The following is a 70,748-nucleotide window of genomic DNA, read 5'->3' as shown; positions in this document are numbered from 1 at the left end:
TAACATGGGCACAAGAGTCCCATGTTTATGGAGTTATTATGAGAATTAACTAGATCAAGGCCTGTAAAGTGTTTGCACAAGGCCTGGGACAGAATGAGTTTTTTTTTGACCAGTAAGTAAAAGGACGGGATGGGCTGAACTGTGTCCTCCAAAAAGCCATCTGTTAGATTTCTAACCCGTAATGTAACTGTATTTGGAGATAAATCTTTTAAAAGAGGTAGTTAAGGTAAAGTGAGGCCCTACAGGTGGACCCTAGTTCACTATGACTGGTGTCCTCATAGAAGAGGCCATCGGGACACAAGTAGGACATGGAGGAAAGGCCACGAGAAGACCAGGGGAGAAGGCGGCCATCTGCAAGCCACGGAGAGGGGACTCAGAAGAAACCAGCCCTGCCAGCACTTTGATCGTGGACTTCTAGCTTCCAGAATCGTGAGAAAACACACTTCTGCTGTTTGAGCCACCCAGCTGCAGGGCTTTGCCGGGGCAGCCTTAATAAATTAATATAAAACATAGTAGAAGTGCACGGGCGGCCCACGTTTGTAGTCCTGGACTTGAAGGACTTTGTTTAGACATGGACTTGGACTTTGTTTAGATCCAAGATGATGACACAAACCACACACACACACACATACGCACACACATGCCTGCAATAGTGGAAACTGGATCGAGGCAGGGCCTTCTGGTTGCCCTTCTTGGCAAATTCCAGGAAGATTGTCATCTGGGAGTGTGTTTATCACACAAGAAGGGTGGCTAATCCCCAGAGGTTCCAACCCATCATGATTTTTGAATGAGGATGCTCGGATTCTGTGAAAGGCAGTCATTTTTAATCAGGCAGAAGGGTTCTGATAGAGTTCCTGGCCCAGAGTCACGGTTCATGGTGTGGTTCATATTGCCAGACATCTCTGATGGGTTCTCAGGCATGAGAAATTAATATTCACCTAAGACTCTGTCTTCAGCTATTCTCTCCCTTGGCAAGTGGCATTTGTTAGCCTCCACCTCCCCACCACATGCTCTTCCAATCACCAACTTGGCTCTTTATATATTTAATAAATTCCACCAATGTTTCTTAATCATTATTACATATCAGCTCCTGTGCCTTTCATTCTTTACCGGCTGCGGGTGCAGTTGTCCAGGGACAACATGCAATGTCATGCACTGTCTCCACACACGTGGATGTTTCGTGGTTGGTCCCTGTGGAAACCGTGGCCAATAAAGGCTCATAAAGGAGGAGGAACTTGGACTGGCCCCTCCAGGCCAGAAGGAAATTAGAATTTGAACAGGTGGAAAAAAGAGGAGAGGCTATTTCGAGCAGGGAGAGGCTGAGAAAAATCGAATAACATTGTATTGCACTACTTTGTTATATGTCCATCTCCCGATTAGACCACGAGGAGGCCATTAAGGGTCGGGCCACGGTCTCAGTCACCCTCGTCTCCCGTCGGCCGGCACAGCGCCTCCTGCAGAGTGGTTCTCTACTGCAGCGTCGCGATAATTGCCAGGGTCCGTGCAATTCTCAGCTGACTTCACTCAGCGGACAGAAACACAACTCGGACTGGCTTTAACAGAAACGATTGAAAAGGGGAGGGGCTTATCGGCTCGTTCAACTGGGAAATCTGAGGGCAGGTTGGCTTCAGGCATAGTTGGATCAAGGACCTCAACAATGGCTCTTCCTCCTTCGGCTCTGATTCCCTCTCTGCTGGATACGTCACCAGATAAGATGTTTCCAGATAGTGGTCACTGGATGCTCTGGGCTTAGAGCCAACCAGGCTTATAGAACACTCAGCGTACTCTCTCTCTCTCTGTATCTATGTGTGTATGTGTGTATGTATATATGTATACATATACATGTATGTAAGCACACCTGTCTAAGCATGAATACTTTTTAATGACCCATCTGAGTATTAGAGACATGGTCTCTTTTTACTCTAAACAAACCAACAGGTACTTACTAAAAACAAGGATATCCTCTTATGTAATCACAGCATGATGATCAAATCAGAAAATACAATGTCAAGCCAATACTATTACGACATACTAAATCCGCATTTCATTTCCATCAATTTGCCCCAGTAGAATTTGTCCCACCTTCTTGCCTCTACTCTTTGAGAATACAATCCAGGATCATGAATTGCACATTAATCTCCTTTAACCTAGAAGACTTTCTTAGCTTTTGTCTTCCTTGACCATGACATTTTTGAAGTGTACGGACCAGTTACTTTGGAAAGCGTCCCTCCAGTGGGGTTTGTCTGATGTTTTCACGTGCTTTTTTGCGAGCATAATTTTAATCCTTTGGAAGGTGATGGCTTTTTCATTAGACACCTAATATAACATCGCTCCAAGCCTTCGGTTTCTGTGAACTCATGGAAGTGGGCTTTAAAGGAAGCCCATCCAAGTTTCCTGTATTACTGGCTCATGGTTTCATGATGCTTGATGGCCAGACTTTTATGGGTGCTGGGGTTTCAAAGGCCATGTGACTTTTTTAGAGCCACCTTAAGCCCACAGGCCATTCTAGGTCATCTTCAGCTAGGGGTGCTCCCATAAATCTGCTTACAGATGTGGGTCCCCCTTAAGATTTGTTCAGGAAGGCAGCCTTCCTGTAAAAACATAAAAGTCTTTCGTTCCCCTAATTTAACCATTTCCACCCAAACCATGGCTAGGGCTCCATATTCCAACCTGTCTGAATGTCCTTCACACCCTCTAATCCATCCCAATAATTGAAGTTTTACTCACAGGCCACACTTACACCCACGATGGTGGAGTTCTAAAGTCATTCTTTGTTAAATCAAATTGCTTTTCTTCTCTGAGCCCCGAGAGTTCTCATCCATAAACAGGAGACAATAACATTACCTATTCCCTAGGTGGTTGTGAGGATTTGATTTGCATGCAAGTAAGTCGCCCACTTTTCTATGTGCGTCTCTGTTTACCTCTCCCCGTGGGTTGAGTTCATCTTTTACTTTGCAAATAAAGGTCTGCCTGATCCTTTTCAGAACAGCGTTTGAGAGAAAGCTGGGGATGAGGGAGCTGATGTTGAGCTGGGCGAATCCCTTTTTTCATTTGTGGTCGGCCAGCAGGACAGCAGAATATGAGCTTCTCGAGGACAAAGATGTTTATTGATTTTGGTCGCTGCCGTGACTTCAGCACCAGGAGTTGTTCTGACCACATAGCAGACACTCAGTCCATATTTATTTCAATTAACAGCCCCTGTTTGGTAGCCCTGGAGGTTGACTTTGGATGAAGATGGGGTTAGAGCGTGAAGTGAATTCCAGGTATAGCTCAGATCAATGTCTGTTGAATCTCTTTCAGCTGGTCCAGAGAAATGGGTGGGAAAGATGCTCTCAGTCTTAGGCCAGCCGGGCATTAATGAGGTGCCACGGGTGGAGCTCAAGTGGGTGGTAAGGGAACAGCCCTGGACTGAGGCTGCGTAAATTAGGTCCAGCAGGCTCTTGATCAGATTCACCACTGATGATTCTAATTATCCATGATCTCCAGCTATTGTGTTCCTCCTCCCTGAGCCAGGCACGCCTCAAGCCTTATCTGTCATCCTCTGTCATCTTCGCAATAACCCCACAAGGTGGGTGTTCACAGTTTCCTCTTTTCAGATAAAGTCATCGAGGCTGAGGAACAACCTATTCAGGATTGACTTTTCTTCCCATTAAAAGGCCTGAATCCTTTGTTGTGGGTTAAAAGAAGCAAGTTTTCTCAGCTTTACACATGGACCACAGAGAGGAAGAGCAATAATTCCCCTACATCTGGTGGCCCTCTGTCAGTGCTGTGTTAAGTGTTCAACATAAATATCTTACTTAATTCTTTAATCCTCTCAGCAGTTTTAGATGGGAGCTTCCAGGACGTCCATTTTGCAGAAGAGGAAGCTGAGGCTCAGAAAACTTTAGTAACTTACCCGTGGCCCCCCCAAGCCTGCCTGTCTAAACTCTGAACCACAACATCCAAATGCCCTTCACAGGGAGGTCCAGCTACTGAGCTCCACTGAAAACATGCTTTGGCATCAAGAATCCCAACACCCTCCAGCAAACCTGGGCCAGGAGGTATTGGGGTTGTTTTCACATCATGCGAGAACCGGCTCAAAGCATCACTGTCCCTTTTCCTCCGTGTCAATGAAATGAGATGTTAGACAGCACATGGGCCAGGAGGTATTGCAGTATTGGCATCTAAAGAAATATTCATTGAGCGACCATGTGAATGCATTCTTCCAGGTAACTGTCCAGGGCTACGGAGCGGTGGAAAGAGGGCTGTAGCCGGTGCCCACCAGCTCGACCCATTGGCCACCCACCTCCAAGCAGATGGTAATGACTTTCTCAGCCACAATGTGGCCACGGAGATGAAAGGCTCTATTTAAGATTTCCCAACCCTTAAGCAAGCCACCTTGACTTTAGGGCCGCCCTTTGAACTGCCTTCATAATCCAGCAGGAGAGGAACTATAAGTCAGCTCGAAGTAAGACTGCCCCCCATTAATGCTTAATAACCTCCTGGGGGTCTCTCGGTATATTGCATCCCCTTGCTGTTTGCTTTCTTTTTAGGGGTGTGAAAAGGGAAATAAGGCTTTGATATAAATAAACAGAGGCTAATATTCCTGGGAAAAGAGGGTGTCGTTGCTGTGATCCATGCAGGCTGGGCCAACATCTTTCATCATTGAAACGTAAATTGTTGCAGGTAAATTACTGAGGTCTCGCGGGCGATGATGGGTCGACACACATCCCCTCGTTGTCTCGTCCTATAAAGGGAGGCAGGCTCGTTTGTGAGTTATGGCGGTGAGGGCTGGCGGGGACGGGAAACCAAGCTGGGACAGCCTACAGCTGCACTGTCATAAAACAGTGCCTAGATATCTCCAGGTGTTGGAACCGACACCCTTGCTTTTGGGCTTTGAGCTGCTGAAGACATTTTACAGTCTCGGCTTCGTCCACTGCCCCTTTCCAGACACTTCCTTGGAAATACAGCACGAGCGGATAGCTCATCTGGAAGTTTCGTCTTTCCAAAGAGATGAGTCCAGCCTCTCCCCCGACACTTGAGTCGGTTGATCTGCAGCAGAGATTTAGGGTGGTTTGTCTTGCTCAAGCCTCAGGTCTAAGGATGCTCCCACCGTGTGTGTGCACTAAATCTGTGTGTCAAAATTGGGATTAAGGCATGTGTCAAGGGCAAAAGTGGAGAGGGGGGATAGCTATTCGTTATCGAGCAGTCCATAGGTCGCAAGTACCTGATGTGTATTACCGTCATTTAACTATCTCCTGAATCCACTGAGGTGAGTCCTGAAATTATCTTGATTTTAGACATCAAGAAACCGAGGTCCAGAGAGTTTGTTAACCTACCAAGGCCACACAGTCTGAAATGGTTAGTTCCAGGACTGGAACCCAGATCTATGGACTGGAAACCAGATGACGGTGTTTATCAGTGACATGCCAGTCACCTTCGTTTCCCCTACGTGACTTCGTTTAATACTTATAACACCTTTCCTCTCCCATCACGTCCATGTGACCGCTGAGGAAGTAGAAGCTCAGAGTGAATAAGGAAATCATTAGGGTCGTGCAGCAAGACACACATCCAGAATCAAAGCGTCAGATTCTTTGCTGCTGTAGTTGTTTTCGGAATGCCTGTCAGGTAGGCGCTGACTCACGATGTCCCTCTGGCCCATGGCTGTGGATTTCAGTTATCTGGATGCTGGAAACAAGCCGACAGGTCTAGACGTACTCTGTGGGTGAGTCGAATTTTGTCCCTCCCAAATTCGCATGTTGAAGTCCTAACTCCCAGGGCTTCAGATTGTGACCTTATTTGGAGACAGGTTTTTACAGTGGTAATGAAGTTAAAATGAGGTCAATAGGGTGGCCCTAAGATGACATGATTGGTGTCCTTATAAAAAAGGGGAAATTTGGATACAGACACACACACACACAGGGAGAACACCATGTGCACAGGATGGCAGCGATCAGGGCGTTGTATCTACAAGACAAAGAACGTGGAAGATTGCCAGCAATCCTCAGCACACGCCTAGGAGCTAGGAGAGAGGTGTGAAACAGATTCTCAGATAGCTAGTAAGGATGCAGCCCTGCTAACACCTTGGTTTCAGACCAGCCTCCAAAACCGGGAGATAGAAAGTTTCTGTTTGAGCCACGCGGTGCATGGTAGTTAGTTACAGCAGCATCGGGACGTTAACACGCCCTTGGACGGAAGGGAGACCGTGGATGGGCCTGAGAATAGACTTATTCCAAACTCAGCTGGTCCTCGCTGCAGGCAGTAACTTCTGCGGCGGCCACCTCTGTGCCTCTGGTGACCAGGGACTTCAGGATGGCTCATTTCAAACGTCCCCTCAGGAGAGCAAGCCAAAGGACATGCCTGATTAGAGTCAGGATCCTCTCTACTTGAAAAGACCGGCTTGAATTTTTACTAGCGCATCTGGGAGCACACGCCAGACAATATGATTACCACTATCCGTGTGCATATGGAAAGCATCATAGAGATGCACACATATATCTGCTCATTTCTAGTTACAGGTTAAATATCAATTACTGTTCTAGGCCAGTGGGTGCACCCCATGAGTCACAATGGCTAGCATTTATGGATCACTTGTCCGGTACTTTCCCTGTATAATCTCATTCAAATCCTCACAACAATTCTATAAAGGGACACAATTATTATCCTCTTTTTTTTTTTTTTTAAACGTGAGAAAACTGACCCATAGGAACATCAGGCACCTGCCCGTTTGGGCCGGCGCTCCCCGGTGTAATAAAACGGCGACCAGCAACCCTAGACTTTCCATCGTTAAAACCCTAAGTCCAGCAGGAAGAGGTCTTCTCTTCCCATTGTGTCTGGCGAAAATCCCACAATAACTTCTGATTGGATAGAATTGGAACATGTGCCCACCGCCGAACCAATCGTGGTGGCTGCGGATGGAACATGCTAATTGGCCATCCACTGGGTAATGAGATTGAGGAGGGGGTTGATTCCCAGTGGAAAACGAGGGTGCTGTAAGCAGAGGAGGACACGGACGGGGTCCACTGTGGCATCACAACTCGTGCTGTGAAAAAACCGGCCCGGCGTTCCTCTAAGGGCTCACTCCTCCTGCTTCACAAAACCCAGGTCTGTGTGTCTTCAGATTACCCAGGAGGCTGCCTGGCCTTCTAAGAGCTCTCCCTCCCTCCTTGTCTCCTCCAGCTTCCATGGCTGGAAGTCGGAAGCATCCATCTAGTTTTGATTCTTTAAATAACCAGCCTTTGAAACGAAAGTCAGGGCCTGGAATTTTGCACCCAAAGCCTTCAACCTCCTTTCCTTGGCCAAACCTGGAATGTGGTGACTGTCAGGGCTGGATTCAGCTCAAAGCTCTGGATCAGTTATCTGCTGCCACGATAATGCTGCGTAGCAAATAACCACCCCACACCAGTGGCTCCAGCCATAACATTTATTTTTGCGTACGTGACTATGGGATAGCTGGATGGCTCTGCCAACTGGGGCTTCCTCTGGTGTTTGTGGTCACCTGCCGGTCACCTGCAGTCATCTGGGTGGCTTGACTGATCTTGGCTGGGCTTTCTTACTTATCTAAGGCCTTGGCTGGGACAATGGGGTTGACTCCGCCCTGTGTATCATCCTCCAGCAGGCTAGCTCAGCTGTAAATGGAGATGGCAGAAGGACCCGAGAGTGGAAATGCACAGCACATCAAGTTGGTTACTGTCTCGTGGCCAGAGCAAGACACAGAGGCCAAGTTCAGAGTCAGTGTGGGTGGGGGCTCCCCAAGGATGTGGGCTGAAGGCAGTATGCACAATTGGGCCATTAAATGCAATCAACGTTCCATAGGCTCCAAATGTATCCTTCTAGTTTCCTGAGAAGAGGGTGAGCAGGCAGTGAGGACTGTACCATAGTGAGCTGCAGAACAGAGTCCTCTCTCTGCTAGTAACCTTGACTCTGGCCTCCTTGGCACAGGCTGCCCAGACACCAAAACTCTGGAGGCCCCCGTCTTCATTCAGCCTTTCAGCCATGCACTTGGTGAGCATTTCCGGATGGTCTCGGACCTGGGGGATGACAATGACTGTCTCCTATGGGGACCACACTGAAAGTCAGCGGTTCCATCCTTGGTTATAGAGGTTTGGGGGTGACGTCGGTGGCGGGTGTGCCCCTGGGCCCTTCAGACCAGGTCTCCTTCGTCTGCCCTCGCCCCGCCTCCCCTTCCGCAGGAGCCTTGGCCAGTGGGAGCCCAGCTCCTCCTTCCAAATACGAACGCTCTCCCGCGGACCAGTTATTACACATATGGCTGCCAAGTTCAGTTCCTGCCTTCCTCTCCCGCCTCCTTCTTCCTGCCACAGGCTGTGGCTTCCATGGGGCCAGTCTCTGTAGTACTGGGAGGACTGGCCTTCTTCAGAATGATGCCCTTATTGAACCCTACTCTGAGCCGCGTCCGAGGCTGGACGTATGTGGCACCTCATTTCTTTTTCCCTCACACCACCACCTGAGGCTGGCATCCTGAGACCCACTGTACAGACTGAGATGCCGAGGCGAAGAGGGGCGAGGGGATCGCTCAGTTTACACCACCAGGAAGCGACAGGGTCTGGATTTAAACCTGGGGAGACGTCTAGGAGCTGAACCCCCACACCCAGCTTCCTCTCTAAGCCCTTTCTACCTCAATCCTTCACTCTCCCCACAGTTCCTGGCTACAGGTTGGGTCTCAATCTGCTCTAAATATAATACAATGGGAGAAATATAATATAAGAAAGTCATTCTCAGAGAGAGAAATGGAGAGATTCCATCCAGCAAGGGCTCCTTGAGGCTGAGTTTCCTCTGAGCTCCTGAAATCGTCCCTCCCACTAGGAGCCCAGGTCCCCTCCCTGTCCCTGGGAGCCTCCACCCAGGGGAAACAGGACACCAGAGGGTGGGCAGCAAGCCAGCAAGATCAGCTAGAAACAGCTCTTTCCTTTCTGCCGGCGACGATGACGGGTCCACACCCTGGGTGCATAAATTCTTTCTTTTATTTTTATTATTATTACAGCTCAGGGTCTAGCTTGGGCCATAAATGGATTTAAGAGGCTGCTAGAGTATAGAATTTAATATAGTTGGCACCATTAAATAGTGGCATAGTGAACCCGCTTGGGGAAATCCGGACCCCTCCCTCACCACCTCCCCGCGTCCTTGCCTCCCTCACCTCCCTCCTGATCCCGAGTCCTCCTGCCCAAGGTCTCCTGTGGGCCCGTCCTCTCTGAGGGGGAAGGGCAGAGGGCGATGGGACAGCAGGAAGAAGGCCACACAGGACATGCCTTTCCCAGGGGGTCTGCAGCCCTGGTGGAGAGGGCACTGGGCAAATGACCAATTAGGGACACTTGGGGAGATGGGACAGAGCTTTCTAGATAAGCAGGGTTTTTATCAGCCTATAAAAATACCACTTTCACTTATCTGCTGGTTCCTTCTCCAGACTCCTGGGAACAGATGGAAGGGTGGAGGAAAGAAAGGTCCAGAGGACAAGGGAGGGATGGCTGGGGGGTGGGGGGCACCTGGGAAAGGGAGAGAGGAAGCAGTTCAGGCTTCGGAAAACCACGAATCTGCTGTAGGGTACTGTCCCCTCCAAACTTACCACCATTCAGACTTTCTTATTTTATGCGTGGGAGAGAGTGTGTTCTACAGCCTTGGGCATTTCATTGATTCCTTGTCTATGTTTTGTCTGTGTCTCCAATCTTTGACTCTGAGGCCATCTGTTACAATACCTTTATATATTTTATTCATCAAATATTCATCTAGTTCTGACTATGTGACAGGGACGGATGCCGCGTTGAATAAGACAGACACAGTTTCTGTTCTCTGCCTCTTAGAGTCCAAGGTAGAGACATAATAAGCACGCCCATAGCAAAAGCAATAGAAGGCAGCGGCTAGCCACGAGGAGAGCTGGGAGCAGAGAGAATGGCATGTGCAAAGGCCCTGAGGCGGGCACAAAGGCTGGTGCCAATGAGGAACAGAAGGAGGTGAACGAAACGTGGTGGCAGAAAGGGGGGGCAGAAGATGAGGTGGGAGGGGAAGACATGATCCATCTCCTGCAAGGCCTTAAAGATACGGGAAGGAGTTGGAATTTTATTCCAGGACTTTTAAGATGCCCTTTGAAGGGTTGTGAGCAGGCACTAGACATGCATCGAGACCTCATTTTTGCTTAAGGGCAGGTAGCTCAAGCATTTCCCAGCTCTGTCCCAAAGTCTTGGGGAGCTCTGGCCATCCCTCCCCTATCTCTGTGCCTTTAGACCTCAGTTTCCCCATATGTAAAATTAAAGAGTTGGACTAGTTATTGCTAAGGGCTTCTGAAGGTCCTGCCCTCTGGGATGGGCCTGTGTCAAAGTCCAGGGGCCCTTTTGGGAGGCAGGGGTGGGGTGACACAGGCAGTTAGGGGACTGGTGTCTGGAGACTGGCTTCTCCCTGGCCAGCTACAGAAACCCACGTGTGCTTCCTCTTCCTGAACTGGTGAGTCCCATCCTGGGCAGGGCTGTTGAATGGAGGGGTTCTCTCCCGGGGAACCTCCCCATGCCATGGGTGAGTAATCCCCAACCAAGAGCGCCCATGCGCTATGCTGCAGGAGAGGATATGTGAGGGTCCAGGGATGCCTGTGGATCATAAATGAATGGATGTGACTTTGAACATGCATAGGAGCATGTGTGTGCATTCAGGCACACATGGCTAGGGCATGTGACTCAGGGAGAAGGACTTTAATTGTGTGCGAGGCTTTTTGTGCATGCCTGTGGGCAAGGGAGACTGCTCGTGATGGTATGTGTGACTGAGTTAGTGTTTGCATATGTGCAGGCGTGAGCCTAGGCGTCATGCGTGACCATGACTGTGTGTGTGTGCGATTCAGTGTGTGCAGGTGTATGTCTGTGTGTGACAATGAGCATGGAAGTGTATGTGTGCATGACTGAATGGGTGCGTATTTGTGGGTGTTTCTCTGTGTCAGCTCACAGGAGACCAAATGTGCGAGTGCATGCATGTATTTGTGTGTGTGACAAGGTCGGTGTGTCCATGTATGTATGCAACAAAATGATCATACCTACACAGGTGGTGGGGGACTGTCTGATGTGATTGTGCGTGGGACAGAATTGCTTCACCAGGACACACAGCAATGACCGTTAGTGGCTCTGTGCTGTAAGTGACTCCCAGTTGTCTGGGCCTGGGGCATCTTGTTACTTGACCCTTGGGGATAGAGGGCCATGACAGTGTGTCAGCAAGGGATAAGGACAATGGGCTCAGGCTAGCCCCCGGGGGCAGAGTGGCAGATCAGAAGCCTCCCTACTGTCAGCGCAGGGCTGGTGGAGGGATAAGCTCAGGAGCTATCCCCCTGGTCTTCCCCTGGTGTGTACAAAGCCCACCAGACCCACAGGCGCAGGGGACAAGGTCAAAGGCTGCCTGAGGGTGAGGCCCTTGGCACAGCCAGGCTGCAGCACCTGATTCCTTGGGCCTAACTTCCAAAAGTAAACATGGTTAGGACTCAGAGTCAGCTCCTCTGTCCTGGGAGCAGGTGCACAGTTGGGAGACGCTACGGGTCAGTGGGTGGGCGTCCTTGTGTATTAACTACCCCACCTCCTTCACTCTGCCTGAGAGGCTCCGCCTCCTGCCAAAGTATTTATCGGGTACATTTCTCTTTTGTCCTTTCAATATTATTTTGTATTGGTTTTAGACATACGGCTTCATGGTTGGACAATCAGATACTTTACACAGTGATCCCCTCGATACTTCCAGTACCCCAGCTGGTACCAGACAGAGTTACTTCAATAGTATTGACTCTATTCGCTATGCTTTCCTTACGTTTCCAACCTGCCAGGGGTGTCCGGGCTTCCCCTGAGTACTGGGGAGCAGGGAGGGTTTCCTTCTGACACTGTCTCCTCCACTCCCAGGCACCTTTTGCTCAGTTCCCAGGAAGTGACTGTGGAATTTGTTTCCAAATATAGACTCTGGTGGCCCGGGTGCCTGTAGACAGCCCCTTTGGCCTCCTGTCTGATTGGCACAAGTCTGACCGCCTTTCAGGAGGCCCAGGCCAGCTGGCCCCTGCGTGGAGCTGTCGGTAAAATATAATAATCATAAAAGTGGCCAATAAAAATGGAGGGGAGTTGAACACTGGGTTATGAGCACAGGGCACCGTTTGACCCACGGTGATGTTTGGGCGGGGGTTGCCCAGCACACGCAGGAATTCCACAACAAGACGCGGACCCAGCCCTGGCCAGAGGCGCAGTTGCTGTGTCTGTCATCCTGATACAGCAAGGTTTTTGGGTCAATCCTGATCCTGATCAGGGTACATACGAGGGTCACCCAAAGAATGCATGACTACGTGGAGCAACAAAAATGGATATTTCTCTCTCCCCCTGCCTTTTTCCTATCTCTCTAAAATCAATGAATAAAAAGGAGAATGTGGACCCACACAAGCCTGAGCCATACACACGCAGGGCCCGTGTGTACATCGCAGACTCAACGCAACAGCAGAGAGGTCCCTTAAGTCCCTCCTGAAATGACACACTGTCATCCATAGAGACTTGAGGATGATGTCATATTCAGCCACACAGAAGTCACACAGCCCACCTCTCCAGCTGGGCAGCAGAAGCTGGAGCTGGGTTACAAGACAGAGACCAGGCATGGAGGCTGGGCAAGGGGTTGGTCCTGGCCTGAGCTCGGATTCAGGTGTTCTGGGGTCAGGTACTCCCTCCTGGGTCCTGGGCTCTCACAAAGACCCACTAGGAAATTGGGCCCTTGGAGGAGCTGTTGTTGGTGAGGAGCTGGAGTGAGAGGTCTGGGAGGAAGCCCCCCCAAAAGGAGCCTGGTGTCCCAGCCAGCATCCTGGGGGAGAAGGACGTGGAGTTCCGGGGGACCCTGGAAATGGGGCAGCCTCAGAGAAAGTGTATTTTTGCTGAGGGTGGAAAGACTCAGTCCCAGAAGACCTTGGGGCTGGTCAGTCCCTGGTAGAGGAAACTGAAGAGAGGAAGTGGGACAGTGGGCGCTGCCTGCACTCCCCTCAGGGCGCTGCTCCTGGCATTTGGCTTTCTGAGTCCCCCACCTTCCTGCCTTAACTTGGACTTGAGGCAGCCAGTGCTGCACCAGGAGCCAGGTTGTCATGGCAAACAAGCAGCAGGAAGAAGAGTCTAGAAGAGGGACAGGAGGGGCATGACTGAGAGTCCTCAGGGCCAGTGCCTGGTGCCCATCCCTGTGGGTCCTGAGTGTGGAGCCCTTAAGGGCTCTGGGACTTTCCCGATACCTTGAGGCAGTGGGACTCCGCCAGTCCCAGGAAGTGCATTATGTCTTGAGTGACACACAGGCAGAGGGCTGGCCTATCATGCTCCCTCCACCCTGAGAACTAAGTGTCTGGGAAAGAAACGCCAGCGTCCAGCAGGTCAGGCAGCCATGTCCATTTGATTGCTATCTCCACACCTCCCAGGGTTGGCCTTAGTAGGCTGAGCCAAAGGCCACCTGCCCACTCCACTGGGGATGTGGCTGGGGTTCCCTTTCAACCTCTACCTGAAGACACAAAGCCTAGGGAGTGGTGAGAAGTTGGGGGAACTTACAGCACAGGCTGTGTGACATAGTCAAACCCTTACCCTCTCTGAGCCTAATTATTTGAGAGCTCCAGGAGTGAGTGAGACCATGTTCCAACAGCTCCTGGCCTATCATAAATGTTAGCTGTTGTTGTACCTCAAAAGCCAACAAATTTTTTGAGCCTCAAATGCCCACATTTCTCTCTTAGTGGCTGTGTAGACACTGACAGGTCTCTTCTGAGAATATTAATGCAAAATCCTGGGGAGGGAAAAGGACAGGGGTCTTGAGTGAGGTTAAGGGAATGACTGTAGGCTGTCTTTGGGTAGGGGCACTACAGGCCAGCCCAGAGCTTTGGGGACTTTAGGTGGCCCGTGGGAAGTAGAAGAGAAGCTAAGCTATATCTTTCCTGACCAGCCTAGAGACAAATGAGGCCCACAGGGGAGAGTGAAATGGGGGGCGGGGGGTTGGACGGCAAAAGAAAAGTCACTCCCATCCCAGGCCTCTGCAGGCACCCAGGCCTGGACCCCTTCTTTCTGCGGCCTTTCTTCTCTCTCCTCTGGCTCCCTCAGTCAATGCCAAGGGGGTTAGTCTGAGCTGCTCAGAGTCCTGGTTCTTTCTCAGTGCTCACTGCCTTCCACATGCAAACAGGAAAGTCCGTCTGTGCTGTTCACTGTCCATCCGCAAAAGAGAGGGGCGGTTTCCCCCCTTCAGGTTCAAGAAGAAAGAAGTGCAAACCCAAAACATTAATTTAATGTTATTTCTATTACATCCACAATTGCAAAGGTTTCCTCTAAAAGGAAAAGGGGGATCATTTATCTTTTCCCTCAAGAAGACCGTATGCATGCCACACGTTTAGTTCCCGACTTTCCTCCTTCCCTTTAGAAGTTATTCCAGGCGAGCTTGGAAAGGTGGACGGAGGTGGGAAGCCTCGGGTGTGGATGGGAGCGGGCAGTAGGTGCGAAGAGGTCCCACGGGGACTCCCAGAGTCCCAGGTCCCCGTCGGGCGGAGACGTTGGAGGTTCGCCTTCCACGGATACGATGGAAGCATCCCGCCCGCTGTCTGCGCGCGCGTTTCCCGAGGCCATCGCTCTGAACTCTAAGTGGGGGCTTTTGCTCACGGCCCCAACCTCCCCGTCAGAGATGGGGCTAAATCTCCATTTTTCTCCTCCGTTTAAAAAACGAAGAGGTTTTCCGAACCCACTGCGGGGGCTCCGGAAAGCGCAGAGCCAGGGGCGGAAGCGCCTTGTAGGCCTCAGCACGCGCTGAAACCGGCGCGATCGCCCCGGGGGCGCCCCGCTGTTGTTCGACGGGAACTCCGGGTTGCCATGGTGATCAGGAAACTGGGGGCCTTGGCGGAAACAATCGCCAAGCGCGTTCCCACCACTAACCTCTGTCAGTTGCGCCCCAGTGTTTGCCGTGTGTGATTGAGGTGTGGCCAGGGAGCGCGGTGTCTCGGGGACCCGCTTCCGGACCCTTCTGTCGCGGTTGCCCCCAAAGGCCGGAAACCCAGCCCGCGGGGAGGCCAGAGGAGACCCGATGCGGTGCTCGCGGGCCCCGGGCTGAAAGGGAAGAAAAATTAGAGGTCTCGACCAAGCAATCGTTTTGGTGACGGATCCCTCCAGTTTGGGGTTTGGCCGCCCTCCTCACGGGCACCCCCACCCACCTCCCTTCACCTCCTTAACGTCATTACAAGAGTTTTCACTCGCAGCTCCGAGAAGGCTGGCTGCCTCCATCGCCTCCCCGCTTCCCTGCGCACGCAGGGCTCCTCCCGCCGCTGGGGCCTGTAGCCTTCGCGGTGGGCAAGTTTCTCCCCGAGAGAGGGGCAAGGGATGCGGGCTTAGCCGCGCAGACTAAGCTCACTCTTTCAGCGTCAATCACACAGCTTTTTAGGTCCCCATGATCCAGGGAGGCCCAAGTCCGAAAAAGCCTGGTCAGATTTGGTGAATTTCCAAAACTACTGGTCTGGCTCATTCTGGCCAGGAGGGTCACCTAATTCCCTGGGTTCCCTGGGAGGTGCGGAGCTGAGCTTTCCTCCAGGGCATATTGGGTACTCACAATGCCCACCTCCTTTGTTTTCTTGGCTGCTCTGGGTTCTGGCTCTGTGGTGTAGACAGAGAGGAACCTTCGCCCCTAACCCCCTTCCCTATGGCGCTTTATGAAACATCAGATTGAATTCTCTCCGGTGGGGACAGCTTGCCCAGTGAGGCTGGGGCTGGCTGGAAAGAGGCCGGCGAGCAGCCAGAACTGGAGTCTTAGTTTCATCTCTGGTTTTGAATCCGGCCCTTTGAGCAAGCCTAACACGTGTGGATTTAATTTCCCTCTCTTTCTTGCTCTCTTTTCTGCCCCCCCAACCCCTCCTTATGAGGGAACAAGAAAAATAGTCTGCCGTGTCGACAGCGCGACACCGTTCCCTTTGCCAAAGAAAATTTGTCTTTCCAGAGCCCCGGAGAGCAGCGGGCTCCCAAGTTTCCACCGCACCCTCCCATTGAGGGAGGGGGTCTCCAGACAGGCCCCCCGCCTGCATCCCAGACCTGGAGGTATTAGCCTGAGTCTCTGTCTTACAGGGTCACAGCCCTGGAATTCAGTAAAATTTCCCCCACATCTTTTGAGGCTGTGGGATATGCTGATCGAGCAGACTTGGTGACTACACCCAGGGACCTTGCTCTAGGTTCTGGGCGGCAGATATGGCTGGAGATCTCAGGGCTCAGCACGGCCCGCAGGAGAGGAGGTGGCAGCTCCAGCTTCTCTCAGCTCAAGACCCTCACCCTCCTCCTCCACTGGGGACCCCCAAATTGGAGAAGGCAAGAAAACTGTGCCTTTGCACCCCAAGCGTGGCTTGTTACCACCGTCCGGAGCTTGCAAACCTCTAGCCTTGTTCCCTTAGCTGGGCCTCCAGAACCATGTTCCGTCTCTGTTTCCCAGTTCATGACCTTGACCAGAGGAGAAAAATCTCATGCACCAAACTTGGGTGAGTGGGGAGGAATATTTCTAAAGCACAGGCAACAACACCAACATGAATAATGATAACTAAAATAAGTAGCAATAATACTTGGTGGAAATATTGGAGAATAGTGGATATTAAAATAACATCAACAGCCGGTATTCTTCCCAAGTACATCCGGTCAGAAGGGGGAAGCTAGGAATTGAATGAAACATTGGGACATCAGATACTGTAGTCGTGGAAAAAAAAATATAATAGAGCCAGATTTAACTAGGCAGGAGGGAAAGTGAGCCCCTGAGAAACCAGGGAAACTCCCACCCTCAGTCTGACCATCTGTTTTGAAAAGTGAATTGGTCAAAGTTTAGTTTTATCCTCATTTCTATTGTTACAATTCTTATTAATTTTCCCAGCCCCATCCGCACTTCTCCCTACTTTTTCCCCCTTCACTGGAGATCTGAGTCAAGCGGGACATATCAGGCTAGCAACAGAAAAGGGGAGGATTCCTAAGCAAATTCTCTTTTAAGAGGAAAGAAATTTGGTGACTTTCTTAAAAACCAGGAGGGAGTAAAGAAAGAGCTCCACAGTGGTCTGTCCTTACTTCTGGGTTTGTCTTTTTAAAACTTTTAAAATAGTAACTCCTGTTCTCCTATCCGCTGCAGTATTAAAATCCGCAGAAATTTGGTCAGATGAGGAAAATAGGTTTTGAGAGAAAACCCGAGCTGTGAGCGGCCAGGGAAAACATCACTCGTACAAACGGAAGGGATGGTGCCCGCCACCACCTTTTCCAGTTTACTGCCCAAGGACAGGGGCAAAGAATGGAGATTCTCCAATCTGGTTGAAGTCTTTATTTTTCCTCTCCATGGTGCGGCCTTCCCAGCGTGTGGGAAAGCGGACCTGGGAAGCCGAGCCTGCAGAATCCTTTGTGAGTCGCTGGGGTGGTTTAGGGGCCGCGTGGGGATTTGAGAGAAGGGAGTCAAATGGAAAGGAACTCACCGCATCAGGGCTTCACCTTCCCCTTGCAGCCCCAGAGGTGCAGAGGCCTCTGTTTCCAGCCCACCTCGGCACAGAGGTCAAATAGCAACTCATCTCGAGGCTTTGGGTGAAGTTGTTTCGGGTTGCGCTCTTGGCATCTGGGAGCAAATGCTGCACCCACGGGCCTCGGGTTGAGGAAGAGATAATGCTTAATAACTTGGGAAACGAAAGCAAAGCTTACGGAAGCCACTGTGGCCTGGCCCAGAGTGGGGACACGGGTCCTGCCTGGCTGGAAGCGGAGGAGTGTGCAGCCCGGCCGACCTAGGTGCCCGCGTCCGGCGCTGAAACTGCGCGCCCTCCCCGCGGGCCTGACCTTCGCTGCTTGGGGGGCTCAGTCGACCGCGTTTCAGCACTTTTTCCGCCGCTCCAGCCCCAGAAAAACCAGGCCTGGAGCCAGGCCAGGCTTCGGAAAGCCCTGGGGACTGGGGTCGCGCGAAAGCCGAGATCGGACCTCGAAGCTGGGGGCATGTCCCGACTGCGAAGCCCGGCTCCTTAGGGGTCCCTTGGCGGAGAACTTACCCTTCCGGAGAGCCCGTCGCTCGCTCGCTCTGTGCCGGACAGGCCTGACTCTCTTCTCCGCGCTGCTGTGGGTGTCTACGCAGTACAAGATTCCCCACTGACCCCAGCGCGTTTCCAGCTGCGCGCAAAAGCCCGCGCGCATCCTTCACGGAGCTGCGTAGAAGTTATACTCGTCAATGAGAACAAAAACAATAATAAACATTATTACAAGACAACCAGAGCTCGCCATTCCTCTGCAGGCCCTGGCGCTGTAATTTTTCTCTGCAGAAATCACCCCTCTCCATCCCCACCCCACCACCCACTCGCATCCCGCCCCGCCTGGCTGCTTTGCATCCCCGGAGTTAGCTGAGGGACCATTCGCAGAAGGGACTTTTTCTCAGCAGGCAACCCTACAGCCATCTCTCCTTCTTCCTCCCGGCGTCTGTGTCATTTCCCCTCCACGATAACCCAGTAATTACTTCTGTGCAGGGCTACAAGGAGGATATTGAGTTATCGGGTCCCAAATATGACCAGCGACAGAGGCGCCGCAAACATTCACTTGCCGAGAGCTCCTCCTCGGAAAAAAAATAATTTTAAAATAATAAGAGGACTCTCTCGCCTCCTGCAAGAGACCTCGATCCCACTGGAACAACTTGATTGCTTTCCAATCATGGGCTGAAGTGGGCTCCCACCTCCCTTCCTGAAAAAGGCCCCCCTCCCCCTCCCTACGAAAATCGATCTTGGCTCAATTTGTGCCTGAAGTTCGCCACCCCCATTTCCCCAGAGGGCGCTGGGTTTGTTTATTTCTTTATTTATTCCCATGGCCGAGGCGTCCGGGACTTGTGGCTGCGCAGACCCCGGGGACTGATAGGCGAAGACGGAGAGAAATTAACCTCCCGCCACTGCCCCCCAGTTGAGCGTGACAGCGCGCGGACGGGTTGCGTGACTCGTGACGTCTCCAAGTCCTATAGGTGCAGCCGCTGGTGAGATAGCCGGTATCGCCTGGTTGCCTCTTTATTTTATTGGGGTATGCCTGGTAATAAACAGTAATATTTAATTTGTCGAAGACCACAAACCAACTTCGAGCTGGGAGGTACATGCTACTCTTGACAGACGCTGGAAGAAGGCTTGGCCTAAAAGGGGTCTCTTTTGGGGGTCTTTTCCAAACTCTTCACCTGAGGCCCCCCCACCCCCACCCGAGCAAGGCATTCCTCCTGGCTTCTGCGCTGGATAGAAGAGGTGGGATTTTTGGAGGTGAGTGTCGCCCCGGAGAGCCCGGGGAAGGGGGGGGAATAGGTTTCTCTCAGCTCTTTGCCTGCCTCTGGCCCCTAGCTTCCCGCTCCGACTGGGCCCTGCTGAATCTTCCCTCTCAGGGTTGCTACTTCTCAGGGGCAGAATGAGAACGCACCCTCTTGCATTTTGCCTTCGGTTGTCACCTGGCATGTATAGATTCCCCTTGAAGGTTTCAAGATCCCGATTTTGCTTGGTGGCCGGCATCATCTGTGCTTGGAGAACTTAAGTGAATCTGGCCAGGCAGTGACTTGGGGGAGTTCAGACTTTCCCTCTCCAGAGGGGCCTGCAGATTATTTATGGGAATTTGTTTTATCCGCAAATCTCTGTGAATTTACAGGGATTGAAGAGGTCTTTCTGGATTTCCCTTTCCTTTTGCCAGAGATTCAGACCTTCAGCCCCATCCCGAAGCCATGTTTGTTTTCCCGTCCTTGGCCCTGGGGGTCGCCTCCTTAGCAAGCCCAAAGTCCTCTGTGCTGACATTTTGGAAGAGTGAGGGTGTTTTCACAAATAAATAAATGGTCTCTGTGAAAGGCTGTTTGCAAACAAACCTGGAAGGTGGAGTGAGAAGTGGAGCAAATGCCCGGGTCAGTTTTCTCCCAGGTTGCCCCACGGTTAGGTTGGACAATTCACTCTGGGATTCTGCAATGATGGGTCAGGCCTGCCCCAGGAGTTTGTCCCCGAGGCCACAGATGGCTCCACCGTGCCTGCTGATCTCCAGAACATTTCTCCTCCCTTCAGCTTCTATCCAGACCTTGGCCTGCAGGTCCAAGTCTCTCATCTGAGCCCCAGGAAAGAACAGGGTGAGGGGGTACAGGAGCTGAGAACGAGAACCCTGACATAAATTCCATGCACTTGGTGCTCCAATCTGGGTCTGCTCAGGCTAAGACCTACTGACTGTGTTTACGCTTCTACTGACCTCTTCAACTCGACCCTCAAAATAATACATTTGAGGGGGAGCAGAGAGAGGAGCCAAAGGGAGATGAAAACCCCAACCAGCCCCCAATGACTGTTTGATTATTTTAATAAAACTGGGCATTGCCTGTGTACACATCCAGCCAGGGAGGTCTGGTGGCCCTGGGGGGCGGGGGCCCATGGCGATTTCTCGGCATCTTTGATCTGGGCCCCCATCTCAACGCACCTTCACCCTGCCTTCACCCTGGAGTCACTGAGAGTCTGGGTGATGAGTGGGGAGGGGGAGAGATGTCAGGGCAGCTAGCAGCGGCCGGCTGGGCCAGGCGGGGTCACGAAGCTCTCTGTCTTGGGGTCAGCATTGGAGACAGGATGCGGGCGAGGCTGCAGAGGAGGCGCGTGGCGCGTGTGTGCACACGGGTTCTGCATTCAGACTCTTCTGTTCTTTGCACAGCCCGCGTCAGGGAGATTACTTCCCGGGCAGCAGCAGCAGCCGCCGACCGGTTTGCGATGATTTGTGCAGGATTTTTTGCAGCCACCGAGCCGCGCTCAGAGCGGCAAAGATGGATGGACTCTGGGAAGGGGGTGGAGAGGAGGGGGTGATCTCGAGGTCTGAGTTTGAGAGTCTTGTTGTGAGTGTTCGGGAAATCTAATGGAAAATGTGGTTGGGGGAGGGAGTGGGAAGGGATAGGGAGGGTGGGAGGGAGGAAGAGGGAGAGAGAGAGAGAGAGAAAGAGGGAGAGAGAGAGAGAGAGAGAGAGAGAGAGAGAGAGAGGCAGCGTGCAGTAGGAGCTAGTTGGATAGGCATTTCCAGTACTTTGTAAGCATCAAGGCAGCCCAACGTCACTGAGCTCAGCTGAGTCGGCTTGTATTTCTGAGACAGAGAGAGAGAGAGAGAGAGAGAGAGAGAGAGAGAGAGAGAGATCTTACCTTGGATTCCGGAACTTTAACCCTGAAAGCGGCACTCAGGGAGGACTTGGACTGTTCCCACGGCTTCCTCTGGTCTCCCAACTTTCCCTCCCTGGGGGTTCCAGGGAGGAGCGAGGCACTGAGCTTTTCCTATTGAGGGTGTCCCCCGAGGCTGCTGTTCTGCATTCTTTGGAACCCTTCTGGTGCCTGACAACTTGGAAGTCTTTAGGGAGAGAGCAGCGCAGAGCGGAGGAGGTGTGTGTTGGAGGTGGGCCGCGCTGCTGAGGCTCCAGCGGTGGGTGCTCTTTGTAGGCAGCAGTAGCCGCTAGTCCGGGCACGCAGTCCCCCGCATAAACCCGGAGTCACCATGCCGGCGCCCCCGCCTCGCCGCCAGCTTCCCTGCTAGGAGCACAAGGGAGTGGTGAATGCACCGGCTTCGCCGAGCGAGGTAACCGTGCCCGCAGATGGCCCAGGAGGCTCGGGAGGGAGCCCCCGGCCGCGTGGGCTCTGGGAGGCGCGCCTGGCGGTACTGCAGCCTCGCCTTGGATTCTGCGGAGCCCGGCTCGCAGAGATTTCGCGCAGCCCGGAGTTCTGGGACCGTGGAGCAGAGCAGGCGGCCGGGGCCGGGGGAATGGCGTGGTTTCCAGGACGTGCGGCCTGGTTCTGTCAAACCGTATCTTGTTCTTCTTCGCCAGCCCCTCGCTCCCGGGACCCTGGCAAGGGCGCGGGGTGGGATTATCCCCGCGGCCGCCGAGCGCACGTGGGGGACGCCGCCCCGATACCTTTTGTTGTGAGCCGACTGTGGGGTTCCCATCACCGCCTCCCGAAAACCCCAAGGGCGTGGTGAGGGAAGCTCTCGGGAGTTGGGCCTCAGCAGCTAAATTCGGCACCATTTCTGGGTCTCCGGCCACTGCAGACCAGGGTGGGATCCGGCTTTTTGCTTGAGAGGCTGACGAGATTAGGGGCGCCATCACTTGCGGCTCCTTCTGTCTTCCCGGGGTCCGAGGGAGGAAATCCCTGCTAGGAAACGTACAGGAGATTGGAAGGAGATCAGAGCAGGAGGCAGGCTCATCCGGGCTTGACTAGCTCTGCAGCTGCTATTTTGTGCGTTCCAACCTCCTGCGCCTGCAAACCCCGGCCATTCTGCGCGTTGCAGGGGACCTAGGCGGCCGAATCCACGCCGAAAGCCCAGGATTTCGCTGGGACCCATTTTGTTCTCGCCAATGCAGAGCTTGGGCCTGCACTTCCAGCGAGCCAGGCGCAGCTGAAGCTCGGAGAAACTCCCCTAGGCCTGGCGGCTCCACAAAAATGCCTGACCCGGGGCTGGAGAGCAGAGAAAGCCGAAGAACGCGCGCCACGGGCGGCGGCAGAGCGCCCGGCCATGGGGACCCAGAAGCGCGTCTCCCTAGGAACTGCTGAGCGGCGCTTTTCTGCCTGGCTGTCTTTTTGGCTCCTTTCTGTTTTTAACGTTATTTAAGGTTGAGGGGAAGAGGAGGGGGGACTCTTAATGTTAAAGGACTTTTAATTTTAAAGCCTGTAACTGATAAAAGATGAACACGAATTCTTTTTCAGACAGGTCTCTCGATCAGCAAATCTTGCTCCTTTTAAGTTTTTGGTTTTGCAAGAGGCGGGTTACTCAGACATTTTGCCTGCTGCACTAAACTATTCCGCTTGCGAGTTTTCATAAACAAAGCTCGGATGACCTCCTGTAATTCGACGGAGAAAAAAAATTCTCAAAAGGACACTAGGTTTTTGTTTTGTTTTTGGTTCCTACCCAATGGCTTCCAAAAATACCCAGGCCTTATCTTTATTGGCTCTTCCAGAAGTCCAGACAAATTTGACGGGCAGCTGGCTTATCGTGGGGAGCCTGCGCAGGGGAGATGCGGGCCTCGCCTCCTCCGGGTCTGACGCGGGTCTTTCGCAAGAGGTTGTGCGTGATCATAAAGTAATAGTAATGATCATAATAACGAGACCTTCTACAGCTTCCTTCAGCTGGGAACGGAGGTGCTGGTAGCTGGAAAGTGGGGCCCCAACTGCTCCCTCTTGTCATTTGAACTAGGCTTCCAACTTTCTCCTCTCTCTCTCCCTCCCTCTCTGTCTCTGTTTCTGTCTCTCTCTTCCTGTGTACAGTGCACAACCCCGCGCGGTCACAGGGCCCGGGGCTCACCATGGCGGACGCAGACGAGGGCTTTGGCCTAGCGCACACACCCCTGGAACCTGACTCAAAGGATCTACCCTGCGACTCAAAACCAGAGAGCGTGCTGGGGGCCCCCAGCAAGTCCCCGTCGTCCCCGCAGGCCGCCTTCACCCAGCAGGTAAGAAGGCCCCCCCCCCACCTAGGGGCCCTCTGCAGAAGCCAAAGTCCCCCTTGCAGGGTAGGAGAGACTGGTTGCCCACTGTTCCCTTTCCTTTTCATCTCCACCCAATTACACCTTCCTCTGCCCTGCCTCCCCAAATACCAGTATATTCCAATCCACTTTATTTTTGACGATTATCTTTATGGCCGGAGGATTTTAAAAATACACTTAAGTTGTTAGAGAAGCCTCAATTATCCGGCTCTTTGGGGCCGGCTAACAAGAACCCAGATCCTTCCTGTCCTGATGCACTAGGTGTAGACTGGGCCCCGCTCTGCTCATTAAGGGCCAGGTCAGCGGCCGGTTCAGGCCAGCGTGAGCGATGGCTTGACCCCTCTTCAGATCTTGCGTAGCCTTCGCCTCCGCCCGCCTCCTCCGCGCCGGCGCCCGGACCCGCGCGGCGCACCATTTGTCATGAGCTGGGCCTGGCCGGCTGGCGCGCAGGGCTGTGCCGGGAGTGCGCATGGAAGCGGTGGGCTCGCCAGGCTGGAAGCTGGGCCCGGCACACAGGGCGCACGCCGTCCCTGGGAGACCCTGATGAGCTTTAATAAGCTGTCAGATGGCGCAAAGCGGGGTGACAACCAGGAGAGATACTTGGACAGCGCTAAAAGCTTTCTTCCTGGCTAGTTCGTCGCCTCTCTGCTTTGCCCTTCATGGGTCTCAGGAAAACATGTCTACTTGCAGAGAAGCAGAGGGAATAGTGGGCACGCAGTTTCAGCAACGTAGATTTCTTTTCTTTTTACAGAAAAGGAAATCCACTCATTAGATGGTTATGGATTATTACAAAACGAAGACTTTGTATATAATTTTTTGCATTGCTTTTGTAAAATAACCAACTCTTAGTGGAAAGCGGAAATGTTAAATGGCTTAGGCGGTGCTCAAAATTAAAACAGCTTGAGTGAGGGAAGATGGATGTGAAGAGAGCCTGGAAGGCTTATTAATATAGACATTTGCGAATTCATTTTTGTTTTGGACTGTGGGAACCTATTATAATGCATAGATATTTTTGAAATTTAAAATCACGCCTAGGTCTATATTTGCGTTGCCATGGTGAGGGTAAACACACACAGATACAGAATTTGCACATCTGTATGTTTGCGTGTGGCTGTCTGAGTCTCCACAAGAATATCCTGAGTGGGTTTTCAAGGTTGAGGATTTATTTCTTTAGTTGCATCTTGGCTAAAGCAGATTGAGACTGGTCTCATTTTTTTCTCAGCCCCATCCCCCCATTGGACATTCTGGAGCACCCTGATGGTTGGGACTTTTTCTCTAGTCTTGTGTAGGCGACACTAGAAAGAGACCCCGGCTCCATGGAAGATATAGGGGGATTCCTGGGAAGGGATTGCTCCCAGTCCAGAGCCCAGAGAGCTCTGCTGTGGGGCTGGGACAGTTTGCAGCCTCTGAACCCACTGGCTCCAGAGGGAAGGAGAAGTCTCTGTGTTTCAGAGGAGTTTGGGGATTGAAGGCCCACTATCCCTGGCCTTGTCTGTGTGACTTTTCTCTCTCTCCTCTAGGGCATGGAAGGGATCAAGGTGTTTCTGCATGAAAGAGAACTGTGGCTGAAATTCCACGAAGTGGGCACAGAAATGATCATAACCAAAGCTGGAAGGTGAGCCGGTCACTTCTGTGGAGTGGTCATGGAGAAATTGTGGGAGAGATGAAGAAAAGGTGGCTGGGGAGCAAAGAGAGAGGAGAGGGAGAGAGAGAGAGAGAGAGAGAGAGAGAGAGAGATATGGGACGATATTATGTTTGACCAGATTCTGGTTAAAGAGGCCTGGAGAGTTCCTCCAGTGAGCTCCACCAGGGTGGGGGCAGCAAGTGCCTGGAAGGCTCAACTGCAGAAACAGGCATTTCTTCCAAGTGGGCACTTCTTCTGCCTCTTATATAAGGAGACTCTAGAGCTTGCGAGGCTGCGCTACGCGACGGATTAGGAACCAGAGAAGGGGGGGTGGTGAGAATGAGAAAATCGAGAGGTGCAGAGAGGACTCAGAGATGAGACCGGTTCCAGACTGGATTCCTCACCCATCCTCTCTCCCACCCTACCTGACCTTGGAATGGTTCCAGAGTTCTACCCGAATGCCCAAGTCTGAATCGTTGAATGTATTCGCTACCTCTTTCATTGTTTATAGAAAGCAGGCGAAGCCTTTGAAACTGAACCAGGGCTCGGCCGGGCTCTATATACAGACACCGATAAACACGGCAGTTTCGCCAAGACACTCACCCTGCAGTTCCTTTTTAAAGTTCGCTGAGTTTTAGCTAGAAATGCTAGACTTCTGGGGGAGGGGGTGGGAGACTCAGTGTATGAGTGGGTGCGCAGATGCCCAGGCCTGGAGACATCCCGGCCACAGCACTGCCCATATCAGACCAACTCTCTGCATCCCTGGGAGGGGGTGGGGTGGCAGAAAGCCCCGCGCTGACCCAGAGTGGGCGGATGAAGCCAGAGAGGCCGGTAGGCCCAAGCCACCGAGTGTGTGATGGGGGAGGGCAGAGCCGCCTCGCCAGACGCCCCCGGCTCTTCAGCCCGAAGCCTCCAGTAATAAACTGACAACAGTGACATTTATTATTATTTGAAATTAAACAATGTCTGCTCCCCCGCTCGGCCTGGGTGAACTAGAAGGCGCGTTCTGTTTATACCAAAGAACTAAGGTTTTTCTCCCCATTCCGCCGGGGAAGGAAAGCCGAGGCCCGGCCTCCCTTCCCCGGGGCCTGAGCCGAGAGGATTTAACTATAAAAGGCCTGCATGGCTTCCCGTGCCTCCGCGGCTTCCCGTGCCTCCGCGTCCTGGGCGCGCTCACTCGGGCAGATAAACACCGAGGCTTTGACTCCAAGGCTTGAAGGGAGAGGCCTCCCCTCATCCCTTCCTGCCATCCCCGAGCAAGCCAGGATCGGGCAACTAGCCCTTTCACTCCAGGTCGACCCTGAATATGCTTACTTTTCCGGGCGCACTCTTCCCGAGGCAGGACGGGAATCTGGGGCGCGCCTGTGCACAGAGAGCAAGTGGGCAAGGCGTGCGCAGTTTTGGGGGTGCTAGTTTCCCAAGCGCCTGATCCTCCATTCTTGTTCAGACCTCGACCCTTTCTGAAACCAAATCTGGTTGGATTTGGGATTTCTTTGCGAAGGGCCAAAGATTTTAGACTTTTCAGGGAAGAGTGCCTTGAAGAAGTTGTCCATTTAGGAATGAATTCCTACAAGAGATCTAAAGGTCGCCAACCGAGCTATCCTCCGGGGGCCACGGACTGAAGCCAGGACAGGGGCCGTGTGGGCACCCCCGTGTGTTCAGTCCCTAGGGGCACATACACCTTGTGCCCACGTGATGCCACGGCATCGCTGCCCACATCAGCCAAAACAGCTGGCTGGGCAGAGGGGGAGGCCGGCTTTTTACCTAGGAAGCCTCGTCCTGTCCCCAACTTAAAAAGTACATGTCTGGCTCTGGAAAGAGCATTAAGCAAGAGTTGAAATTGGGGTCCCCATGCAGGCCATCTTCAAAACCAGTTCTCCAGGAGCCCTACCTCCTGGTTTCTATTTTCCTCCTTGATAGACTGAGTGGCCTTCGGCATTTCTTTGCCTTTCTCCTCCCCGTAACGAAAAGGGAAACCTGGGATGGATCTCAGCCAGAACGGAGGGGGGCCACTTTTGTTTTTCACATTTCTAAAGGAATGGCTTGTTCCGTAAAATTTGTGGATGTGTTCTTCCGAATGTGAGCGTTAATTCTCTCTCTCTCCCCCTCTGTCCCTCTCTTCCTTACTTGTTCCTCCTTCACCTCTTCTAGGCGGATGTTTCCCAGTTATAAAGTGAAGGTGACTGGCCTTAATCCCAAAACGAAGTACATTCTCCTCATGGACATTGTCCCGGCAGACGACCACAGATACAAGTTTGCAGATAATAAATGGTAGGCATCAAGAGTGTCTGGTGGGGCCGGCACTTGCCCCACTGACCCACTCCACATTTTTTGTGTCCCTACCATGCAGCGAGAGGCTTTTACTGCTTATCCCATTGCATCGCTTGACCTCACCTTGAAAGGAAGAAAGAGCAGTCATTTGCCCCCATTTTAGAGACGAATAAACTGAGGCTCAGAGGAAGTAAAGGGCTTGTGTCTACTGCTGCACCCGTGGGTTGCCGATTTTTTAAACAGGGTATTGTTACCAAGTGCTGGAGGTATTTGGGGGTATAAAACCATTTACAGTTACTTTTTATGAGTTACCCGCTTTGAACATGTCTTTTTATGAAATTGCAAAATCGGCCCGTGGTATTTGAGTAAAAAAGGCAAGAACGGAGAGCAGAGGCCCATTGCTTGGGCTGATCGCTCCCGCAGCTGCCAAGACTACAGCGGCTTGAAGAGGAAGCCCCCTTTGAAAACCCTCAAGGAGTTTTCCGAGACTTTTTTGCACACCCAGGCTCCCAGAACCCATGACTGTTTGAGGGCAGCGAGAGGCTGCGAGGCCCCGCGGGCACCCCAGGTGCTGGGGGAGGGAGGAGGGGGAAGGAGAAAAGCTGGGGAGGGAGGCTTGCTTGATACCAGCGCTGGGCAAGGGAGACCGGAGGGTCAGGCCCGATCATGCTCCCGTTCAGCATCCCTGGCCCGGCGTGTGAACCAGCCGCAACTATGGGGTGCTGAGGCTGGGCATCCCGCCTTTCCCTGGTCCAGGTCCGTGACGGGCAAAGCGGAGCCAGCCATGCCGGGCCGCCTATACGTGCACCCGGACTCGCCGGCCACCGGGGCCCATTGGATGCGGCAGCTCGTCTCCTTCCAGAAACTCAAGCTCACCAACAATCACCTGGACCCCTTTGGGCATGTAAGTACCTGGTGTAGCCCAGCCTGGATTGTCAGGTCTCAGTCTCTCTCTCCCTGCCTCCTTCTCTCCAAGTTCCTCTCCTTGGCTTCTTGACCCCCACCCTTCTCCTTCCCTTCCTTCATTTATTTTGCCCCCTTGGTGTTTTTCTCCCCCTTCCTTATGGATCTGGCCTTCCATTCTCTTCTCTTTCCTGTCTCTTATTTCTCTCAGCTTCTAATTCAGCTTCCAGTGTTCTCTCCTCCCTCTCCGTTCTCACCTCTCTCCCACTGAGAGGTTTGCCCCATCTGCAGTCCTCCCCGTGGTCCACTATCCCACACTCTGGTCTGTTTTTCCAGGTGGGTGGAGATGGGGCCCCCGTTGTCCTAACCTGGGGCTCACACAGTGTCCCTGCCGCCAGCCCCCGCCTTTGCTGAGGGGCAGGGATCATGGTGTGGCTGAAGCTGCACTTTCCTGGGTGGACCTGGGCGCTGAGGACAGGGTCTGCACCCCAGTCCCATCTGTGACTAGGGGTGGGGGTGGGCCGGGTTTCTGTCCTGCAGAAAACAACGTGGTCACACTCGCTCAGTGGGCACCCAGCACAGACAGCACGGGGGCCAGAGTGCGGGGGGAGCCGCCACACCATCCCCACCCTCTTCCAAAACCTGCCTTAGGGTTGGGATGTTCCATCCCAGAGGAAGACCCCAGGCCACCTGACCACTCTTCTACAGACGGGCAAACCAACCCCACAGAAGCGAACCCTGGGGCCCCTGCCCCTTTTCATGTGGATACTCTTGGACAGACCTGTTTTCTCCAACTTCCATCTTTCCCCTGCCCCTAGCAATGCCCAGAGCAGGCAAACCTGGACCAAGGTCCTCAACCTGGAGTCCCATTGGCCCCGAGAGAGAGGGGCTGGTGAAGCCTCTGAATTTGTATACAGGATATTGAGTGTGCAGCTCCCACCCTCCCAGAGATGTGTAGCTTTTAGCGAATATTCCAGAGGGCGTCACCCTCTCTTCCCCAAAGAAAAACAAATGAAGAACAAAGCACTGCTTTTTAGAAAATTGTCCCTAAAACTCTTGGGTGGAAAGAATTCATCACCAGGACAGAACGTGGTCTCTGAACTCAGTGTTTAGAACCCTAGATTGGCAATGCCATGTGATCCTCGGAGTGGCCGAGGGAGGGGCCTGGGGGACCCAAATGCTCAGCCTTTTTCACTGGGAGTCCAGGGGAGTGGAGGGGACTTGCCCAAGGTCAAACAGCTTGTATTTAGGAACTGTATTTGAGGCCAGATCTCTAATTCCAACAGTGTTCCCTGTCCTGCTATGTACTCTTTGAGAGAATGGACAGAAACAGGGCCCCCAATTTGGGGACATGAGGGGACTGGATTTGACCGGGAGAGAGGTCAGTTTGTGGAAGTTCAAATGAGAAACCTGCTCATGGGGCGCTTCAGGGGCAGGGCCCCTAGTGGGAAGGGCACCTCAGGGCCGTCCAGGGATGCGCTTAAAGCCGCTTTCTACACGTGGTTGGTGGGGAGATTGAACTGCTGGTCACTGGGGCAGAGAGAAGGCAAGTTCCCTTTCTGCGTGGTCAGGGGTTCCCAGAAGGGCGCAGAGGGGGCCTTTCTATGAAGAAAATACGCAGGTCTCCTTTGCGTTTAAAGCAAGGTGTTTTGTCTGCAGTGTCCTGCCTGCTGGCAGACCCAGAACAGAGATTCTCTGGAGCTTGCGTGGGTGAGGGACCTGCTGGTACTGAACCGACCGTTGAGGTTAAGCGCTGGGGAGAGACGGGACTATTTTGTGAAGGTCCCCCCATCCATCTGCTGGCTGGCTGGAGTCCTTCTGGAGGCTGGGACCCTATCGTGGGGGCTGGCTTGGGGTCTTTGTGGCAGGAAGCGGGACTGCCCTCCGGCTCCAACTGGGCTCCTAGCTGTCCCTCTGCAGCCCTGGGCGCGCCTCTGGGGTCGCCCTAGGGTGGACGCCTGGGGAAGGCGCACAGTCCCGCCACCAGGACCCCCGCACCCTAGTGAGTTTCAGGTTCTTAGAGCAGCGGGGAGAGCCAGCGAGCTCCGAGCTGCTCCCGACTCCGCAGCTGCCACGCAAGCCCACGCCAGACTCCAGACTTTGAGTTCCGAGTCGTCCTAATGAAATTAGGAGCTATTAGATCGCCCTCGCGCTGATGTCTCCACACTGTCCCCGGCCGTCAAAGCAATTTGGCTAAGCCAGGACGATGGCCGCGCCGGCCGGGGGCTGCGGCGGCCCGCGGGGCCCCGCTCCGTCTCTCTGTCGCCACGCCGCCGGGGCCGGCGTCGCTATCGGCCAGGCAGGCGGCCGCGCTGCGTAGGCCGGAGATTAGAGCCTCAAGACCGGATCCGGAGTCACGCAGCCCTCCCTCTCCTCCAGGCCAGACTCTTGGGTTGGCCCAAGAACCCTGCCCCAGGGTCATCGACGCAAAAAATAATCAAAGACACCCAGACACCCCCCGCCGCTCCAGCCTGCGGTCCTAGGGAGAACGAAGGCCAGATTTTCAGTCCCTTAAACGCAGTGACTCTCCCATTCGCTGGGTATAGATCAGAATGGGTTGATAAATACTAGCGCTAACAGCCTCGGCAAGCATGTAAACCCTGGCATCACCAGAACAACCATTTCGGTTTATTAGTAAGGGGGCTCATTGGCTATGAACAGGTCTGGAGGTGCCCCCCAACACCCCCAATTCTGATTCTAGCGATTGTAACAGCAGCACAGCCACATCAGTCAGACCCAGCTTGTCCCTGGGGGCACCCCAAACACGGAGAAGATAGAAAGGCAGGAGACAGAGACTAGTCCCAAGAAAGTTAATGCAGCAGTTCTGTCTGGGGCCAAGTCTGGAGATGGTTCCAAGTCGTGGGTCCTGAAATGTTGATAAAACTGGAGAAGGAAGGACGTCAGGGCAACCAGGCCTTTGTTTGATGATGAAGGTGGGGGGGGGGTTGTTTCCCCCAGCATCTCACCATCCTTAGGGGTCCCCTCACTCCATTGTCTTCTGTCTTCATTGCCTCTCACACTTTGCACATTCTGCAAACAAAGGGCCAAGCCATGATTTTTTATTCCAGTTGTGCAAATGTTTGGGCTCTTTTGCATCTCTCAGAGGTTTTTATTTGGGGGGGGGGCTGGTCTTTGTATGTTTGATTGGTTATTTTTTGTTTCTTCTTCCCTTTAATTCCAAAAATTATCACCCAGGCTTTCCGGGGGGCACCATGTTCTTGCTCCAGAGTTGCCTTGCTCCCGTTGGGGGCCAAAAGTGCCCTACGTAGGGAGTTAATTTATTAAGCAAACTTTATTAAGAATTCTGATTTACTGCCGTGTGTGCTTTGGGTAGATTCCTGGAATATTACCCTGGCTTTTTCGGTTGGAAATTGTCATTTTTGAAATGTTTCTTTTTAATGAAATCACTGGACCCTTTTCAAAACAGGAGGGAAAAAAATCGGACTATTTTTTTTGAGAACCTATATGAGGAGGCTAATTTTGGGGGTGGTGAGCGAGGTTCTATCTGGAAACAAAGGGATTTTCATTTTTCTTACAATCTCCTTTTCTTTATTATTTTTAGATTATTCTAAATTCCATGCACAAATACCAGCCCAGATTACACATCGTGAAAGCGGACGAAAATAATGGATTTGGCTCCAAAAATACTGCCTTCTGCACCCACGTCTTTCCTGAGACGGCATTTATCGCGGTGACTTCCTACCAGAATCACAAGGTAAGTCCTGTGCCCGGGAACCAGAGAGCCTGGGGCTGCCCGCTCATTTGCATGACTCTGAAGGGGTCTCCTGCTGAATCATCCAGCTTCCGGCAGCCTCAGTCTGCACAGCGGGCACCAACTTCTACTCCAAGGGGCTGCCTAGCTGGGACAGAGCTGCAGCCTGAGGATTGTAGCTTTTTGGTACTACAGTCACGGCTTTGGAGACCCCCCCACCCACACACGCACGCTTCTGGGAGCACACACACACTCCCGTTAGAAACAGACTTCTCAAACCACAGATGTCCACGCACCCACATACGACACGGAGGCATTCCACTACACTCAAGGAAAGATCCGTGAGAAGAAAGGTCCCTTCATTGCATGACTGCGTACTCTTGGGGGGAAGCCTGGGGCTATCCTTCCTAGGGTCACTTTTCTCTTGGGATGGCTCCATCTTTCCTCCACTCTGCCTTTTGGATGCATTTCAACTCCAATCAGGGCAGGTGGCAAAGTTGCCAGAAACCTTGGGCTTGGAGTTTCCAGATGCTTCTATAATTGGTTTCAGCAACTTCTGACCTCCCCCCTGCCTGCCCCAGACCACATGCTAAAGCATGGTTTGCACTGTTTAAACAAAAACAAAAACAAAACTAAGCAAGCGCTGCCTCCAGCAGCCCAGACCACCGCTCCAAGGACTTTTAGATAGGACCCTGCAAAACCACTTCTCGGTGGGGGCGGGGGTCATGCACGCGGTCAGTGTGTTGTCTGGGAGAAGGCGGCTGCAGTTTGGGGTAGAGGTGGGACAGTGCCAGACCGATCGTGTCCATGTCAGACCCCACCCTGCTCCAAATCCAGCCTCAGATTTGGACATTTCAAAGCTTGACAATGACATTGGAACAGGGCACCCCAAAACCACAGGTTAGGGGAGCATCATCTGTTCCTCCTCAGGAGGAAGGGGCTTGTCTTGACTGGTTATGGTTTATGTCTGTTCTTTAGAAATAGGAGGGCGCATGGATTCATTGTTTGGGGGGGGTGGGCAGGATTGAATGATTTCTAAGACAGGTAACGAAAAGATCTGAAATCTGAAAAGGCAAGATCGGGCCCTGGGAAGGGGCCTCAGCCACCGCAGGGTTGTAGACTGTTAAGAGTCTTAAGCAGTGATTTGGGGTTAGAGGGCTGTTGTAGAGGAAAGTAGGGGGTCCCTATGGGGTCAGTGAGGGCAGGTCATGTGGACAACTTAAGGAGATGGATGTGGGAATGGCGATGCCCCTCCCCCTCCACAGCTCCTATCACCACCTGCAAGATAAGGGAGTTACAGGCCCTCTGGAGCCGGGCAGGAGGGGACAGGCAGGGTGAGAGCACCCTGCAGCCTCCAGTTCCCCAGTGAAGCTCATTCCAGTACAAACTGGGTGTCAGATAAGCCCCCCTCCCAGCCCCCCCACCCCGTGAAGCCAGGGTCGTTACAAAATGCTGTGGGGTCATCTCCAAATTCAGGTGGTCAGTGACCAGGCCAAGCTGTGATTGGATGGTCCCTCCTCTGCCACAAGGCCTGTCTGCGAACCCAGATCTTGAGAGAGCTTCTCTCTAGAAGGAAACTTGCTCTCCCCAAAATGCAACTCCTTTTTAAAGGGGAAAGAGGACTTTTCGGAGTTCTCCCCATTCGTGGAACGGACAGGAGCAAACACATTGATACTAAATGCCCTGAAGGTTGCCAAACCATTTCAGGCAAACCGGAGTCTGGCTGCTAGAAACCCGCTTCCCCTGTCGCTCGCTGCTGCAAACCCATGTTGGACTTGGTGGGGACACTCACAGGGTGAAAAATGGGAAAACTAGCAACTAGGATGCTCCTTTCATGATATGTATAAATATATAAATGGATTTAGAGGCTCCCAGCGCTGACAGAGGGTTCCAAAATATGGCGAATCTCTTTTCCCTCCCAAGAAAGCCTAGGTTCATACAGAAAGGACAGGAAGTGGTGGACCCATGGCAGTGACCAGCTAAAGAAATGTGTGGACGATCAGATCCTTCGGGGGAAATTCCTCAGCTTTGTGTAGTTACCCTCCTAGGGTCCGGCAGGCATGGGTAGATCGGAGGGGAGTTTCTCTCTCTCTCTCTTTTTACAGCTTGATGGAAGCATGCTTGTCGCACAACACACTACAATCCTGGAAGTACACACGTGATTAGCTCAACACATGTGTACATACCCAGCAACCACTTGTGACTATATCCAGAACCCCCCCCATTTCTATTTTTTCTCATTTAAAAAAATTAAATGTATTGAGCTCACATGGGTCACTAACATTATAAATTTCAGTCTACCAAATCTCTACTTTTAAAAACATTTCTTCTCCCATGGATATATTTAGTGATCTGTCTGCACTTGGCACACTTGCCCCGCGGGACGCGTGCGTGTGAGTTTTGAGCAGAGTCCCAGAGAGCGTGTGCCTAAATGCTCCTGGGTCTAAAAATGTGCATCTCCAAATACGCATTTGGGTATTCATGTATTTGATGATCACGCGCAGGGATCGCTGTTTTTCTTTATTGGCTGGTCCCAGGAACCCAGTTGAGCTGTGCATATAGGTCTCTTTAGCCAGCCTGATATCCGGACGAGGGGTTTCATGGGAGAGAGCTTTCTGTCACTCTCCCCGCATGGGGGTCCCCCCACTTTTCTGTTGTGAGCACGAAAGGCCCCTCATTCCTTTGTCAGGAAGAAGTCGAAAGCAGTACAGTTTTCCAGTTCAAATCCAGGCCTGCTGCAAACATTCCCCACATGGATATATGACGTGTGACCAAAATCAGCGGGCCAGTCTGAGTGTGATTTACTCTGTCTTGTTACTTTATTGTCCCACCTGGGCCGGGTGTTGAGACCCCTGACTTCATGGGTAGAAGCCATCTGAGCAGAGGGTGAAGGTGGGACTCCAGAGGGAGACTGCCTGGGTTCAAGGCCATTTAACGTTGAGCCAGTTACTTAACTCAGCTTTCCCCGCCTGTGAAATGGGGCTGGTAAGAGACTTATCTGTGATTACTGTTGTGAGGGTTCCATGAGATAACCCGTGGACGAGTGCAGAGCAGATCCTGACACAGAGTGAGCACTGGGTGTGAGTGATGGTTTCGCTGATGGACCCCATCACCGATCAATTTATGAACAGGGCACCTCCATCCAAAACGCAGGCTCTGGAAAACTCTTTCCTACCCTGACTATTTTAGCATCTGAAAGACTGAGATTTTTTTTCAGTAAGTTCTTATGACCGTGGCTGCAAAACCACAAAAGGTTAGTCTTTGGGACTCAGTTCATTCACCGATCATGGCGCCAATTTCCAGGACGATTTGCCCAGCGTTGCTTTGGATAAGCGCGCAGGGAAAGAGACGCGATCTGTGGGATTAAATTGCCAGGGCCATCTGGGAAAATAGGAGCCCCCAATTTGGGGGTCAAAGGGGCTCCGTGATCACACTGATCTCTGCACGGGTGCCGGTACCAGCTGGAGGCAGGTATGTGGCCGCGTTCACGTCTCCGGCTGCAGTCACACACCCCTGTGCCACAGACTGCTAAGGACACGACGTATTTCCTCAGCCCAGCTGCGACCCCAAGCTTGGATTTGGGAGTTATTTCCCCAGATGGCCGACAGCTTGAAAAAGATATTTAAAAACTCGAATCTTCCCCAGCGACGTTCACTCTGTGAAACACGTTTTTGTAAGGTTCTTACTGGGGTTGTCAGCAGCTCCGGGAGCAATCCCTAGAAATATTTAGGTGTTAAAAAAAGGTCACGTGGGCATTTCATTTCCCTGCTCTGGCAACAATGGCTATGTATGCGAGCATGTCTATCCCCCGATATTAACTTACTCCGCCATTAAAAGGCATTTTCCTCCTGCTTAAATCATTGCGTAAGGAGCCTGTATTTATGAGGTATGAGCTTTCTGGTTGGGACCAGGAAATGAACCCCTAATAGAGAGACATAATTAAGATTTTTGGCCCTCGTGAGGGTTTTTCTTTTCTTTTTTTTTTTTTTTCAAAAGCAAGAATTCACAACAATTATTCTCATTAATTTTTACAACCTCTGTCTCACTGGTTGGAGCTGGCATTTATATTTGTATTTTTCCCCTCCTCCCAGCCCTGCCCCGGATATCCAGCTTTATGCTCACTGCGCAGGGAATATATTTGTATGACGAATGGAAGTCAGTTTCAGGGGGGCCATTTGGCCGAGCTCAGATGTCACAGTGTATCTGTTTGTCTGTCTGTGTGTCCGTGAGCGAGGGGGCTGGCAAGCAGAGCCTCGGAAGGAAAACTCAAGGACAGGGTTACTACATGGACCCAAATACAGGAGACATTTTTATCACGAAATGAGACAGACATTTTCACCTGCAGCTAAGCTTCTATGTTAGCATTCTTCAGGAGGAATTCTTATGCCCAATAGGCATCTATACTCAGCTTCCAAGACAAGACATACATAAGATCAATACCTAAGTGCCTATATAGCAAACCGTGCTTATCCTATGCGATCATATTTTTGGAAGCTATGGTGATAAGTGCAAGAATTAAGCAGAAGTAACGCGAAGTGCAAGAAATGGGTTTGAGCTTTTGTCTGATGAAATAGCAACATTCACCCTTTTCTTTTTTTCCTCTGGTAATATTTTTGTCCTGAGCTCTTGGTAGAAAAGTGACACCATGAATGACAGGGCATTGATTCAGACCTGATACCACATCCCCGTTCATCTGCAATACTCTCGGGGTCTGGCTCCAGTGGCTGTGGGGGACGGGGATGTAGGAAGTGGGGCAAGATCTAATTTTCTAATTCAATCTTCAGTGATCTAATTTTTACTTAACTTTTTGAGAATCCCCCCCCTTTAAAAAAAAAGGGCTTTATGGTTAAGCAGGTTGCATTTTATGTGACAAGACTTGAGAGGGAGAGAAAGTCCCATTAGGTCAGCGGTTCTCAACCTGTGGGTCGTGACCCCTTTGGGCGTCGAACGACCCTTTCACAGGGGTCGCCTAAGACCATCGGAAAACACATCTGTAATTGCATATTGTTTTTGTGATTAATCACTATGCTTTAATTATGTTCAATTTGTAACAATGAAAATACATCCTGCATATCAGATATTACATTATGATTCATAACAGTAGCAAAATTACAGTTATGAAGTAGCAACGAAAATAATTTTATGGTTGGGGGTCACCCCAACACGAGGAACTGTATTAAAGGGTTGTGGCATTAGGACGGTTGAGAACCACTGCATTAGGTGATGGGCTTTTGGACTCAAAATAGAACTGGACCAGGAATACACATTTTAAAGGCTATTTTAAAGGGGATTTTGTAGACTTTTCTGCTCATTCTTAAGAGTCAAGTCAAAATCAGAAAGTTGCAGGAATGGTACAATTTTTTAAAAATGAGGGAGGAGGGAACGTGTATACACACCAACACCCATACAGACAAGGTGGCGCAACCGTAGTTTATAGTTGTGAGTACACAAAGCACAGAGTTCCCACTTCTATTGTTATTTACTAATTATTGTCTCATTTTCCATCTAAACAACTGTAAACCTACTTTTGCCCCACCCTGTATTAAAAACGTTTTTGAGTAGATTTTTTAAAGAGCGGTTTTAGGTTCCCAGACAAGTTGGGCAGAAGGTACACAGATTTGCTACATACCCCCTGCCCCCACTCCACAGCCTCCCCTACTATCAGCATCCCCCCCAGAGCGGGGCACTTGTTACAGTGGATGAACAGAGATGAATACGTCATTATCACCCAAAGGCCGGTTTACAGGAGGGTTTCCTCGTGCTGTGGTCCATTCCGTGGGTTTGGGCCGAGGCTTAGTGACATGTATCCAGTATCGTACAGAATAGTTTTACTGCCCTGCATTTCCTCTGTGCTCCACTGATTCATCCCTCCTTCCCCGCTGATCCTCACAACCACTCATCTTGCTGTTTCCATAGTTTTGTCTTTTCCAAAATATCGCATGGTTGAAATCATATAACATGCTTTTTAAATTTACATATATTTATCTCACGAACACACACACACGTGTATACATGTATCGTAATTTTATGCTCATTATAGATTGCTGGAGTTAGGAGACCTTAATAAGCCATCTCTGTTAGAAAATAGAACATGCCAGAATGCCTGCCACCCCCCCAAGTGGACAAATTAGAGGGTGCCTTCATTAATTACCCCAGGTACAGAGTTTCTGAAAGCCTATAACTGTACAACTGATGATAGGTGAGGTGGTTTGTGGGGAGTCCCTTGAATATGATGGAATCCGAGAAAGTCATTCTCTTTTAATTATCTCTCTATCCATCTTTCAGGGAGACCATCTTAGTTCAGTTGGTGCCCTTCTGTGTTAAGTCCTGTTCTAAAAGTGTCTAATCTCCCCTTGCAACAGAGAAAGCAGGCTTTGAGTTTAGAGCTCTCTGACGGAACCAGGAGAGAGAATTTGCTAGCATTGTTTTCTTTTTATTGAATAGCAAGCGATTCTGGTTTGACGTAGAGAGAAGTGATGTAACATTTTATATGAAACAAATTTAAGTAAAAAGTGATTGGATTTAAGTAAAAAAATTAAGCAGACCAGTGTACAGGTGCTATTTAGGAATGATGATGATGGTGAAGGTGAACCTTGGGTGTCTGAGCCTTGAGGAGTGCTACTTCGGAGCAGTTGATTTGATATATAAAAATTTAATTCACACCCAGCCTTTAGGAAATAATTCTGGCCGATGCTATACAGAGCACTCTCTCGTCTGTATCTGTTACTATGCACGCCCACTAATGGAATATATGTTGACGGTTTACATGAAAAGTTCTGGGCCTTGAACCAAAGACCCTATTCTATTATGAAATTTCGTACATTGCAACAAAAATATCCAAGGGAAAAAGTAAGGAGGTTTGGAAGCTGTTCAGTAGCCGATCATAAATGTTATATTTCGGTCCGTTGGTATTTATTTAATTAGACACCACTGTCCACCTGAGTTAGCAAACTCTGAACACAAAACGAGGCATCAGGACCTAGAAAACGATCGTCAGACCCTCCCAAATGGAGATGGTGACGGTCTGCCCACACACGCAACTTTCCAACGGGGAGGTGGGGACCCGCTGCTGAGGCCTCTTTGGTGTTTGGAACACAAAATGCTACGATTAAAATCAACAACAATAACAAATGGGCTAGAATGATACAGGGTATGACTTTAATTAATGGGCAAATCTAATCCAGGTTTTTTTTTTTTCTCTCTGTTTCAAAGCAGTCTGATCTAGGACATTTTTTTCAAAGCTTACGCCTGAGTAAGTGATGGATCCTGTTGACAGGACTGTCTTAATTTGCTTTCTTTTTCTTATTGTTGTTGCCAAAGGCTGTGCTTTTGCAACAGAGTCTCAGCTCATGTCCCGAGGTTGTGTAAATCCACTCTCTCCTTTCTTCAGATCACCCAACTGAAGATCGAGAATAATCCCTTTGCCAAAGGATTCCGGGGCAGTGATGACATGGAACTACATAGAATGTCAAGAATGCAAAGGTAAGAAAGTGGATTCCTGGGGCTCCCTCTTCGCCAAGGACTCCCCAAATAGCCCAGATGAGCCCCCCCGCCCACCGGCCTACCAGGTTCAGAGAAACAAGGTAAAGGGGAACGTCCCTCCTGGAGCCCCACTTTCTGATCATCCTCACGTGTCGTTTTCTCTATCAGGAAGGCTTGAGAGTGTCTCGGATGTGTGGGGGGTGGGGTGGACAAGAGAACTGGACGTCCCTCGTCTGCCAAGGGGATGGAAGCTACCATTGTCTCCTCTTCCTTTGCTGTCCCTCTCCTTCCAGTGAAGTTCTCTCTTTCTTCGCCTAGGGTCACTGCCGATGAGTGATTTTTGTCTCTGGCAACAGCTCTTGGTAAATGAAAGGGAAGTTAATGACTTGATTTCCTGGGGGTGAAATACAGACCAACTTGCCACCACGTGGTGTCCAGGGCACTGGGGAATTGGGAGATGGTGATAAAAATTGCTCCATATTTTTACATATCCTGTGGTCACAGTTGCTGATATGATGAATGGAAGGGGCTGTAGCAAATGTCTATAGTGGGAATTTGGTCTGATTTCAAGGGATTGTACAAGCATTGCCAATTTTGTCAAACATTCTCTCTACCTCTTGATATGCTTCCAAAATAAGTTACCATATGGCAAGAGAATTAGAAATACATCTTGATCCCTTTGACCAAGAAAGGTCTTTTTTTTTTCCCTTCCCCTTTGTATGGGTTTCATGTTTCAAAATAAAATGAGGTCATTTAGGAAACTTTTCTTTATCCTTTCTGGAAGACACAGAAAGGGAGAGTCAGGCAGATGGACAGACATGCTCATTCGAAGGAAGACCAGGGACCTGAGAGAGAGGGAAAGGTCGCAGCTCTGTGGTTTTGACATCGGGTTGAGAAATGCGTGCCAGGGAAGTTGTTTTTAGATAGCGGGCTTACCAGTTCTAATTTTGCATACTTTTAAAAACTAAAGGGCAAAAAGGTGAAGGGGGGTAAGAGGTACAAAGTTCCAGTGACAAAAGAAATAAGTCACCCTGGCCGGTGTGGTTCAGTGGCTTGAGCACCAGCCTGTGAATCAAAAGGCGAGAGGTTCGATTCCTGGTCAGGGCACAGGCCTGGGTTGTGGGCCAGGTCCCCAACTGGGGGCGTGCGAGAGGCAACCGATTGATGTATCTCTTGCACACTGACCTTTCTTTCCTTCTCTTCTTTTCTCCCTTTCCCCCTCTCTAAAAATAAATAAATAAAATCCTTAAAAAAGAAAGAAAGAAGTCATGGGAATGTAAGGTTCAACAGGGAACATTGTCAGGAATATTGTGATGACGTTGTGTGTTGGTGACTGGACTTATGTGGCGATCACTTCCTTAGGTCTATTAGTGTTGACCATTTTGTATACTGAAACTAATATAATGTATATTAACTATATTTTAATAAAAATAAAATTAAAAGTAAACATATCATTATCTTCAGGTGTACACACATATACCACACTCATATACATTCCTTCAGTCATATTTGGTTTTCTTCATAATTGTGGATTAGTAAGATGCTTTTTGTGGCTAAATAACCAAGTTCTTAAACTTTTTTTTTTTTTTTAATTGGCATTAAGTCTACATTTTGAACTTGGAGTTGGATTTCGTCTGTGGCCAGTGAAAAAGCTGACAACAATAACACATAAAGCTTTGTGGTCCTGGGCTCAGCGTGCCAAGTGTTATTTCTGTTGTGTCCCACCTTCCGGTCCAGTGGGACGCTTACGTGTCATCCCGGCCGCTTAGCCATTGACAGAGTCTCCTCTCAGGCAGGTACGGGTCCAGGTTGGGCAGGTGGGGACTAGATGAAGCCACCTGGTTCCAGCTTGCAAATAAAGGGCTTTTTCCAGCCCCACTTCTTCCCTCTGAGAGCAGATGGGGTAATGGATTCAAGGTGTTGCTAATCACCTGCTCAAGCTTAACCAGTTACCAGGTCCTGCTGATTTTATTTTCTTAACATATCTCAGAAGTCACCCCCCATTTCTCCTTCCAGCCCGTCTGTTCTAACACCGCCATCCCCGCCTGACTTCAGCCCTGTTCCCCTCCAGGACATTCTCCAGGCAGCCCCTAACGACATCTTTGTAACGCACAAATCAGACAAGGTTACTCCACATTTAGAAAACTCCAGGCCTACTGTTTTCAGTATAAGGCCTCAGGCTCCTACACGTGATTGCCCGCACCCATCCCTCGGGCCTGGCCACTCCCCCTAGGGCGTGACCCCGCCCTCTGTGGCCTGGCCACTCCCCCTAGGGCGTGACCCCGCCCTCTGTGGCCTGGCCACTCCCCCTAGGGCGTGGCCCCGCCCTCTCTGGCCTGGCCACTCCCCCTAGGGCGTGGCCCCGCCCTCTCTGGCCTGGCCACTCCCCCCAGCTTTGCCCGTGATCAGTGCCTACTCTCTGCTTCAATCATGTTCCAAAGCGAATTCTTTCCATGGTTTTTGGCCCTTTGAACGACGCGTTAGGTCTGCCTCAGACTCTGTCCTTCCATCCTGCACTTGGCTATTACGTGCCCGTCACTAGGGTCACCATGTAGCTTTTCTTTCCTCCAAGAAGCTTCCTCTGGCCACACACTGCGCAGGCTGTCTACTCCCAGGACTCCTCACTGCTTTCCCGGGTCAGGCCAGGGCCCTGCTTTGAAAGCTGATTGGACAGACGATAGATGTGAAAGGAGAGACAGGTGGAAGGTATAGGAGTTTAAGAGCTCACATGGGGACTCACCCCTGAAATCTTAAACACGGTGGTTAGATATTTAGGCAGTTGATTCTGCTTTGGTCTGAATTAGCTGTCCTAACCACCCCCTCATTGTTGTAGATTGGGAAGCATTTGGTCAGGTGACTTTCCTGGGTAGGCGCTGCAGGTGGAGGGCAGGAAAGGCAGCTGGGAATCCTAGGCACTCAGTGATTGACCAGCAGGATCAAACCTCTCAGCCTAAGAGCCACGTGTGTCTTTGTGGGGGCTGTGCTGGGGAACCAGAGGGCTAACCAGTGACCAGGGGGAAGTGTGGGCAGGGTCATTTGCCCCGTTCCCTGGAGATGGCCCATGGGAAGGACAGGAAACAAGCCAAGTGGCTTTGGAGTCAGACAGACCTGGGTGCAATCTTTGCTCTGCATGTGACCTTAAGCAAGTGATTTAACCTCATGGAGCCTCAGCTCCCTCATCTGTGAAATGGGCATAAGTCACTGTAGCGTCCACTTTCTAGGGTTCTTGTAAGAACGCTGTGAGAGGCTGCCTGGAGAGAGCCTACTGCCTCATCCAGGCTCAATAAAATGTATCTGTTTTGGGGCAAGACTCCCCATTACTCCCAGTTTCGCTCTTGTTCAGAATTGATTCTGGGCTGTGGTCCCACTCCTAGGCTGCGGCAGGTCGTGACAAGTGTCCCGGGAAGGTGGCTATCCAGAGCTGGCCGCGATAACAGCCAGGCTGGAACGGCAGGCTCACTGTTAATCTTCTAATCCTGTTTCCTGTTCGACTCACACCTGGTGACAGCTGCCTCGGAGAAAAGCAGGAGGGTTGAAACTCCTCTAAGCCCAGCCATTGGACGCAGGGCTGAGCGTTAATGCGAAGTTAGCCCTCAGAAGTCACTTTTGGATTAGCTTGGCCAACATCTGGGCACTCACCCCACTATCTCTCTTCACCTAACTCTCCGTGTTCGGAAAATTACACATGGCATCTTAGTGATTTTCCAACATTCACTTACAGTTTCTAGTTACACCTGCTTGTGATAAAAATGAGAGAGCATAAAATCATTTTAAAGGATTTAAGCTCATTGAAAAATTCTTTCTCTAGCAGACTGATTAAAATATGTACCAAGGTTATTTTGCAAGGTTAATCTGTGGTTTAAAGAACGTCTAATCCTGAAAACTAGTATATCCCAAATTGCAGAGTCCCTGCCATGGGACCAAGTAGATGATTTGAGAGGGCGCGCAGACAGGCACATAGACTGATTTCATAGACATTATTGTTTGGGATAAAAGAAAGTTCAAAGGAAGGAAGGAAGGGAAGAAGGAAAGAGGGGAGGGCGGGCGGGAGGAAGGGAGGAAAAGAGGAAAGAAAGGAAGGAAGGAAGGAAGAGAGGAATTAAAAGGTTGATTATTTAAAGAAAAATATTAACTAAATATCAGTAGAGCTGGTATCAAGGTTAACAGACATCGTCAAGGTGATATGCAAATGACAGAGATTTGGAAAATGCACCTAAGTGCTCATCCTAATCAGAACGATGTGGGAGCTTCACTGCTATTGGAAATGATGTAGACTCTGAGTTTTCATAGACCAAGGCTTTCTTTAAACTTGGCTGCAATCTTTAAGATGTGCTCCAACAAGCTCTGAACTTCTGAGGAGTCAGAGATGTCAGGGCCCGTGAGGGTGGGGGATATGGGAGGTGGACAGACAGACACCTTCATGGAGAGATGGGCACTAGGCTTTGTAGGAAGGAGATCACTTGAATCCATTGGGAAGAAAGGTTTTCTGAGTTCGAGCAGAGAAAATGTGGGCAGGGGTCTAGAAGTCTTGGAGTGTTAAGTAGGGGTCAGATTCTGAAGATCTCTGAAAGCCACCTGGAGTGGCACTATGACAGGGTGATTGTGGCATTCTAGAGGTAGAAGGGACCACAGGAGAAGGCATCTGGTCTAGCCTTCTAAGCCTGTTTGCAGAAGGGGAAACTGAGACCCAGAGATCCATTCGTTTATTTCATTTTTGACCTGCTGATTTGTTATTCAGCGAACACACACTGAATAAGGTCTTGTTGTAGGTCAGGCACCGGGACACAAAGGTGGGTCAGCACATGGGAACAGGCCCCGTCTGCAGGAGCAGAAGCAGTCTTTGGCTTTGGGGTTCAGTTACCACATGGAGTAGCTCCAGGCTCCCCGAATCCACTGAGCCTCTCTTTCCTGATCTGTAAAATGGGGACAATTACAGAAGCTACCTGCAGGGCTGTTGCAGAGGTAAAGTGTGTGTTCTGATTGCTGTTGCTGCCTAAGGAAACACTCCCAAACTGCAGCCGGACTGGCCGGCAGGGCCTGGGCTCCCAGCTCTGCCATCAGTGCCGTGTGTCTCTACAATCCAGGACAGCCAAGGCTCCGGAGCCCACTTTCCTGCACTGCATTTATGGCCACTAAAGAGACAAGGAAGGACAGGCTACTGAAAAGTCCGTGTGTGAAGAGCTCAGAGGTCATCCAATCTGCTAGCCCTGAGGAATGTCCTGTAAATGCTATTTATGGTGAAGAGACCAGGCATTGCTTGTTGCCACCATGGGCGAAGTGAAGCAAGACATAACAGGGACACGTTTTTGTTTTGTTCATGATTTGCGGGTCGGGAACTTGGGAGGGACTCCTCTGGGAGGTCCTTGCTTGCGGTCAGGTGTTGGCAGGGCCGGCAGGTGTCCGGAAGCATGACAAGGCAGGACATCCAGCATGGCACCCTCCCATGACCCACAGTTGAGGCTGGCTTTCAGCTGGAACCTCAGCTGGGCTGCCCCCTGGAGCGCGCGCACGTGGCCCGTCCAGCATGGCAGCGGACTCAAGGGAGTCAGGCTCCTCCTGGCTGACTGGCCCTAAGAGAACCAAGCAGAGGCTGCATGGCCTTTGCTCAAGTGTAGAGTCACTTCTGCTGCCTTCTGCTCATTGAACAGTTCCAGGGACTCATTTCGATGGGCCCCGATTAAAAGGGGGAGGGGCAGTGATCCCTCCTCTGGCTAGAAGGAGAGCCATAACACTGCCTTGGCAGGCACAGGAGCCCTTGGCATGGTGTCTGCCCAGAGTGATGCTGGACCAATGTCAAGTGTGACAGGGTCTGTGCCCTTGTGAAGCCAGAGGCCAGGTTGGCTTGTCCAGGGTCACACATTGGTCAAAGTACAGAGAGAGACCTGGCTGTCTGCCTGGCTTCCTTAGGTGGAGTGAACCCCCCTTCAGGGGAACATTAGAAGGACCTGGAGTGTTCCCCAAGGTTTTATTATGAAAAATGTAAGACTTATAGGAAACATGGAAGAATTGTACAGTGAGCTCCCATATACCTACTGCTTAGGTTCTTCAATTAATATTTGACTGTATATTTGGTCTATCACATATTCATTCACCAACCCATCCATCCATCTGTCCATCCATCTATCCATCTGTCACCCATCTACTCACAAATCCATCCATCCACCTACCCATCCATCCATCATCTATCCACCAATTCATCCAGAATCCATCCATCCATCCATCCATCCATTCTTTTCTTTCTTTTTTTTTTTTTTTTTGATGCATTTCAAACTAAGTTGCAGACCTGAGTACATTCCACCCTTATATACTTCGGCATGCTTATCATTAACTAGGATTCAATTGTTGTTTATGATTCTTCAAGGAGAATTTACATACAGTGAAACAGACAGATCTCAAGTGCACCATTCCCTTTTTGACAGATGCGCATACCCGTAAAAACCGAAGCCTCCATCACATAGAAAGGACATTCTTCCACCCCAGAAAGTCCCCTTATGCTCCATCCCAGTGAATTCCTGCCTCCACCTCCCCACAGCAATCAGTGTTCTGATTTCCTTTTACTATAGGTTTGTTTTGTCTGTTATAGAATTTAGTATAAATGGAATCATTCAACACATACCCTTTTGCATCGGGCTTCTTGGGGAGCTTTGATGTTCAGGCTGCACCGAAGAAGAGCAAAGATCAGTGTCCGGAGGGTGAGCTCAGGAGTCACTGTTTAAAAGAAAAATTCCCAGGTGACCCCAGTGTGTAGTCAAGTGTGACATCCACTCCCCTAGAGAGATTTCCCCATCTCTGCCCCTCCCCCTCTAAGCCCTGTTTCTCAGCTACCTACCCCACCCTAATAATAAATGTCCCCACATAAATTTGGTTTTTTGAAGAGACCCATTCCCTTGTAGGTGTTCTTTTCTTTTTCTTTTTTCCTAAGAGGACAGGCAGCCTTTTAGATCAGTGTCAGGACATTTCGCATTCCTGCGGGGTGGTTGCTTTGGGGTGACTTTGCCAAGGTCACCATTTGCCCTGAAGGTCACCAAGAGGCCCTTGACTTACCTCTGCATGTGATTCCTGTCGAGCAGAGGAGGCCTCAACACAAAGCCCTTGAGTACAGGAAGCCGTCTGATTAAGATCAGTTAGACTTGGCTCTTCCAGCCTCTAGGCTTCCAGAAGGACCAAGGCTTAGCCTCTGACCGCGTCTCTCCACCTTCCCTCCAAAACCATTAAAAAAAGAAAAAAAACTATTAAAATTAAGTCATTGTTAAATTGTTTAAAACTTAGTTTTATGAGATGGAACTAAAATATGGAGCTCTTCAGTTCAATTCCTGGCTATAGTATTCCCCGCACGGTTCCCGCGAGCCCATCGGAAGTGTAGATTTCATTGACCTTTTCTATCTGCAGCTTCCCATCTGACTTTTATGTTGGGGGGACTCTCAACTATGACATGTGACATGGGTCTTATTGCTCCATTCTGCAGGTGGGGAAACTGAGGCAGAGGGCGAGGCCAGGACTCACCCACATGGTGGGCCCAGGATTTTCCCTGTGACTTCAGAGCCAGCTCTATAGTATCACTCAAAACCTCTTGTTCGTTTGTTTGTTTTTGGAATCCCCAACCCTCGCCGAGTAGCTGGTGCAAGTATGGACCACTCCCTAGAAAACTGACCAACACTATACATCTGATCATTGGTGGTGCAAGGGGGTCGAGGGATGTTCATCGACCATCCAAAGTCCTTGTAAGATAAGAACTTCTGCTTCAAAATATACTGATGTGTGATTTATAAGCTGGTATTTATAGAGCAGTGTGTCCCGAAGATGGGCTAAGCCTTTCTGGGTCCCGTATCATTTTATAACCCCAAGAGATGGTGCTTCTCCTTGCCCCCATTTTATAGACAGAAGACTGAGGCTCAGAGAAAGGAAGACTCTAGCCAGCGCCACACGGACCATTTCATTGGATACTGAACAAGGCATAACCACATGGCCTGACTTCAGAGCCCCAGCTTGAAACACCCACCCTGACATCTAGAGGTTTAATAAGGGAGCCCCAAGATTTCCAGTCAAAAGTTATCTTAGGTTTTGGCTGCTCAAGGATGGAGAGGGGGATGTCTTTGAGTTTCTGGGTGCCCCTCAACACATACAGCCCTGCTTGAATCGACAGTGGGGAATCTAGATGACTTCTTGCGGGTGCTGCTGTTCTCGGCTGGCACCCACCGTTTCTTCTCCCGTGCGCTGCTGGTGTGGTGTGGGCAGGGCAATCAAAGGATTGTCGGTGTGAAGCAGAGGGCGACTGTCGTTAGCACTGCGCTGAAGCCCACCCCGGGTGAGCCATCCCCGGTTCCTTGCGCGTCCACATGGGTTACACTCGAATAACTTCCCCAAGCAGATTAGAGAGTTAATACATCGCGAAAGCTGTCGCGGAATGGCGGGGCCCCTCGTGAATTTTAATCACAGATCGGCGTGCTAGCCAGGGGAGAAATCTGCTCCCGGAGAACAGGAATGTTACAGTCCCTCGCCTTGCCCCACTGCACCGCTTCGGTTGTTTGAGTAGGGCTGCCAGAAACTGAGTAAGCATCCCAGGCCACCACACCACCGTCTCCCCGCACGCCAGCGGCCCGGCCACCTGCCGCCCTGAAAAGGCCAATTCAGACGGCTGCAGTGGAAAAAGGTTCTCAGGGGCGTTCGTTAGCTGGCGGCACGGCACGCTGTGGGTGCAGCTTGGCCGCGGGTTTCAATATTCCCTTGTAACGTTTTACAACCCAGACCCGGCGACAATGGCGTCATTCATGGCACTCGCTCACGTGGGACAGAGTGTGAGAGCCCGGGAGGAGCTGGTCTGCGGGCTCCGGGCTCCGCTCGCCCAGGGTGAAATGAGGTGCTCAGGACCCCGGCGGGTGTCTTGTGAGCCCGGGCTTCGCAGAGCGAGTTGGCGGGATGTGGGCGCAGCTGTTGATATCGCCGAGAGCAGTGGGATTTAATGGTAAGCGAAAGGTCCTTCAAACCGTTAGCATCAGCAGAGCGGCTGGTAGAGCTTACCATTGCCAGGGGTTGCCGATACCCAGCTCTGTTATCGCCAGGAAGCTTTTTATCACAGGGCGGCTGTGTTGCCCCAGCGCTTTGTGTGAAGGCAACGATTTCCTATCATCAAGTGTAAGTTGGCAAGAGCTTTGGAACAGCACTGACCTGGGCTGAAGCTCAGCTTTGCCTCTTCTAAGCTGTGTGATCTGGGGCAAGTTGCTTAACATCTCTGAAACGTACGGTCTTTACCTCTAAAGTAAATCTAATCATACCATAAAATGGAGTTGCTGCCAGGATCACGTGACGGAAAGCATATAAGTCAACCCGTGCAATGGCTGGGGCATTCGGAGTCACTTACAGAGCAATGCGGAGAATGAGGATGAGGGTGGCGACAATGATGATGATGATGGTGATGATGGTGATGATGGTGGTGATGATGATGATGGTGGTGATGGTGGTGATGATGATGATGGTGGTGATGGTGGTGATGATGATGATGGTGGTGATGGTGGTGATGATGATGATGATGGCGACAATGATGATGATGGTGGTGATGATGGCGATGATGGTGATGGTGCTAAGCACCAGCCCTCTGTTGCTGCCCTTCTTTCCAGACACACAGAGCCTTTCAACTTCTGCTCTAATCCTCTTGTGCTCTGGATTCTGCAATGATGCTCTCAAGCCGGAGAGGAATATATCTTCTCATCACAAGGGCTTTAGAGCTCTCTGCTGGGTTGCTACTAATCATGTTCCTTGGCTCCTTGAAGAGCCCAGTGAAAGTTCCCCGAACGTCATTTGATGGTACTGTTTTCTTCCCTTCGCCTCCATCATCTTGTACCAATTGGAAAGTCACTTCACCCTTCCATACCCCTATTTCGACACCTGTCGGATGGGCTTGCACATGTTGTATTTCAGGCAGCAGAAGGGATGCACATGATTGATGGTGGGGATGATGTTTCAGGCTCCTTGGAGAGAAGCCAGCTGTGAGGGACAAGCGGGTATTGGGGTGAAATGGCTTTCCCATTTCTGTGAGTGTTAGTAATCAAAGGCAGGGTTTGCCCTTTCCAGAGAGTAATTTTGCAATTTGGCAATGCTGGGACGGAGAATTCCTTGGGGCCCATTGATACGGTCTCTTGTAAACTCCCTCAGCCAACATTTTTGGGAGTTATTTTCTTTAATTAAAACAAAATAACCATCTCCATTAAGAATGTAAAACTAAAGAGAGTCCCCCTCCTTTTGTGGGGGCTCTGACAGCCCGGCACTTCCACTAAGCAGCCCCCAATAGAATTGCCAGCGAGATTTGACAACTTTTATGTTTTATTATTATCATAATTCTTCTTCATTTTCCATGACGTAGCTGGAGCCGCAAAGCGAGAATTATAAAGCTATTCATTCCTTTCAGCCTCCTGGCCCCAGGGGGAGATTCTGAGTGGCGTGGCTGCTCAAGACGGCTCCAGCTTTGGTTTTGAGATGGCACACGCCACGGGAAAACTGGGCTAGGAGACCCCTGGGTGTCCTGAGCGTGTCTGGAGCCTCATGGAAACTTGGCAGACACTTCGTGTCCCCTGCCTGGCTACCCTGGCATGCTTTCACATGACAAACAAAGGCGGGTGCCCAGAGTGGAGGTTGTCACGCCTCTGAGGGGTGGAAGTTTTGAACCCCAAATCCCTGCTCCCCTAAAAGCACATTGTGTTTTAAATATTGACAGAAGTAATTAGGTGATTGTTTAGAAGTCAGGGGACTGTTGGGCTAGATTTCCAGTGTGTCTGTTTCTGACTCTGTGACCATGGCCAAGTTGCTTAATCTCCCTGGGCCTCAGCTTCCGAATCTGTGAAATGGGGACAAGAACAGTACCTGCTTTCTCCGGTCATGGAGAGAATAAAACGGGCTAATGCAGCACCCTTCAAAATGTGTTAGGCATAGTGTTTTCTCACATGAGATGATTTCGGGTGTACTTTTTGATTTTAATAGGTAAGGGTTTATTTTAACAGCATTAGAGAAGCTGTAATTAGCATCACAGGCCCATAATTGCACAGATATTATTGCTCAGTGTGAGGCTAAACTTATTTGGGTAAAAACTTAATTTAAGAAATGCAATCAGTTACAGAAGAGTTGCCCTGGGTCATGGCAAAAATCACAACTATGTTTGGGATTTATTGATACAGATTTCTTCTGGGGCAGGGATTCTGAACCTGTTTAATACCAGGGACCTCACTGCCAGCCTGGTGACAACTGTGGATTATTTCTCAGAATAATATGATTGAATGCATAAAATAAAATGCATAGATAGCCAAGGAAGCCAATTATATTAACAATGACAATAACGAGGATGGTCGTCATTTGCTGAGCACTCACTATTGTTCAGTTTTTCACACGTATTTGCTCATTGCTTCTCTCAACACCCCTTGGAACTGGGGATTTTTATTATTCCTTGGAATACAAAGGCATGGAGGAGTTTGTTAGTGGAGGCAAGTAGAGCAGCTCAAAAGGAAATTCTAAGACACAAGCAGCAAACTATGCAGATTAGGGCAACCTGGGATCATCCCAGCTGCCATCCTTTACTCATTTACCTTTCTGCATACAAACCAAACTCTTCCTAAACCTAGTTACCTAATGTATACGACATGAAAAGTTAGTGCCCAAACGTATATGTCCAAGGCATATGATGCACTTGAGTACAATTGAATCATGTTGCTCATCAAAGACCCCTTTGTTTCTCATTCCGTGGCTCTTCTGGTGGATTCTTTGGCCCTGTGGTTCAGCTGGTAGCGGGGAGGGATCTGTATCAGGACATCGATCGATGTTATTTCCCATCTTCTCTCTTTCAGTAAAGAGTATCCCGTGGTTCCTAGGAGCACGGTGAGGCAAAAAGTGGCCTCCAACCACAGCCCTTTCAGCGGCGAGCCTCGAGCTCTCTCCAGCTCTTCCAACCTGGGGTCCCAGTACCAGTGTGAGAACGGTGTGTCCGGACCCTCCCAGGACCTCCTGCCCCCACCCAACCCGTACCCACTGCCCCAGGAGCATGGCCAGATTTACCACTGCACCAAAAGGAAAGGTGAGTGTGTCAACCCTGCCCAAGAGGCCTCTTTCTCTACTCCTTTTCTCTCCTTGGGAAAAACAAAAGTACACAGAACTCCATTTATTTATTTTAAACATGTAAACAGTACAAAAATACACAGAGGTTGTAAGAAATTCAAACCATACCAGGAACACACGTACTGCCCCAATTCCAGCCCCTTCCTGGGGGGGAAACTCATTGGAAGGGTCCAGACCTATTTTCTTCATTGGCACACACGCATGCATACACAAATAAAAAGCTGTTTTTACTTTTAGTAGTTGATAGCAAACTGTATATATTTTGTAACTTGCCCTTTTAAAAAAAAACTTCAGAATATGTTGTAGATAGCTGAACTTGGAGCTGCTTCATTTTTTTTTTTAAACGGATGAGGAGGAAGTATTGCCTCAAAAAATGAAGTGAGCATCTGTTGTCACTCTTATTAGTGGACAGGAAGGTTGCCTCCCGCATTGCTGGTTGTATCACAAGCCATGCTGCTGGGGACGTCCTTCTAATTGGATGTGCCTCTTTAGTTCATGTGCCAGGGTCTCTCCTGGGGGGGATTCTGAACTCTTCTTTCCTTTCCAGTTCAAAATCAGCAGGGGAAGGAGAAGCGAGGAGAGGAGAGGGAAGGAAAAGTCACAACTGATTTTCTCTTCTTTGCATCTCTTCTTTTCAATCTATTAAGCTGGTGTCTGAGACATTCATAGTTTCTTTTGCCAATAACAAATGGACGGCTTTTCCTTACTCATTTGAGTCCACAGGGATTAGGTGAAGGAAGGAAATTTCTAGTGGCTCATTTTCTGAGCCAGAATTGAAGCAGGTGACATGGGCAGTGTGGTTGAGCTCATCTTACTAGAACCATTGCTCAGCGTGAGCTGGAGACAGGCACGGTGAGGACAGCGAGGGCAATAGGGCCATGGAAACGCAGGTTCGAGTCTCACCTCTGCCACCAGCTTCCTGCATGACCTCAGGCAAGTGTCCTAGCCTCTCTGTGCCTCCATTCCCTGCTTTGTAAATGGTGCTAAGTTCCTTAGAGCACCTGATACTTGTAAGCACCTAGTTAGTGGTAGCTATGATTGCGTAAGTGGCATGTGTTACTCCAGAAAGTGTGTCCCTAAAGGAAACAAAGAGAATGCCGCTCATCTAGGTGAAGGCTTGAGAAAGTGGGTATAGGGAGGTGGGAATATGTAGCCTAGTGGTTATGCCCATGGTCTTCAGAATCAGGTAATTGGGATGAATCCTATCCTTGCTGGTTGCAAATTTTTATGGTTAGGAACCAGTTACTTAGCTCCTCTATGCCTCCTCGTTAAAAAACAAGAACAAAAACACTCACCCAAGGAGGGTGATAGAGAAACATCAATCTGTTGCCTCTCACATGCCCCCCAACCAGGGATCCATCCCATAACCTATATATGCGCCCTGATCGGGAATCAAACCTGTGACCCTTAGGTTTATGACGTGATGCTCCAACCAACTGAGCCACACTGACCAAGGCCTCTACAGAGCCTACATTTTTAAAAATCTGTGCATTTGGGCTGATGATTGGTTCTGTCTCAGGCTTGATATGAAGATGTTATAAAATCATTCTCGTGTTGGGACACAGGGTTGACTTAATAAGCAGTCGCTAATTTGCTCAGGCGGGCCCAGATCCAAGTCTGCAGAGTAGCCTGTCACATCTCCAAGCCCCAGCAGCCAACACGATGTCTTTGGGAGTCCAGCACCCAGTGTTTGGTCCTTAAAAACAAACTCAGTAATAAGAACCAGTAGACACAGTGCTTTGGTGGCTTCCTCTGGAGCTGGGGTTATGTGAGGAGACTCACAGTTTGACTGTTTGACATTTACTCATCTTGCATTTTGAAGGAGGGAAGACCTGTTTTTGGTCCAAGCCTGGGCTGGGGAGCTGACCTGGGTGAGGCTGAGGTTTCCAAACTTACCTGAAGCCCATCCAAGCTCCTTGGAGCTCAAAGGCCTGAACAATATCACCCCAGCAGGCCCCCTGGCCCGACGCCCAGCAAGTCCGCTGCCGGATGGGCTGGAGACCAGATGCCTGCAAACATGTCTGCCTCTTCAGGCACGAGCGGGGATTATGAATGTTTCACGGAGCACAGGTCCCTGCATGGGAATTCTGTTTTCTATTATATTTAAGGGTGCCCTGCCTAGGTTCCAGACTGCAACCTTTTCAGTAACACTATTAAGTAGGCGCTTCTATGGACCGAGTTTACAAATGGGGAAATTGAGGCTCAGGAAGGTAAGATCATGTGCTGGTGGTTCTGGAAGGTGGAATTTGAAGCTTTGCCTGGTCTGCAGGCTCTGCCTGGGCCCTGAACCACCACTCTGCACTGTCACCTCGCTTATCAGCTACAATCTCAAAACTCCATCCACTGCGGGAGATTTGCTCTTGAGACTGGGTCAAGCGTGCTGATTAAGAGCTCACCAGGTTTGAATTAGGAGCTCTGTCTATTAAATTAATGCCAGACCAAAAGAAGAGGAGGAAGAAGTTAAAAAGAATCAAGGCGCTTTCTTAGGCTCAGTATTTATAGCGGCAACCCTTATACGTTCGTTCCTGGAGGGTACAGTGGGGCCGCTTTGAACGGAAGAACGGGGAACCGCTCTCGATTATGGGAGCTGTTGACTTTCATGGGGGTACTTTGTGGCATCCTGTGTGAACTCCAGGTTGACTTCAGGTGGCCACTGGGGAGGCTGGCGTTCGTGGCTGGTCCATTGCAAGACGTCCCCATAGCTGACACTTTCCAGCTGTGTGGCCCTGGGCAAGTTGCTTTGACTTTCTGAGCCTCAACTACCTTTTCTGCAAAATGGGGGTAACAATAGTACCCGCCCTGTGGGGTTGCTAGGGGATGAAATGAGATAATCCACGTGAAGCTCCTAAAATAGGACCCGACACGCGTAAGTGCTCAGTGGACGTTCACTAGCCCCCGCCCTGCCCCTGTGCAGCGCACATGGTCACAAGCAGATCAGACATTATAATTATAGATAGTTATATGACTGTTTGGTGCCAAGGGTGATCAAATGCTGTAAAGGAGACACGCACAGTGCTAATGAGCATGAAAGGGGGTATCCAACTGGGGGAGGGGATCGGGAAAGAATTTAAGCTCAGCGGTGTTGGGGAGGAGAAGGGGGAGATAGCGGGCGTCTAGGCACAGAGGAAAGCGTGTGTGTGGCCCCTCGGAAGATGCAGCGCACACCCTCTACCTTGGACAGTGAACAAAAGTCCAGGGTAGCTGGAGCACAGGGAGGGGAAGCCAGGGTCCAGCGTGAAGCCAGCCCTTGCGAGCCATTTGAAGGGCTTCTGAGTTCATCCTAACACTGATGGGCTGCCATCCGAGGGGTTTAAACCCATGAGTGACAGGATTCAGGCTTTGTTTTGAAGCTGTCACTTGGCTGTGATAGAAGGGACTAGACCTTTGGTGAGAGGCTCTTGGGGGCCTCGGGGCATGAGCTGACAGTGGCTCAGACCAGGGTGAGGGGAGAAGAGCCAGAGGCGTGGATTGCATCAGGACTCAGTGATGGGCCCGAGATAACGAGGTGAAGAATTACCCCTTGTTCACGGATGCGGAAACTGAGGCTGAGTAAGCAGCCCAGCCTCACGCACCTAGTGAGGGGCCCCACCCCCAATCCACACTGGGATCTATGCCCTGGGAGTGCATGGGACGGGCATCCTGCCGGGCTCCTTTAACCCTTCCAGAAACCTCTGCCCTTCTCACCTCCCTCCACCCCCAAAAGAAAACTCCCAGGGGCAGGGAAAATTCCAGCCAAGCACTGTCCGTCCTGCCGGCCTGAGCAACGCAGAAAGCAATTCATCATCAGCCTCCATTGTAAAGTGATAAGGAATCAGCGGAGGTTTCCTTCCAGTTCGGGATCCCCGTTAAGCGATAACTCCATGGGTGGCTTGCCCTGGCCCCTGGCTGCCCCACTCCCTATCTGACTTCCCCTCATTGTCTATCTCCTCTCCAACGAGCCCAGGAGGCCAGCGCAATGAAATGTCAAAGGGCCAGGCAGGCCAGAGGGCTCCTTGTGTTTGGGCCCAGCTGTCTCCAAACTATCTATCCCGATGGATGGAGCCAGGAAGGTCTTTTATCAATGCCACTCAGCCACAGCCAGGACTCCGGGGCCTGGGAGAGCACTTGTCTGTCTCCCCCCGGCCCTGCCCCGACAAGCCCCCACCCCATTAGAAGCCAAAGGCAACCCAAATAAGGATTTTAGGCAAGCCATTTATTGCATTGGGTGTTTAAAGGGAAGTCAGAGGTGGGAGGGAAAGGGGAATTGGATATAGTAAAGGGTTTTTCAGGGTGCATTTTCTTGGTGCTGGGTGCTTTTTAGAGCAATTTCACGTGGCTTCCCTTACTGGGTCTTCACTGTGGTCTTGGAGCCAGGGGAGCTGTCCTTCAACCCCATTTTGCAGGGGGAGGCAGAGGACTGAGGTGTTGGGTTAGATTGCCAACGTTACATGGCTGGTAGAGGCAGATCTGGGGTGCATTCATCAAATATATAATGATGGGCCTCTTACCTTGTCCTGGACCCTGTGCTGGGTGCCTGGGATAAGAGCAAGATGGCAGAGGTCCCCCTGCTCTCATGAAAGTTGCATTCCACTGCAACACAGACAATGAGCAAGTAAGTAAATTCAATGCCTTAAGCTAATGGCTGAGATTTGAGCTGGAGTCTTTTGATTCCTAATCAAGGATGGTCCTACAATACCATTCCAGTCCTTTCTACTTTAAGCTAAGAGCTAAAATCTATCCACAGATCCATCCCCCACCAGCCCATTGGTCCATCCATTTATTCATCCATCCATCCACTCGCCCATTCACCCATCCATTCATCCATCCACTCATTTACCTACCCATCCATTCATCCACCCAGTCACCCACCCACCCATTTAACCATCCATTCATCCATCTGTTCGTCCATCCATCCATCCATCCATCCATCCATTCACCATTCATCCATCCACCATCCATCTATCCATCCATCCATCATCCATCCATCCATCATCCATCCATCAACCCATTCATCATCCATCCATCTAGTCCAAGGTTACCACCTTTTCATCTTTGAACATGAGCTTCATGAAAGCTGAGAGACTGAAGCTCTGTAGCAGACAGAGCACTGTTTGGTGAGTCAGAGGCCCAGATTAGAGGCCCACTTCTGTGCTGCTGAAGATCACTCAGTAGCAGTGGCTCGCCACTTTTCCTTTCCGTCTCAGCCCAGATGAACTCAGTCACCAAGGGAAATGACCCTTTTGGGAATGGTGACAATATTTGGTCAATGGGATTAGTGATTTGAAAGTGATTTGCAAGCAGCCGTGTGTTTCCCAGTTCTGGAATCCTTTAGGTATTGGAAGACCTTTACAAAGCCACCTGTCCAATCTTCCAAAGGGGACAAGAAGTGAAAGAGAGTAGACCCCAGTTATTTAGACAGAGAAGATTTAAACACTTACCTTATGTGCAAGGAAGATAAAAACTAGACTGTACTTCTTATTATCTCAAATCCTACACGAAACATCTGTATTATGGTCATGTCCAGTCAAGAGCTGAGACTGCAATGGTCCTGGTGGTTCATCCAAGGTCACATAGCCAGTGAGAGCCAGAGACATAACTCTGTGCCCTAAAATCTGTGTTCTGGATTCATCATTAAAGCCCCAGAATCAATAGCATCTAGAAAAATGCGAGGGACCAGAGTTTTTCCCAGTGCTCTGCAGGGACCAGTGGTCAGAATCAGGAAGAGCTTCACTGCTCTCCCGAGATACTCAGCTGGGTTCAGAAAGGCCCTTTACACACAACTTTCTAAAACTGAGCTGGGGACGCATCTCATCCAGGACTTGGCCCGTGACTCCAGCCCCTTTCCCTAACCGTAGAAGGTAGACCTGACATGACTGGGGGAGAGAGGCCTTTGAGGTTGATCAGTTATCAGGCTCCCAGTAAAAAGACAGAAACCAAACCATAACCAAAATAAAGGCCGAGATTACATCCCAAGCATTTATCGCAACCTGAAATTTGGATGCTTGCTTTGGAATTTCTTTCCAGTGTGGTGAGGTTCGAGAGGCATTTGAGAATGCTCCGGGCCTGCTTTCACCGGTGGGCCAGCCCCGAGCTTTTCTTAGGGCTCTGCAGCAGAGCTTTGGGGTATTAAAGACTGGAATGTGTAATTTTATGATTTTCCAAAATGGGCTCCAGCCTTTTTCATATTATTCTTCCTTTTTTACTTGTAACAAATCTGGAAGGGGATCAGAAACTCAGGAATGGTTAGTTTGCCTTGGTTTTTTATTTCCCTTGCCAAGGGTACCCTGTAGCAGCTGCAGTGGCTATTACTGCAAAGGGGAACGCCCTGGCTAAACGGAAAACCCGAAGGTTCTGATTCCAGTGACAATGGAAACATTCCGATTTATGGATCTGGGGGTGGAAGCAAGAACGGAGGAAAGAAATCGAGGGAGGAAGTGACCAAGACAAAAAAAAAAAGTTGAGTGTAGCCATGTCTTCAGGACACCAAAAGAACGCCCAGTTGAAAGGTGAAGAATGTGGATGTCTTCAAACATCTGGCGTGATGCAGACAGAACACCTGGAAGAGTGGCTGCCCTTTTCACTTTTTTTTTTTTGGACAGATCTTCAGGCGTCCTATGGGTCCCAGATGTGTCCCAGAAAGAGTCTAGCTGAAAATAAGTTTGCTGGCCGTTCAGTGGGTACAACCCTAGCGTAGCTATGTTTTTTTTGGGAGAAAGATACACCGAAACCCTGGGGAATCACGTGAGTGGGGGCATGGGGTGGAACGCACACTCGGGCTACCCTGCCCCAGTTGGGGAGCTGACTCGGAATTCTGTAGCTGAGGGCCACCTACTGACCACAGAGGATCAGCGTCCCTGCTCAGGGAAGAGTGGAGGGGGGCCACAGATGGGGCCCAAGGGCAGGACCCTGACTACCTGCTGACCACTCTGTCTCCAGCACCTGGCACGGGGCCTGGGCACTTAGTAGGGTCCCGTGAGTACCTGTTGAATGGATGAGCAGCATTGGATATTAGAAATCGAGAGAGCTAGCAGCAAGGTGAGGTAGGCAGAGTGAGTCAGACCTGACTTTGGCTCCAGCCTCTGTCCCTCCCAGCTGCATGACCTTGGGTGGGTCACTTCCTGAAGCCTCAGCTTTCTGCCTGTGATACGGGAGTGAGAGCAACCACCTGGAGGAATGACTGTGAGATTAGAGCCAGGTCGCTTAGCAGTGCTCAGGCGGTAAGAGCTGTTATTTCCTCCCATCGCTGAGCCCTGCACCCCACCCTCACGCCATCCACCGTCACCGTAAGTGGCAGGGATGTCCCAGCATTTCCTTTCTCTTCACACCTCCTAAAGGCAGACCTATTTCTTAACATTTATTGATTAGAACGTGGTTGGAAGGCAAGGAAAGAAAACTCTCCAGGTTAGGGGTAGACTCCCAGCTCAGGGACGACCCTGGGTTGAGGTTTACACCTGGGTAGAAATTCCCAGGTATCGCTTCCCCTATAGGAAACGCCTGGCAGTGTGTTACTATAGACAGGCTCTGCTGTGAGGCTGTGGGTGGTGTCGCCCTCGCTCAGGACCTGCCCTGGAAGACGCCATAGCAGGAGAATCACATGGTCAATCACATTGGAGCAGGCATTACTAACTCTGATTTGGAGATGAGGAAGATCAGTCTCTGTGAGGGTAGGTGCTGATGTCCCACAAATACGAGGCAGAAAAGCCAGATTCAGACCCAGGCATGTCTAGACTTCCTGGCCCGGAGTCCAGATTTAAGGGAGCCCTTGAGGCCCTGGAAGCTGTGTGCAGACTCCGTTCCCCAAACATTGTGTTTCAGTGTATTTTTCTAGGAGAGAGCCCAGCACTTCTGTTAGTTCCCAAAGCGGCCAGTGACCCCGGAGGGGTCAGAGCTACCTCCACTGCCCCACGCGGGGGAATGCCTATGCCCAGAGAATGGAAGGGGTTTGCTCAGCAGGAAAAGAGCACCTTGGTCATTTGTGCTGACTCAGCAGATGCTCACTAGGCGAGGCATCAGAAAAGGAACCAGAAAAGCATTCACTTGCGCACCCGTCCATTTGTCCATTTGTCCATCCACCCGTCCACCCATCGCACAGCTATTTATTGCAGGCCTTCTCCATATTGGCTGGTATTGGAGAACAGAGGCTTTGGATTCTGATCCCAACTCTAGCGCTGGTCAGCCGTGTAGGACCCTGGCAGGTTTATGAACCTCTCTGTCTCCTTTCTCGCCTTTGTAAAATGGGGATAATAACAGGACCCATCCCCCAGGGCTGTTGTGAAGATTCAGGTGTTATCTCATTGAGAGTACTGAAAACACTATGTGTTGTTTTTGCTGTTGTTGTCAATTTTAATATTATTTTTGTTACTAGGTATGCATCAAGTTCTGGGAATGCCCGACCCTTGTGGAATTTACAGGCCAGGGAGAAGGGAAGATAATAATAATGATAATTCTTATTTCTTGAGTGTTTCTTTGTGCCAAGCTCTGGACTAATACACATTCTCCCATTTCATTCTCAACAAGTCCCCGTGTAGACAAATGCTATTATCACCCTTTCCATTTTGCAGATGAAGAAACTGAGCTTAGAAGGGTCAGAGTGTTTGCTTAGAACTCCATGGCCAAGGTCCTCACCGTGACAGTCCCCCGCTTTGTAGCAGAACGGAGCCTGGGGCGTCCAGTCCTAGGACGCTTGATTCTTCCGGCCTTTGGCCCGTGGCTGTCCCTGCCTTTCGTTGGCCGGTGGCTGGTCCTGGCCTCACGGGTCTCTCTCCTCCTGTCTTAGCAGACGAGGAATGCTCTACCGCAGACCATCCCTACAAGAAGCCCTACATGGAGACATCGCCCAGCGAAGAGGACCCGTTCTACCGCCCCAGCTACCCCCAGCAGCAGGGCCTGGGCGCCTCCTACAGGACAGAGTCAGCCCAGCGGCAGGCCTGCATGTACGCCAGCTCCGCGCCGCCCAGCGAGCCTGTGCCCAGCCTGGAGGACATCAGCTGCAACACGTGGCCCAGCATGCCTTCCTACGGCAGCTGTACGGTCACCACCGTGCAGCCCATGGACAGGCTGCCTTACCAACACTTCTCCGCCCACTTCACCTCGGGGCCGCTGGTCCCCCGGCTGGCTGGCATCGCCAACCACGGCTCCCCGCAGCTCGGAGAGGGAATGTTCCAGCACCAGACCTCCGTGGCCCACCAGCCTGTGGTCAGGCAGTGTGGGCCTCAGACTGGCCTGCAGTCCCCTGGCAGCCTTCAGCCATCTGAGTTCCTCTACTCTCACGGCGTGCCGAGGACCCTGTCCCCACACCAGTACCACTCTGTGCACGGGGTTGGCATGGTGCCAGAGTGGAGTGAGAATAGCTAAAGCGAGGTCCGCTCCCTAACAGACATTCGCTAGAGAGAGAGGAGAGAGGGAGAGCAGGAGCGAGGGGGAGAGACAGTAGCAGAGAGAACCCCACGGACAAGATTCTCAATGTTTCCCCGTGTTCACGCCTGCACTCGAGACCCCCCCTAGACACTGATCTAATCAGTAGCCTGAAACCACAATTCAAAAAATGTGACTTTGTTGTTTCGTCTCAAAACTTAAAAAAAAAAAAAAAGAACAAAAAAAAAAGATGTGTCCCATCCCCACCACGATCACCACACAGATCAACGGGCCACGTTCACGCCACCTCTAGCGGGCCTCCCCGATTCCTTCTTTGGGGTCTTCAGAAAGTCTTGCCTCATCGAGTATTTTATCCTAACGTGGATTTGGAGTCTTTTCCTGTCTTGGTGTTAATGTTGACATTGTTATATAATAAATAATAATATATTTTTTTCTTTCAATTTTCTTAACGGGACCCAGTCCCTTATTTTGGGGGAGGTCTGAGGCAAGTATGTGTCAAAATATGTACTTGTGGGGTTCCCTTCCCTAAACCACCCCTAAAACCTAAATTTGCCACCTTCCCCTTGACTAAGAAATGACCTACCTCTGCCATGTGCTGTTTCTGAAAAGTTCCCCCACGTCCCCAGCTTTTCCCTGATCGCGACCTACCTTCCCAATCCTCCCGGAGCCCAGTTTGATTTCTGGGGGAGGCAGGATAACCTTGGACTCCATCTGGCGCCATATCTTACTCAGCGCTCCCGTCTTCCCAGCACTGGGTCTTTCCAGCTATCTGTTGCTAAAACGTGGCCTAGAGCTTCCCAGGCCGGAAAGCTTGCTTTGAAAAACTTCAAGAGCCCTGGTTTACACACGGGCAGAACTGTGATAAGCAAGGGGCAAGCCCCGTGCTGACCAGAGTGGCGAAAAAGCCAAAATCAATATTCGTCCTGATAAAAAACAAAGCCAGCCCCAGCCTCCAAACCTCCTGGCGACCCGACTGGATGCAAAAGCAAAACCCACCGTTTCTAACGACGAGGCAAGACACGCTCACCGATCAGTTCTCTCCAAGGAAATCACACCAAATGCCGACACCAAACTGTGGTTATGGAAAGCAGAAAACAGTATTAAAAAAAGAGTGTGTAAGTAAAACGTTATTGCAGGGTTCTTCAGATGTAATATTTTACTGGTACTATTTATTTATAAATAGGAGTTCTAATTAAGTAATAACATGAAATCCAGCATGGGAGCTGGCCAAGAGCTTTTAATTTTATTGATACTCAAAACCAAGTTTGCGTTATTTTTTTTTCTCCTTTCAAATGTGCTTTGCTTTCTTGATTAAAAAAAAAAAAATCTTTTTTTAACTGACCCTAATAAAAAGAACAGGGTAATATGAGAGAGGCTGAGTATGTCCAAGTACGTGAGAGTGTGTGAGTGTGTTTGTACGTGAGAGTCTTCAAGCGATTTTGTCTTTTTATGTTGCTAAGGGGGGAGGGGGAGAATTAAGTACTCATTTCGTATATTTGTGTGCCAGTTAATGCCTAATAAATACCATGTGCTTAAAAAAGTACAAGGGACTTGAACACCCATTATTTTTCCTGTTCTTTCTACTGACTGCATGGAAGGGAACTTAGGGAGAGGAAGTAAGAAGGAGTCGTTGTCTTACAGGTGAATTTCTCACCCCACCTGCCCTCTCTTGCTCCTTTCAAGGTATTTAGAATGCCTTGAACTTGAGTGTGAAGGAGCTGTGTATATGTATCCCCTGGCTTATGTTCCTGGAATGGAGTTATTTGTTTCCATTGGATGTGTGTCAGCATTGGAAAAGAAAAACCATCAGGAATTTTAACGGATCAAGAAAAGTGATATTGGTCATGCTATATGTAACAGCCAATGCTTGGTTTTGTGAAGGATCTCTTTCTCTGAATTAATTGCTGGAGTTGAGTATTTTGGAGGTCCCAGTGCATGCAACTTTATGGACGGTCAAGGGATATTTACTTGAAACCCACAAATTTAGGATTTGTGAGTGGGCCCTAGATAACACACATGAGGCAGGATGGAGCAGCGAATTGGTAAGTAAATTAGTCCTGCAAAACGTTTTAAGTCTCGGTTATCAAGGATGTCACATCCCTTTGAAACAGGAATAAGTGGCATGTTGATTACAAGCTCTTTACTTAATCAGATCCCTCAGGGACTTTTCCTAGTCAAAGAATTTCTAAGAAGTGTGAATTAATTACAAAGAAATGACAATTCGGCTTTTTTTAAAGTATAGTGGAGAAATTAGGTCAATGGCCTTTTTGTCCCCACAGAGAATAAATTAGTACAGTTTCACTGACTAAGTTCTGACTGTCCTCTAAAGAGAGATTTATTCTGATGGGTTCACAAAAAATAAAAATAAAAAAAGGATGACTTTTGAAAAAATTGCCTTCCAAATGAATTTACCAGTGCTATACACCATCGGTCTTATTCTTTCGTAAGACCATTACAAGAATGCCGAATTAACGCTCCCACCCCCAGCACGCCAACAGTTGCCACCCAGGGAAAATCATTAAAGACAATGTTCATAGCAAGTTTCATAAATCAGAAAAGGGCCACTCTCATTCCATAACGTATGCAGGTTAACCTCTTTGGGTTCCAAACAATGAAGATAAAGGTTTAAGGATGTGATAGCCAAATGTTCCTGTAGATTTATCATGGTTTAGATGTCAAGAATCAGAGCACAAATCACTATATTTCTGTAATACAGTGATCCCTCACTTATCGCGGGTATTACGTTCTAGACCCCCCCGTGATAGGTGAAAATCCACGAAGTAGGAACCTTACATTTATTTTAGTATTTACTGTACAGTACCGCGAAATCCCGCGATATAGCAAAAAATCCGCGATAAATAATTAAATATAATATTTTTAAAAATCCCGCGATACAGTGAGGCTGCGCTAAGTGAACTGCAATATAGAGAGGGACGACTGTGTATTTAGTAGAGGCTTGCTCTGGACGAGACATGTCATAAGTACTGGGGACACGGTGGTGAACAATGTGGCAGAGGCCGTGTCTTCTTGGACCTTACGGTTTAGTAAGAGAAAACGGCTCTTAGGTAGTTGCAGAATCACTGGGTTGCAAGAGCAGGAAGCACGTGCATGATGTCATACCAGGATAAGGTGAAGGGTCCTAACCTGCTCTGCAGGACATGGTTTTTGAGCTGAGCTCTGAATGGTGAGTAGGAATCAGCCAGGTGAAAAGTTGTGAGTAACAGCATTTCAGGCAGAGGGAGCAACTTGTGCAAAGGTCCTGAGGCAGAAATGGGGATGGAAAAACGGGCTATCGGTTCAGGAATGTGTAGTATTTACCTAGTCTGCATCACTCATTTATTCAGTAAGCATGCGTTAAGGTCTCCCCCCCGCCCCCACCTGTATGGTAGACACCTTTACTCACCGAAGACCTACTGATTGTTTTGGTTCCCCAGCTGCAGAGGACAGACTGGCTTTGCGAGTGGGTCAGCTGCTTTTTACCTGGGAGAAGAGTGTTACAGTACCCTCCCGGCCTCCCGGTCCAACACTGAGCACTTGAGTGTAGGACGCCCAGCTGTGGGCCAGAAGGATCACCGGCACTTTGAATTTCAGGTCCTCAGTATTCCTGAGCTCAGTATTCCTGAGCTGCTGTGCGGCAGAGCTCATCATGCCACGTAAGCGGCTGCAAGGCCTAGCTGCCGCGTTCACCCAAAGGCAGCATTCCACCAGCTCCGGACCACTGTTGAGAGGGTTAGGGGACAGGACATCTGTGGAAATATCCAGGTGAGTAACTAACACCGTAGAGGTTCAATAAATGTTTGAAAAGAAAGACTTCCACCCATGAAATGCAAGTTAAATACGGTTTTTGTTCATTGTCTTACCTATTGCTCATGAGAAAACGAGACATCTCGTAGACTGCTGGGTGGAATGAAAACAGACAAGACTTCTGGGAGGAGAGTTTGGCAAAATAGATTAAAAACTTTAAAATTGTGCCAATCATTTAATCTGATCATTCCACTTCGGAGGATTGATCCTAAGGGAATAAACAGGACTGCCCATATGTATTTCTTCTCTGTGAAGTTTCTTATGAAGTTTATTATAAAAACAAGAGACAGCCTTATAATCCAAGAGTATGGGGTTGGTTAAATAGATCAGCACATATATATACCCATACAATAGATCCCGCAAGGCTGTTGAAAAACATGTTTGTGCAGATGACTTAAAAAAGATGCTTAACATATTAAATGCACCTACATTCTTATAAAAAAACAAAACAGTACAGGATGTACAACAAATAGCAGTAGCAGGACTGCTTTTTTGTCTTTTTGTTTAAAGATTTTATTTATTTTTATAGAGAGGGGAAGGGAGGGAGAAAGAGAGGGAGAGAAACATTGATTGGTTGCCTCTAGCAAACCTGCAACCAGGGACCTGGCCAGCAACCCAGGCATGTGCCCTAACTAGGAATTGAACCGGTGACCTTTCGGTTTGTGGGATGATACGCAACTCACTGAGCCACACCAGTCAGGGCCGGGACTGTGATTTTAAAAATTTTCTTTGTTTTATTGGTTCTTTCTCATTTTTTGTTTGTGATGATGAAGATGAATTATCTTTGTGGTTTGGAATAGACTTAATTACTAAGATAAAATCTAGGTCATTGTTTGGTCATTGATCAAATGGAGTTTCTGAGGAAGGTGGGACACCTTGTTCTACCCTGAGGATGAAGGCATGGCAGTCCCTCAAGGACTGCGTCAGCCCGCTCAGTGACAGAGCTGGGTACCAGGACGCGTCCGCTGAGTGCTAATGATGCGATGGATGTTCCACCTCAAAGCCAAGGGATGCCCGATGCTTTTCTCCGTCCCCACTTCCTGGGACTGTTACTTCCGTTCTTGGGCCTCTTGTGGGGTTAGGTTGCTGTCCTGGGGTAAACAATTATCCTCTGGTTAACACATGCAACACTCACGTACGTACGTGGAGCCAGGCGGCGGTAAGAGTCTCCCCTTTGTTCTCTAACCGACCTGGCTTATACAGTTTACTGTGCTGCTTCCTGCCTCTGTGACCTTGGGCAGGCCACTTAACCTCTCTCACCCTCCATTTAATCATCTATGAAATGAGGATAAGAATACTCACCCCAGAGAGTTGCTCCAGAGACAATTCCATGAAATGATGAGGATAACAAACACCGACCACGTTGTCTGGAGCGGAAGGACTGCTCGGTAGCCATTAGCTAAGAAAAAGATGGGTTAGTATCTGTTATGATTGTTATTACTATCGATATTATTATTTCTTCCCTTCCTCGTCTCATTTCTCACCTGCTTGCCCGAGTAAAGCACTGCACCCAAACCCATGGGTTAGGGTCTGCTTTGAGAAAAACCTAAACCGAGAGAGAAAAACTGTTAATCCAAGAGATTTCCCTTTAGACAGGAGGGTAGGAGTGCCGGACCTAAGAAAGGTTTATAATCTCTACCTCTCTTTCTCTTTCTCTCTCTCTCTAGATCTTTTCTTTCTCCCCCAGAGAGAGAATCTTGGGAGAAATTAACAGTGAAACTGCTCGTGCACATGAGTCTAGTCTTTAACTAAACTTTTTTTTTTTTAATTAGTTCCACCTCGATTGTCCCTTCATTATAATTATGGTTCTCCAAGCCTTCCTTCACCTCTGTGACTCCCTTTCAAAGCTGCCGCAGTTGGGTAGGTTGAGCGCAACACCACCCTCAGGGCACGTCACTTACGTGGATGGTTTATCTGAATGGGGTTGAGCAGGGCGCAGCCTGCCCATCTGTCCATGGCAGCCCTGGACCATCGGTACGCCCAGCATTTCCTTTTCTTTAATGCTGCACCATAACTGATCAAAACCTTGATGGGAAAAGAACTTGGAGATCTTCTGCCCCAGGCCTCTGCCTTCAGACAAATGGAGGTCTCAGCCATGGGCATGAGATAGTAGTGGTACAGTTGAATCCTGCCAGAAGACAATTCAGGTATTCTTCAGGTTCAAGTTTGTCCCTGAAACAGAGGTCCAGCCTTTCCCAACTCTATGAACTCTATGTGCTACCTGCCTCCTTTTCCTGGAGAAAAATATAACTGAAGGGAAAGAAGAGGAGAGGGGTGAGGGAAAGAAAGAGAGAGAGAGACCCAAGAAAAGCTTTGACATTGCTCTAATTTCTGAAACATAAAAGCTATTCTTTTAGAGTAAATCCATTTTTTCCCCATGGCATTAAGGATAGAGAAATTCCTAGGAAAATAATTTGTCAAGTCTCAACTGATCAAAGATACATATGAAAGGACCCCACTTTTTTTCTTCCCAAGGAAAAAACCAGCCCCCACCTAAGCTCGGAATGAATCGGCAATTCATTTACTGACTGTCAGATAAAGTAGCACAATCCCCACCACGTCTTTAGCTGGGACAGGACCAGAAGGAAGCAATTCTGTGCCCACCGAGTGTACAAGCTGGGGGTATGTTAGTGATTAGAGGGATCCTGGCCTGGGGAGCCAGAGAGATATGACTCAGATTCGCAAATGCACCATAAATCTCCCTTTTATTCAAAATGTGTGTTTTATAGTCGTTTCCTGGCCAATTGCTGCCTTGAATAAATATATAACATATCTGGACTTAGCTTTTGGGCCCAGAGCTGGGGTTTGTCTTGAGGGCCAAATATTCTTGCTATTTCCAAGAGCAAATAATGCAAATCTCCTTCCTCCTTGACTCGTCAACCACCTCCTACATCAAAAATAGAAACAGCGGCTGGTGCTAATTGGGCCGAGAGAGAGGACGCAACACCTGGCCTGTTGAGCTAAGTTCTTATATCCTTCACACAGGCTGCCCATCCTCTCAGCCGGCACCCCACAACCAGGCGCATGCTAAGTTGCAACCTTTGAGGGTCATTACCTGTATTTGGTCAGAGCCACTAAACTCAGATGTTTAGCCAAAAGTCTTGGTTTGGAAGATCAAGGCTTTACCCAAAAAAAGATTTTAGGAGATTTCCATTTGTTCTTGAAATACCAGCTGCCCCGCTCTCCAAACATATAATCTCATGGCATCGAAGCTGCCTTCTCCAAAGGTGGGAAGGGGAAGACCAATGGCTTTTTTCATTCTCCCCTGCTCTTGCTGTCAACTTCAGTTGAACTTGGAGTTCCAGACCTAGAATGCTTTTGTCACCCTGTTTATTGAGGGCTGATTGCATGCTAAGCATTTTACGTATTATTCTGTGTAGGCCCCAAACTTGACTTGGAGCTTTTTAGAAGTCAATGCAAACATGGAGACCTACTCAGTGACAAGATTCCCAGTCTAGCCCTGGGAGATGTGCAGAAGTCATTCTTAGCCCCATTTGACAGGTGAGCAAATGGAGGCTTGGAGGGGTTACCACTAGCCCAAGGTTTCATTGCTTCAGTAGACAAAATGTCCCATTTTCTCCATTCACGATGCGGGGTACTTGCCGTTTGCCCAATGACAAAGCCAAAATGGCAGAGCCCTGGCCCTCAAACAGTCCTCAGTCCCGTGTGACATTTGGTGTCTTGTGTCTGGATTCCTGAGAGCGAGTGCAGGACCTGGCAAGGAGTGGGTGCTCAGAGACTTTCTGCCAAATTCCCAAATCCCTGGCAGGCTGGCTGACCTAAGCTGGAGAGAATGTTAATTTTGATCTATACAGAGAGGTTCACGAATATCCTTCTGGTCAGAGGAGATATCTCAAGTCCGGGTCCTGGTGTGGTGCGAGGGTGGAGATGTGTGGGGTGATTTGACGGGTGGCTGAGCTGAATCAGGCTGTCCCAAATGGAACCCCACCTCTGACACTTCTCCACTATGCCAAAGCTGGTAAATTTCTTCAACTTCCTGTGCTTTGGTTTCTGTACCTGTAAAACATTGCTAAGAGGGATATTTGTGAATTAAGCTGGTGGAGGCGGAAGGATCTAGGTGCACAGCACCATGCGTGTAACAAGCACACAGAAAACACGGCATTGACTGCAGATATTGCCTCCTGTCGAGTTCCAGAAGGAATCTTAGGCTGCAAAGATACGTGCAACCCACACGCAATTAATAGCGCAGTGAAGCGCCAAGACTGATGAGCACATATCCGTGAATTCCATTAGTCTTATGTGGCAGCTTGTTTTCCTCAAAGTGGCCACACAATAATTTTGTCCTGTATTGTGTCCAGAACTACGCTGCTTCTCCCATCAAGAGGGGGAGTCTGAGCCCCACCCTTGATTGTGCTCTGGACCCCGTGGCTTCCTTCTGGCAAATAACGTGTGCGCGCGTGCCTGCGCGCGTGGTGGGGCGTGGGGCGGAGGGGCGGAGGGGCGGAGGGGCGGGTTAGTGTTCCCAGTGCTCAGAGCTGAGCTAAAAGCAGGCCAGGCCCAGGCTGGGGGACAGATGGTGACCTCCTCAGTCAGAAAACCTCTCTAGATCATTAAAGGTAATACTAGTTCTGCCTAACTGCCCCTTGCTTTGGGACACTCACTCTTGAAATCAGCAGCCATGCTGTGAGGAAGCCCCCAGGGAGAGCCCACGTGGACAGCGGCTGAAGCCCCCAGCCTAAAGCCGGCCTCTCTAGCCCCGATGGGTGAGGGAAGAGCCTTCAGGTTGCTCTGCCCCCTGCTCTTGGCATCATGGTGCCAAGAGCAAGTGGCCCTGCCAGGCCCTGTCCAAGTCCCTGCCCCACAGAATCCAGCAGCATGAGGAAGGGTTGTAGAATATTTTGCTTCTCAGCCTTCAGAACTGGAACATCCCGTGTAGTGAAGAGAAATATATTTGGCTCCGAGCTTCCTCGCTGCCAAAACAAGGAGAGAATTATAGTTAGTTACAAGAGCCCAAAGTATTCGTAAAAGACAAACAAATGGAGATGTTTGCTAAAAACCAGGAGGGAATTTTCCCGGAGGTTCTTGGAAAGATACCGTGTTATGTAATTTTGGGAGGTGATGTTCTGGAAGAGACCGTCACTTCCAACCCCCACAGCACATGTTATAAGACTGTTTATCCTGGTTCCTTGATGTGCTACCATACCCTACGTCACAACTGGATAAAATCAAGAGGCCCAGAGGCCAAAACGATACAGTCTGGTTACCAAGGTCTCTGCAGGCCTGGCTTCATCTACGGGGATATTTTATAGAAAGCAGTAGGCCCTTATCACCAGCACCTAGAGCAGGTCCTGGCCTGGACGCCAGGCTCTGTAAGTATTTGCTGAATGAATAAAGAATAAATAGCTGTACAGCATCAGCTTAGATGATCCTTCATTGACATGATTTCTCATAGCAGAGGAGGGCATGACACACTCCGGTTAACGGGGTAAGAAGGCAGCTTTCAAACTGGGAGAAATCCAGGTTCAAATCCCATCAAGACCTCTGAGGAGCTGTGCGACCCTCGGGGAGTTACTTAACTTCTCTGAGTCTGCCTTCCTGACCTCCAAGTGCAACGGCACAGACGCTGAGGTCAGTGTGAGCAGCTGCAGGAGGCCTTTCCCTTTTGCCCACTCTCTCTTTCCTGGGTTCACACTCTCCCCCGGCCACTTGAGAATGACAAGGTTTGGTTTCAAGTGGTTCCCCCAGGGAAGGGGCCCCAGGTAGGGAGCCGGGGCGGGACCATCTCACCAGCACTCAGGGCTGAGCTAAAAACAGGCCAGGCCTGGGTGGGGGTCACCTCCTCACTCCGCAAGCCACCAGCCAGGGTCCTAAATGCCTCACTTCCTCCCCTCCCCCAGCCTTCTTCTCTTGAGGAGGGAACTGTAAGTACTTTAGACAACAGGCCGATAGTGTCAAAGAGATGGATGGGACAGGCTGCTTATCTTGCTGAAAGAGACATGACTGGCTGGGCCTGTGGCTTCTCCCCCTCCTCTTCCTTCCCAGCCTGTGAATTGAATTTTCTTTCACACACACACACAAGCGCATATAGGACCCAGACCCTGGGAAGCCTCTCCCTGTCTCTCAGCAAAGCTT

The 70,748-nt window shown here is 50.1% G+C and overlaps 1 protein-coding gene across 4 annotated transcripts; it reads left to right on the top strand.

The window, feature by feature from the left end:
- The first annotated feature begins 18,810 nt into the window (after nt 1-18,810).
- TBX5 (T-box transcription factor 5) lies at nt 18,811-62,127 on the top strand. Of its 4 annotated transcripts, none has more exons than XM_090292170.1 (9): nt 18,811-19,204; nt 23,192-23,376; nt 24,930-25,024; nt 27,185-27,304; nt 28,061-28,208; nt 31,770-31,922; nt 39,310-39,401; nt 51,230-51,456; nt 60,253-62,127. In XM_090292170.1, exons 1-9 carry the CDS (start codon nt 19,048-19,050, stop codon nt 60,828-60,830), a joined length of 1,755 nt encoding a protein of 584 aa, XP_090148296.1. In that variant the 5' UTR covers nt 18,811-19,047; the 3' UTR covers nt 60,831-62,127. The 4 variants fall into 4 exon arrangements, with proteins under 4 accessions (XP_090148296.1, XP_090148295.1, XP_090148293.1 ...); XM_090292169.1 differs by lacking the exon at nt 18,811-19,204 and adding an exon at nt 21,046-21,509 and having other exon boundaries at nt 60,256-62,127; XM_090292167.1 differs by lacking the exon at nt 18,811-19,204 and adding an exon at nt 21,046-21,509.
- The last annotated feature ends 8,621 nt before the right edge of the window (nt 62,128-70,748 follow it).

The sequence above is a fragment of the Furipterus horrens genome, unplaced genomic scaffold (genome assembly GCF_987537825.1).
Source record: "Furipterus horrens unplaced genomic scaffold, mFurHor1.1.pri manual_scaffold_11, whole genome shotgun sequence".
NCBI lineage: Eukaryota > Metazoa > Chordata > Mammalia > Chiroptera > Furipteridae > Furipterus > Furipterus horrens.
This window is presented reverse-complemented; position numbering and strand designations above follow the sequence as displayed.

What these genes read in the sequence shown, in the direction of transcription:
- TBX5 (XM_090292170.1), top strand. Translation starts at nt 19,048, where the DNA reads ATGCTACTCTTGACAGACGCTGGAAGAAGGCTTGGCCTAAAAGGGGTC. An exon ending in AGGCCGCCTTCACCCAGCAG is followed by an intron (nt 23,377 to 24,929) that starts GTAAGAAGGCCC and finishes TCTCTCCTCTAG; the next exon opens with GGCATGGAAGGGATCAAGGT. An exon ending in AAGTTTGCAGATAATAAATG is followed by an intron (nt 27,305 to 28,060) that starts GTAGGCATCAAG and finishes TCCCTGGTCCAG; the next exon opens with GTCCGTGACGGGCAAAGCGG.